The 54,700-nt window shown below is 40.7% G+C and overlaps 3 protein-coding genes across 7 annotated transcripts; 2 read left to right on the top strand and 1 right to left on the bottom strand.

Annotated features, from left to right (window-relative positions):
- Nucleotides 1-6,683: 6,683 nt before the first annotated feature.
- znf462 (zinc finger protein 462) lies at nt 6,684-42,714 on the top strand. 3 transcript variants are annotated; one of them, XM_033989182.2, is made up of 13 exons: nt 6,684-7,025; nt 23,710-23,957; nt 24,374-29,511; nt 29,597-29,731; nt 32,044-32,453; nt 33,141-33,259; nt 33,369-33,566; nt 35,338-35,593; nt 35,666-35,811; nt 36,629-36,855; nt 37,754-38,054; nt 38,131-38,266; nt 40,257-42,714. In XM_033989182.2, exons 2-13 carry the CDS (start codon nt 23,750-23,752, stop codon nt 40,471-40,473), a joined length of 7,491 nt encoding a protein of 2,496 aa, XP_033845073.1. In that variant the 5' UTR covers nt 6,684-7,025; nt 23,710-23,749; the 3' UTR covers nt 40,474-42,714. The 3 variants fall into 3 exon arrangements, with proteins under 3 accessions (XP_033845073.1, XP_033845074.1, XP_055087848.1); XM_033989183.2 differs by having other exon boundaries at nt 6,697-7,025; nt 32,047-32,453; XM_055231873.1 differs by lacking the exon at nt 6,684-7,025 and adding an exon at nt 7,932-8,046.
- A 2,663-nt stretch (nt 42,715-45,377) lies between these two features.
- On the top strand, nt 45,378-49,050 carry rad23b (RAD23 homolog B, nucleotide excision repair protein). Of its 2 annotated transcripts, none has more exons than XM_033989218.2 (10): nt 45,378-45,586; nt 46,226-46,304; nt 46,819-46,898; nt 46,972-47,132; nt 47,472-47,521; nt 47,628-47,755; nt 47,823-47,946; nt 48,270-48,397; nt 48,481-48,642; nt 48,721-49,050. In XM_033989218.2, exons 1-10 carry the CDS (start codon nt 45,521-45,523, stop codon nt 48,832-48,834), a joined length of 1,092 nt encoding a protein of 363 aa, XP_033845109.1. In that variant the 5' UTR covers nt 45,378-45,520; the 3' UTR covers nt 48,835-49,050. The 2 variants fall into 2 exon arrangements, with proteins under 2 accessions (XP_033845109.1, XP_033845108.1); XM_033989217.2 differs by having other exon boundaries at nt 47,469-47,521.
- Nucleotides 49,051-49,399: 349 nt separating this feature from the next.
- Nucleotides 49,400-53,224, bottom strand: klf4 (Kruppel-like factor 4). 2 transcript variants are annotated; one of them, XM_055231888.1, is made up of 6 exons: nt 52,991-53,224; nt 52,796-52,907; nt 51,153-52,017; nt 50,622-50,792; nt 50,060-50,276; nt 49,455-49,712 (listed from the first exon to the last, which is right to left on the bottom strand). In XM_055231888.1, exons 1-5 carry the CDS (start codon nt 52,993-52,995, stop codon nt 50,101-50,103), a joined length of 1,329 nt encoding a protein of 442 aa, XP_055087863.1. In that variant the 5' UTR covers nt 52,996-53,224; the 3' UTR covers nt 49,455-49,712; nt 50,060-50,100. The 2 variants fall into 2 exon arrangements, with proteins under 2 accessions (XP_033845107.1, XP_055087863.1); XM_033989216.2 differs by having other exon boundaries at nt 49,400-50,276.
- Nucleotides 53,225-54,700: the final 1,476 nt, after the last annotated feature.

Below are 54,700 nucleotides of genomic sequence, written 5' to 3'. Positions count from 1 at the left end.
AGCTGCATTCCCTGGTACAAAACGCCCATAATGAATGCCTACGAATGTTGATGGAATAAGGAAGATCCAGTCACCAACAAACCCCCCATGAATACTCTACAGCAGGTCCCTGTGTTGCATTAACGCTGGGCTAAAGTTCAGACCAAATCTTGTTTCTCATGGACAAATGAATGAAAACCCCCTCAGAAACAGGCCAGGTTTACTCGGGCTTGCACTGGCACATGCTTTTCATTTATTTCTGGTGATTGCATGGCAGCCTTGGTGGAGAGATGAGCTGTGACCTTGGAGAGAGATTGTGGCACCTTGTTGCGTGTTCAGTGCATCAGATTTGCCTTTGTGCTGCAGACCTATCATACAGAGCATCCTTACACAAAACCATTTCAACCGCTATAGAAAGTGTTGTACAGTATGTTGTAGTTTTTGTGCACTGTGTAACTAAAATATTCATTATTTTTGATTATTGTTAGAACATTACAACAGCAGCATTAGCAACTGTGATCCAGGAGCTCAGATACAAAAGCAAAAAGAATGATTGCAGATACAAAGATTGTGTCCCTATGTTTATTTTCTCGCTCCACTCCAAACTCTGCCTGAATTAGTTGGGGATGCTTTTAAGGGGAGCCGACAGCAAAATGGATTAAATGGGCTTTGCTGACGGAATACATATCAAATCTTGCGGGTATGCAATTGTGGACTGCGGCATTTTGCGAGGCTCATGACGAGTGCTGAGGCTGAGGATCCATCACTGCTCTCTCTCTTGACTGTTCACACATGAAGAGGGAAGAGAACGAACAACAAACTACAAACTACAGGTAAAAACGGCTCCCATCACCTGCTTTGTCTGAAGTGAGTCACCTTGCAAATATATGAATAACAAATGCAGGGAAAGTAATCTGGTGGTGAGCGGGAACATCCTCCTATTTGCATACTCCCCAGCCCCTGTAGTTATAGGGTTTCTGTCTCAGGATGCATTCACTGACGCTTGTACAATCAGACACAACATTACAGCTCTTGACAGATGAAGAAAACCTTCAGCGTGAGGTGCTGTAAAAGGGGAAACGACCAAACATAAACATCAGACCAATAGACAGCAAACTGGGTCAGAGTAAAACAGTTGATTTTGAACGGTCAAGTCTCGGTGTTCTGTTTTCAGCATCTATCAAATGTTATGAAAGGATGGAGCAGAGGTGGTGTTTCATTTGGATTCGGGGCCAAGTCAGTGGATGGATGTAAGAGGACAGTAAATATGAACCAAAGTCATGTTTAACAGCAAAGGAAAATGTCTTATTGAAACTTGAAACAGAGCGGGAAGAAGAAAGTTTATGATCATGTTTGCCAACTTTTGTTAATATTAAACTTTAAATAATTCAAGGTGTTCATTGAGAATACTTGTACTTCCTGGCGTATGGTGCGGCACGTAGTCCGCAGTAGTCGCAGTACTAGCATTAGGCAGGTGGTACAGTGAGGTCCTGACCACCTTTTCTGTTTGCCTTTTCTTCTCAGTCATCCATTCCCCTGTCTGCAGACATCAGGGTGTGCCCCCGCGGCAGGATGCATGACAGGGGAGCAGGTGGAACCTCAAGCAAATGACACATCTCTCTCCCTGTGTCCAGGCCTGCCCTCCCCAGCACCTCCTCCCCCTGCACCTCCTCCCCCTGCACCTCCCCAGCAGATCGCCACATTGATATTCAAATGTGTCCAGGCTTGTGTGGCACTCGCTGTGTATGTCTTGTCACTGGACTAAAACAAAAGGTAAGGCTACACCCTGATTCTTACACTGACAGCAGCTATATTTCAGAGTGGCAGAACATTACGCTTTGTTTTTTTCATTTGAATTATTTATTTTACACTTAATACCTACAGCAGGCTATTGATTTTAACTGAACAATCTACGCAAACTTGATCACACTGCAGTGCGTTTAGTTAAGTAGAAGAATTTAAACTTAAAAAAACCTAAAAAAATAAAATAAAAATAAAAATAAAAATAAAAATAAAAATAAAAATAAAAATAAAAATAAAAATAAAAATAAAAATAAAAATAAAAATAAAAATAATAATAATAAACTTTTTTTTTTTAATTTCATGTCCAAGTTGTTTTTATTTCAATGCATTGTTTCTACTCTCACCTGATACATTTTTTCAAAACACAGACAAAAAACATAGAAAGTGTTGCCTTGTGAGTGGTTAGTATTGACACGGTCCCACAAGGCGTTCACGACTGGGACCAGGCGTCGCACATCTGGCCATGAGCTATCATTATCTTTGCCTTTCTCTGATGAATCTGCCCCAGCTCCATGCTGAGGACTTGGGCTTTATTTAATGGGCTCTTTTAGCCCTGGTTTGCTAGGCGGAAGCCTCTTACAAACCCATTTAAAGAAGGTCTATGGATTTCATGGCTCCCCGGGCACTCTCTCCCTCTTTCAATAAGGTGAAGTCCAAGGCTTTATCCATCCGTCAATGGGCCAGGGGAACAGTGGATACAGCATTTTTTAATCCCATGATGCCACTGTTCACTCCATGCTTGGCTGTCTCTGATAGGAACCTGCTCTCGCTCAATCTGTGCCCACTGGATGGTTATATGGCACTTTTATTATCAGGGAAATGTAGATAACCCCCTTGGGTATATCACACACACACTGCCAACATTTGAAACTGTAACGACACCTGGACACATCTGATACACTCTGAGCAAAAGTGAAGGAACTCTACAAGCTGTGGCCAAAGTTGATGTAGCATTTTTAGCATTGGGTTAGTGTGAAAATTCTCTGAGTCTCAGTTTGACCCTCACATTCAGACGTTTTGAGGCCGTTGCATATGTACTTTTGATGATGAAGATGTAAACTGTATAATTCACCCCGACTCGCCCCGTCTCTGTCAGGACAAACAACTGGATGCACATTTGAGCATTAAAGTTGGTTAAGGTTAAGGGCTCCTCTGTTCAGTGGCTTTTTATTTATTTGGGGGATGACTGTGATCCTGCTGAACAAAACAATGTATTGCTATTCCATTTCATCATCACAACCCAGAGCTTAAAATATCTGTAACTCATTTATCACTGGTAAAGATACAGTCTGGAACTGCAATCTTATTTTTCAAGTTTATTTTAGGCCTATTGATTTTTAAAGCTACAGAACATCCACCACTTAAAGTCTGTCATATCCTTAAATATAACGTTCAAAAAAGTAATATTATAATTTTAGTAGTTTTTGGTTTATTATTGGATCATGGATTAATTACACCAACATTACAGGGTGTCCATAAAGTCTCTTTTTTGCCTTACTACTTTTAAAGGCAATTCATATCTTATCAACTGCCTTTCTAAAAAAAAAAATTCAAAGGCAGTTGATAAGATATTTATATCAGACTTGTTCTGTTGTATTCAGTGGTTTCCAAAGTCTTTACCTCATTTATTACACCTCTATATGGGCTCCATTTGTCACATGAAGCATCAAGACAGGACTGGATTTCTTGCCGTGTTTCACTGCAGCAGAGTCTCATCAGTGGTTCAGTCACATCTGTAATGTCCTGGATCTTTGTTCGATACATGATTTAACACAGCTCCATAGAAAGTAATCCAGAGGTGTGAGATCTGGTGAACGTGGCCACAGAACTGGTCCATCCCTTCAGTCCAATGGTCTGGAAATGTTTGATTGAAGAGCTCACAAACACAGACCCCAGTGTGGTGGGACCATCTCACTGGAAAATGACAGTTTGTTGAAGGTTCTGCAGTTTTGGTGCCACAGATTTAGTCAAAAGGTCGAGGTCGACATGTCTTAGGTTCAATCATTAGGACGTCTCTGTAATCAACTGGACGCCTGAAATACAAAAATGAAATGTGATTAAAAACGTTTATAACCACTGAGTACAATAGAACAAATCTAATTAATAAATCTTATCGACTGCCTTTGTAATTATGTTTTATAATTCTAAAGACACTTTAAGGACGCCCTGTACATTCATTTCATTAGTTATTACATCAATCAACACAATCACACTTCAGAAATGGAAGTTCCTCTTCTAAAACAAATCATTTTGTGATTCTCAAGAAACAAACCAACTAATGTCAATGAAACTGTAACTGTCAAAGATGAAACAGAGGAGTTAATGTGCCCTGTGTCGCATGATGATGTCCAGTGCCTCTGTCTCCTCCTAAATCAGGCCCTGTCCCCAGCCCCCCCGCTCACACTATCACTGGGCGGGGGCTGTGGTTTCACTGGGAGGTTTCACTGGGAGGTTTCACTGGGAGGTTTCACTGGGAGGGTTCACTGGGAGGTTTCACTGGGAGGATTCACAGGGAGCTCTGTGCTCGCTGGAGTTGTCCTGTGCTGTTTTTTATTAATCAGATTTACCGCAGAAGCCATATGTCCAAGCAGCGTGATAACCCTGTGCTACCTGCTCCTACAGTTTATACAGCCTGTTGTCTGCATGGGGCGTGTTTCGGACACTTTGTCTCAGACATTCTGCACAGTGCACATTATTATAAGAGGAAACATTTTAAAACTACATTTTTCAAACAGTCCAGTTTTTCATAATTGATGAAATAAAAATAAACAGAATCATTCTACAAATCTATTGTTTATTTTCAGAGTAAGTTAAATGAACTGTTATCTTTATTATTATTTTATTATTCATGTCTTACATTGTAGTTTTGAATTCTACGTCTTTCTCGTGACCATTCTTGACATTTTTAAAATTTAAGTCGACTCTCTGTATCTAATGAACATAATGGACACTGTTTTTGTCTCCCTCTCGATTTCTGCTCATGTGTCACAGCATCAAGAGAAATGGGATGATTTAAAATCTGCCTCTAATCGACAGTGACCCACAGATCCTCAGACAAACGACTGACCTGAGGTCAAAATGTGTGATTTTAATGAAAAACTGTCAATTATATTTATGTAGCACTTTTTATACATTCAATCAGAATCAGAATCAGAATCAGAATCAGAATCATTAGACTTTTAATGCCATCGCTTGTGAGCACAGTTCACAAACTAGGAACTTTCTTCGGTGATAAAGTGCAACATAAAACACACTGAATAAATACAAATACAAATAAGGGCATGAACAAAGTAAAAAAAGGATATGTTTAAAAAATAAAATAAAATACTTATATGTAGAAAATATATACAACAGCAGCATCAGAACAACAGTGAAACATGACTTATTAAATGTGTTGAATAAAGCAAGAAACCGATGATCCACTCACAAACACAGAGTACTGGAGTACTGTGGAGTACTGTGGAGTACTGGAGTACTGTGGAGTACTGTGGAGTACTGTGGAGTACTGTGGAGTACTGTGGAGTACTGGAGTACTGTGGAGTACTGGTGTTTGCAGACACTGTGGAAACATGGTGTATTTTGCCCAAGGACACAACAACAGCGTGTGGCATTGGGGGTTGAATAACCTCAGGCTCCGTGGGCAAACATTCCTCAGTTGAAGTATAACATTATAAATCTAAACCTCTTGAGAATAACCTAGAACTCAGAAACACTGGAGGATCCTGTAAGACGAGCAACGAATGTCCCCACAGAAGAATGTACAGAGACACTTCTCTTTCTGTCGTTTCTTCTGCACTTTACAGAGTTCACCTCTAAAGGTGTCCCACATCACACATACTGCAAAAGCCCGTGTTTTCAGATGAAAGATTGAATGTTTATAACTCATTTCATCTGAAGCTTTAAATTCTATAAAGTCATCAAAGGCTAAAGACTTTTAGGATGTTCATAGGCCACAGCAGGTTTACAGGTTAAAGAAGGAAGTGCATCTGCAGTGAGCAGAGTAATGTGTAAAGACTATCAATTATGCATGACAAAGTTTTTATTAATAAATATGTAAAATACCCATAAATCCACAGATATTCAGTGATACAACAATACAAACAATAATCATTTATTCAAATTAATATATAACAACAGCTCATGAAACAATGGAAACCTGTTCAAAATGGGATATACTCTGTCCTACAACATTTCACACAGGAGTGTTCACCTTGAGTTCACTTATAACTATAAATGATGGATTTGATCTTGTATTGCTGCAGTCTATCCACACTGAAGTTATTATAAAAACTACTGAAGAAGATTACACAAAAAAGAAAGGTGATAATGTGATATTATTTGCATGAATCCACAGTGATCATCCCCCTGTGTGCCACACGCTCACATCCATTTGGCTGACGCCCGCTCACCCTCCCCCTGGTGCCCGTTATTCATGCCACTCAGCCCCCACCCAGCAGCTTTGACATACATCTGAGGAGGACCTGCACCTTTGTCTCCTTTGTCTGCAGAGTGGACACAGCAGCAGTGAGAGAACAAGCCTCACACAGGCAGCTCCATCATCTGATGTACAGGACTTTACATGTTCAGTCATGTGATGTTTTATTTTATTTTAGTTATATGACTATTTTATTTAAAGTTTGAATAAGGCTATGCTTTATAATAATAATAATAGTTATTATATGAAGCTTCATTGTGAGTGAATGGCTCACACATGGACACATTATAATGTATTATTTTAATATTCAATAATACAGCTCTGTCCTGTCTATAAAAACACTACTGTGTGATGTAGACATGTGGTGGAGACGTTCACATCAAACTGAACTGCAGATAACCCCATGACGTGGCGCACGCACGAGCACACTATGGAAAGCCTATATAAAATCGACGGTGGCCGCGTGTGTAAAGCTTCGCCGCGTGTGTGACTTGAGTAGATGAAGGATGAGCTTCTCACACAGGCGCGTTGTCCACCGCGCTGATGCTCCCTCGTCTCATCCTAAACTCTTGTGCACCCTCTGGTGCTTGCTAGGCTCCCAAACTTCTTTGTGTGTAGCCTGCTTTGCAGATTGTCTTCCTTGTCTGTGTGGTTGCTCATTATTCAGAGACAGACGGATCTCAGGTCATCTGCAGCTGCAGCAAAGGAGAAGCAGGAAAGATGGCGATCATCCATTAGAGCGACCGAGCGCACGCATGAAATACGAGGACAACTTCTGGGAGGATTTCTTCAGAAGAAGATTGCACCAGTGAGTTATTTCGTTATTGTTTCTAGTTTCGCCAAGATTAGTCCAGATCTTTAAAGGTCTGGAGAAGGTTTAGTGGTAGCTCATGGATATTTGTGGAGCCCCTCGTGAATGACCTGCACACAGCTGAATGCGGTCCTTCTTTAGACCAGCTCCACTCGACCTGAAACAGAAGCCGAACCGAGCCTGTAAACGTGCGCTCGGGACCAGCCAAAGTCCAGTGGGTCTCCTCGCGTCCCCACACGGCGCACACTTAGCCCTATATCCCTCTGCGCGCTTCGCAATGTCGCCTTGTCCGTTTGTTGTCAAAGTGACACAAGGAAATGGACGCGGACTGGGCTCTTCTGTAGCAGCAGAAGCTCGAGTGTTTTGTTACTCTACATGTCTGGTCAGGGGAGTTACTGGCCCGGACTCCGCTTCCTCCTCGGTGGCTGTGGCGGCTGTGCGTGGTGCTGTGCGTGGGGCTGTGCGTTAGCTTCATGGAGAAGCCATGGCTCTGCTCTCCCAAGCAGCCAGCAGCAGCCTCCATTAGCGACAGACACAGAGGGGCTGCCATAGTCCAGTCACACACTCACACACACTCACACACTCACACACACAGCACCATGAAAGCCATGTCCACTGAGGAGACCCCCTCCTCCTCCTCGGACTATACTCTCCACTGAATCGCCCAAAGAAACACGATCAGGTGGAATTATTTCGAGGTTCCTCATGTTGGGACCACTTAAATGTTCATAGTGGTGAATCATGAGTAAAGACTGCTTCCTGCGTTAGAGGATCAGTGTTTGTGCTGTGTTTGTGGTCTGCTGTGTGCGCTTTTCGCTACATGGCGCTGTGCGTCTCTGGTCAGAGGCAGGTAGACTCTGGCACAGGCTCTACCTACAAGAGCTTCTCCATAAAATGGAGGAAGACAGGATGAGTTCCCAAGTGGAGCAGACGCTGCACTGAAGCGCATGTTCTCCTTCCTTCCTCTTCTGACCTGTTTTACCAAAGTTTAGAGGAAGCACAAGGAGCAGCCTGCAAAGTAAGATCAGCTCATTTTAGCATGACTTCCAAGGTTCACTTATTTAGTAGTCCATTGCTAACAGCATGAATTTGTGGAGTGTTTGGCAGTCATGTCGCTGTCGTGGTGGCACAGTCTCGCCCATTTGAATGATAAACAGTGATTTTGTTGGATAATGCAGTGTTTTGGACTTCATGGTTAATGTTCAACTGACTAGACTTGACACTGTTAACTTCTATAGTCTATGATTGATGCAAGTTTTGAAAGGCGAAGTTCTCAAGATGATTCATTCATTTTGGATTAAAGACCAGTTTAGATGAGTGGAGGCTTTGTTTCTGGATTTGTGGGTGACATATTTGTATGTTGTCACAGTTGATTCGTGTCATTTCATTGCAACATATTGATGGGAAAAAAATAAACAAAGTATCTTAACTATCTTTGGATGTCAGTAATTGGTCAGTGTAGTTCCTATTAGGCCTACATACCTTAAAGTGTTCCCCATCAAAACCCTGAATGTAGCAAAATGTTGACATAACGATTTAAAATTACCCGTCATTGACATTGATTGATTGACATGTTTTCACTCTAAGAAAATACTTACTTTAGGCATTGCTGTTTTAAGTGTTGGATAGTTTTAGGCTTGGCTGTATTTTTATATACTACAACTAATTTGGTTTACTCCATAAATCGGCTGTATGTTTATGAGTAGCTTTTTTGTTTTTGACTTATGTTTTTGCTGTAATTAACCCACTAACCTTGGATGACTTGTACATGAATGGAGATTGGCTATGCTCTGCTTAAGTGCTGTGCATGTTTTGAGGCTGTATGCGTGTAGGGCTCTGCAGTTTCCCCTGACCACTGTGTGAAATCCTGCTGACAAGGAGACTGTGAGCTTGACACAATGTGCTGCGACAATGCCGGAGCTGAGAAGAGCAATCAAAATGGTGGCGCAACTCCCTCTCCCTGGCATGGCAGGGCAAACAGGTTCTCAAGGAGGAGTCCACACAGGCACATAAGCATGGACACAGGAAAGGAATCAGAGGTAGTCACCCAGAACGAGAACACTGGCTCTTCAAACTTATAGGCTGCATTCCTCGTGTACCTTTTTAACTTGATGCTGCCTCAGTGGTCCTTTAATTATGAATGGTGTTAGAATCAAAGTGTATGACTGTTGTCTTTTTGTTTCAAAAAAATCAATGCTATGCTCTTTCATTGCACCACGAAAATAAGCTGCTAGACAGACTAACTAGTGGTTTAATGCTAACCTTCACAGAGAGAGTATTTAAATATCACATTTGATTACATTAACAGTATCCACAGCACTAAAATGATGTTTGAATGCTGAGAGATAGTTGGCTAGTGCAGATATTGCCTGTTAGTCATGTACAATGGTAAGCCCAGCCCATCCTCTCTCCTTCACTCAGTCCACACAGGGCAAAGCACTGCCCATTCTTCTGTACCTGGGGCTGTGTGGAGGGGAGACACACAAAAGCAAAGTGAAATGCTTCACTGAGTGCTTTCTTGACATGATGCATGGCTCATGAGATGCAGTCTGGCCCTGCTGCTGCTGTTGCTGTGTCAGTGTAGAGCTACAAACACACACAGGCCTGGGATTCAAATCAGTTCACCCATTAGAGAACACATGGAAATACAAAAGCTTATTTAGTTGACCTTGTCCAGTGTAAAATGCAATTTAGCTTCCACTGCTTGGTGAGAAAAGCAGGATCAGATCTGGGGTTTTTCACCAGAACAAGGAAGTGGCTTGTTTTAGATGTCATTACTGTTTCTGTTGTCAGTTGCCACGTTACACCACTGCACAACTGGTTCCTCCTCTGCTTTCTGTCAGAACATTAAGTTGCTTTACTCCATATGGGAGTCTGCCTCAGCTGAATGTACCTTACAGCTCTGCCTGTATATTTGACTTGCCCTGTCCTCTGCACCAGCGTAAGAATAAAGTTTACATAAAAAGTGTCCATGGGAGCACACAGTGGATTTGTGCTCCTCACAGTCACTCACTCTGAGCTTTAGTCTGCCTGTGGTGGAAAAAATCCTGAATTCTTTGGAGACGCCCGTTCCTTGGGCAGTGTGGTGCCACTGGACAAGGCTTGCATTCAAGCAGGAACAGGAGTGGTCTTGTAGAGGGAATCCTCTGCCCAGACCGACAAGCAACAGAGCTGTCCAGAGACGATTAAATATTTAAGAGCCTGGAAAGGAGGGCTCAGTGGTAAGTTAATATTGATGGCTCTCTCATCTTTCCTTCACAAACTTGTTGAGCTTACCTCTGGAGGTTAGTTTGGTGAACCAGGAGAAACCAGCATGCTAGGTCCTGCATGCTCTTTTTTTGCCAAATTCTTTCTATCTCGTATATCTATTTCTACATTGGTGGCTCACAAACTCCCTGTGCACAGTATGAGAATTGTTCAGGAATGTGAGCATTGCTTTATATTGTGATTAAACCTGGTGAAGGATGGTATTAAAATGTGGTACATAGTGACTAGACCAGTGAAGTGGTTTTGCAATCATAATTGTACAAGCTTCAGATGGATTTAAGTCAGGAAATGTCTTCCTCAGATCCAAGGCCAAATGGAATGTATGCTTCCTGGAGGTGGCTAACTGTCCTTGTTTAGGAAAAAGACTTCCTGGTTATCTGCCCTTGAACAGTTTCTTTAAAACCTCTCCCAGTTCTATTGATTTAGTATGGCCAGTTTAGAGCTAGTTTGAGTTTAAATTACTTGAGCAGTGTCTTTGTTTTTACTTCAGCAATCAGAGGAACTGCACAATGACTTTTAAAAATGTAACAGTCTTAATTTATTAGACTATATTTATCTTTTTTCACACTTTACACTTCACACTACGGTTATATTTTAGATACGTACTGCAGGTGCATAGTTACAGACTTCAGTCCTCCCATAAGCCCCAGCTCTGCTCTGATCTCCTCCTCTTGTGAAGAGTGCCTCATTGGTGGCCATCTTGCTCCACATCTCACTTCTGCTTTTTCTGCTGACGGCTATGACAGTGTGCGGAGGAACAAGCCGTCGGCAGCAGGGAGGGGAAGAAGCTGCTTGCTCAGGTCTGCTTTCTTCAACTTAAACACTTCCATCTGTGTAACAAGATAGCAGCACTGAGCACAGAGGCTGCTCCACTCAGCTGAGCAGGACACTCCAAGACCTTGAGGAGCAAAACAAAATGGAGGATGGCCATGCTGTCGCTCCTCTTTGGCCACAAGGGGCTGTGTGAAATGGACTCAGCGTTTCACTCATGCAGCCCAGGCTTTGGTGACACAGGAGATACTGTCAGTTACCTAGCAGACGCAAACCACAAACAAGGCAGAAGAAATGAGCAGTAAAAAGCTTCTACATTGATTCTTAGATGACAGAGCATTATTTTCAATTGTTTAGGCTGTATGCTTTAAGCTATACTCACCTGAAGGACAAACATTACAGGAAGGACATTCATTTTCAACCTTGAGCTGCCGGATGTTACCAGCACATTATTGGTGTGAGGTCATGAAATGTTAGGATCACAGGAAAATATCTGGTTTACAGCTAAAATGCGGTGTTTATTCCAGCGTTAATTTGGAGGTACGTGCTGTAAAACAACTACTGCTTTTGCACAGCTGTGATTGACAACAAATGTTCTGGTTTGGTGAGACAGAGGAGAGTATTGCAGTGGTATTAAGTATTAACATTAGTCTTACTGGTGAGGGTGATGTCAGGTAACAAACAGGCATAGACAAGCTTACACAGCGCCGTCTGACCTTGCAGTATGGTTGAGCCAAATAGATGGAACGTATCTTCAGGTTTGTCATTGAAAACGGGTGAGGCTTACATTACCTGATTATAAAAAGGAACACTGTCGACCAAAACACAAACGCAATCGCCTGGTCACTATTCTTCAAAATGACAAATACACTAAACTTGTGGTTTGAAGGACTGGAGACCTGCCATTGGACATGTTGCTTTTCCACTGCGTTTGTATGTGACACAAGCCAAGGTCGAGCTGCAGACACCCACATCAGCGTCTCTGATTCAGGGTTATTTTCACTGTGATTCTGAGGGATTCTGGGCCGTTACTACAATACCCAGCGCATCATTTTAGCCATTATGTTATTGTCTGTCATTGAGCGAGGCACTGATGCTAATATTTGCTAATATTTGTGGACATTGTGAACTGTTGATCTAGTTTTGTGCAGAATGAGTGGTGTTAAGGAGCTACGTACTCATATCTTGTTTCACAGATAAATATTGTTTTTTAAATCAAATCCAAGTGCTCCAGATTATTAGACTTAAAGTAACACTATGTAACTTTCTGGTAGGGATGCAACGATCCGATACTGGTATTAGACAGTGGTGGATGAAGTACTCAATTTTGTTAAGTAAAAGTACAAATACAGAGGTAAAAACGCTGTTAAGTAAAACTATCACGTGAAAAAAACTACATAAGTAAAAGTATTTAAGCACCCGTTTAAAAATATACTTAAGGATTAACAAGTAAAAGTGTTGTTAGTTTGTTAAAGTGTTAAATGTTGTGATATGATTAAAAAAATAACACATATTTTGGTCAATACGAACCAGTTTTGTTTTTGTTTTTTTGTTTTTTTTTGTTTTTTTTAAACGAATGTTGTGTATTTATTTTTGTTTTGCTCAAAGCCAAAGCTTGAACTTGAAAACTTTAGTCATGATGTTACTGCGAAAATGGTAAAAATAACCCTTTAAATCATATGAAAAGTACTTTTACTTTTCAGTACAGTTAAAAAATGTAGTGGGAAGTACAGATACTGCTCTCAAATGTAGTGAAGTAAAAAGTATCTACTGTAAAATGTGCTTACGTAAAGTACAGATACGCAAGTCAAATTTTAGCAGAGTACTTTACTACTTTTACTTCATTACCTTCCACCACTGGTATCAGATATCTGTGTCTACACTGAAAAAAACAATTCTGACTCGGATATTGTGTTCAAAACTGGTTGGACATGCACACTAATGTAAAAAGAGTATTTACTACATGTGTTCTGTAGTTACTTCAGAGATAAACAACAGCTACATTACACATTTGGATCAGTTTTGTCCAGTTTTATTTTTGTTTAAAGCTAATAAATCCTGTTTTCAGTCTCTGCTATAGTACTGAAAACGTCATCGGAACTGAAAAGACTTGATCAGTGCATTCCCACTTTCCACTTTTTTAGAAATAGAAAGCTAAAAGATGCAATTTTGTGCCATACTGTGGAATATTATACCCAAATGAACAACTTAATAAGGACAAATAAGAGCCATGTTTGTGGAGAAAAGAACTTACTCTTTATTTTCGTTGATCTTTTCGCTAAAAAGTTGCAAGTTGTGGCTTGAACGATTACAGAACAACATAGCATCTGTCAGATTTGAACAACTACAGTGTACAAAACGGTTTGTTAGGAGCCATGGAGGTAGATTGTAGACTGATCTGATGGATGTTCAAACCATTAGAATCTCCAAGGGAAATAGTATCAAGAGGCCAACAGTTAAAAATACCCCTGGCTCCTGGATAGAGCTAAGTTTATCCACAAAAAGTATCTGCAGAGTTGAAGATGTGCAGCTGCTGCGATGTTCTCAACCAAAGCAAAGTCTTATTTTGGAAGTATGTGGTTTATCCGAGAGACAGGAAATTAAACTTTCATTGAAAAACTGATATCCTTTTATCGTAGTGTATTAATATAGTACCAAATAATGAAACGTACCTCAAAAATACCTGAAATGCATGTCTTTGTATTGCTATGTGTTTAAATTGACGGTGTTTTTCATATGATGGTCTTGATTTGCACTGGTTTGGTGTGTTTCCTCATGTTGTGTGTGCTCGAGTGTGAAGGCTGCAGAGCTTGAAGAAGGCCCTTGGTCAATGCATTGTTGGCCTGTCAAAGCCTGACCTACTTTTTTGAGTGCCATATGCTTCCTGCACCAGATTGGTTGTCAGATTAATTCCAGCATTTTTATGAAATCTGGATAGGTCTTTTGTGATGTTTGATTTTGATAAGATGCATCTCTCGTGTTGTGTGCAGCTAAATTACTCGAGTCCTGTTTTGGTTCATTTTGCCGGTGTAGGTAATGATTTTCTGCTGGAATTCTGACTTGTAATTTCTTGTGCTCTTAGTGTCCCCTCCCTCGCTCCTCCCAGGCAGATGTTTGATGAATGTTATGACAAAATGTTGTGAACATTATTGATCCGTCACATCTCCTGTGAAAAAGCCCACTCCTCTGATCGATCAGGTGCGATCGAAGTCTCATCTCTGTGTGTTCAGACATTCTTAAATGAGCAGTGCCATGTGATCGTATCATGCAAGAAAACTGTGTGGCTATGTGCTCCGTGACCGCTGAGATGTGACTGTAGTGAGCCCATCAACACCAGGTACTTGCATATCTCATAAAGTGATTGAGATGTGATGGATAAGATATGATGGATAAGGATGAAGTCATTACAATGGGACTTTTACCTGTTTTTCTGTGGGAAACTGTGTGGTGCTTCATGAACCATTATTACATTTAAAAGTTAAACAATTTGTAAAAAAAAAAAAAAAAGCATTGTATATTCAGTATCTGTTTACACAACGTAAATCTGTAAAAACAAAAGGATTTAAAGTTGATCTACAAGGCAGAGATTTGTGTGATTAAACACAAACAGATTGCACTCAACTCTATTTTCAGTTCTCTGCATAGACTGTAATATTTGGATGAAGATGGTAGTTTATATGTGACCTGTGACACATAGTGGAGCCTATGTTCAGTCACAGGGCCGTGGAAACGCGTGGACTATTGGAATAAGAAGGTCAGCAAGGTCAAAAGAGCTTCTCTTTTGAACTGCTGCTGTTATCTGCCACAGTGCCGACAGATAAAGGCCGTGCTGTGAGCCAACAGTGTGGTCGCGCCCGTGAAGGCCAAAGGAGAGTTATAAACCACAGAGTTTTACAGACAAGACCATGTTAAGTTCTGATGGGAAGTAGGTAGAAAGTAGGTAATGGGCCAGTTCTTTTATGTTGCATGTTCAATAACTGTCCCTTTAAATGTACATTAAGAAAAGTATGTTTATGTACAGTAAAGAGCAGGCAGCTAAATGTGTCTCTTCAAAGTCGTATTTTTACGTTAAGCACACAGTGTATGAAAGAACTGCTTCTTACTGTACTCACAGGTGTACTTTACCTTACTATTTTTAATTTTACAGCCCACTGCTGTTGGTGATTTTATAGCATTAACGGCTACTATGATTTTTAAAAATGCAAATCTGTCACCAATTATACTATAAATATCACCACAATCACCTTTTTGACTTCTTGAACACACACTAAAATACACAGGCTCATGTTAGACAGTCAGTTTAACTTTCATAATGGTCAAAGATGGTATTTACAACAAAGTAGTACCACTATGCTAACTGTACACAACAACAAATAATGTGATGTATCATATTGTATTATTTCTACAACTTACTAACTTTCTATGACTTACTAACTTACAGTACACAACTTAAAAAAAATATACTAACGAGCCAATATTCAACACAGTGTAACGATGCAGATATTTGACATTAGTTGAACATAAGAGCCATTGAACATATTCATTAATCAAATTGTTCCCATTTTAGAAATAATTACCACCACAAAAACAATGTCAGACATAGTTCCTTTCAAATATTTACCTTTTACCTAAAGCCCAGGTCGTTCTTCCACATGTGGTTTAACGTCAAGCGCTTGTGGTTTAACAGAGAAGTTTGTCACTTTTGTTCTGTTTGTGTCTGAGTCAGATGTGCGTCCACCTTATGTCCACTCAAATATAATCATGAGCTAAAAACACATTATACAACAGGAATATGTACTGTTTGAACCAGAATATAAAGCAAAAATATCTATTAAAATGCTGTAGTTTAGTCTTGAAATGTGTTACTCACTAGTAAATCTCAGTGTGTAGTTGAGGAAGTAGAATCAGCTCAACATAAGCCCAGCAGCAGATACAAGCCAGAAGTTTACATATATAAAAACACACATACACTTTTTTTTTCTCACTGTCTGACATTAAATCAGACTAAACTTTTCCTGTTTTAGGTCAAATAGGATTATCAAAATTATTTCTATTTGCAAAATGCCAGAATAATAAGACTTTTTTATTTATTTTTTTAGACAATTTTTCATTACTTTCCCCCAAAGTCAAATATTTATATACATTTCATTAGTATTTGGTCCCATTGCCTTTAAATTATATGACTTGGGTCAAACATTTTACTTTTCCTTCCACAAACTTTTCACAATAGTTGGCAGGAATTTTGTCTCATTGCTCCAGACAGAACTGGTGTAACTGAGACAAGTTTGTGGCCCTGTTGCTCGCACCTTTTCAGATCTGCCCATACATTTTCAGTAGGATTGAGATCAGGGCTTTGTGATGGTCACTGCAAAACATTGACTTTGTTATCCTTAAGCCTCTTTATAACCAGTTTGGCAGTGTGCTTTGGGTCATTGTCCATTTGAAGACCCATTTGTGCTCAAGCTTTAACGTCCAGGCTGATGTCTTGAGCTGTTGCTTCAGTATTTCCACATAATGTTCTTTCCTCATCATGCATCTATTTTGTGAAGTGCACCAGTCGCTCCTGCAGCAAAACAACCCCACGACATGATGCTGCCACCCCCGTATTTCACAGTTGGGATGGTCAGGATGGTGATGGTCTTCTCAGGTCTCAAGCTTCTCCCTTTTTCCTCCAAATGTAACAATGCTCATTATGGCCAGACAGTTAAATGTTTGGAGACATGTCTGAGGAAACTAAAATTGAAGTCTTTGTCCCTGTGTGTGCATTTGCAAACTGTAATCTGTCTTTTTAAAGTTTCTTTTGGAGTAATGTCTTCCTCCTGCAGAGTGTCCTTTCAGTCTGTGTCCTCGTTTCACTGTGGATAATGTCACACTCTCACCAGCTTCAGCATCTTCACAAAGTCTTTTGCTTTTGTTCTTGGGTTGATCTGCACATTTTAGACCAAATCACATTCATCCCGTCTCTTTCCTGAGCGGTGTGATGCTGGACATTCCCATGATGTTTATAGTTTATAGTATAATTGTTTGAACAGATGAACGTGGCAACTTCTGGCATCTGGAAATTGTCCCCGAGGATGAACCAGACACACAGTCCACAGTTCTCTTCCTCATATCTTGGCTGATTTCAGGTGTGCTTCCAACACATCCACAGGTGTGTCTCTAATTAAAATGTTGTTAAAAACCAATCAGAAGCTTCCAAAGACTTGACATCATCATCTGTGTTTTCCCACATTGTTTAAATCCATAGTAATTTTACTGTATGTGAACTTGTGACTTTGAAGAACGTCATGAAAAATTGTCTAAAAATTATTGTGACATTTAGCAAATAGAAATAATGTCGGTCATCCTAATTGACCTAAAACAGTTTAGTTTAGTCTGATTTAATGTCAGACAGTGAGAAAAAAAGCATATGTGTCTTTTATGTAGTGTATTTAAACTTCGGGTTTCAGTTGTATCTGGAAATCAACCACACAATCAATAATTATCCCCTTTTAAATAAATATGATGCAGGTTTTTACTATGAGAAGACATGTTTCTGACAAATATATATTGTTGGCAAAAGTTGGTTATGTTAAAGATCATACTGTACTTACCTTTCCTCGTTCCTCGTTCCTCTTTTTTCTCCAAAACTATCAACAATAATCCAGGAAAGGTGCAGTAAAATCAGACTAGGCCAAACTGGACGACTGAACTCAAACATGAGACGAAAACACAGCCACATGTGCTCCAAGAGAATCATTTTTGTACTAGACGGTTAATTCAAACTTGAGAGTCCTGCCCAGACTTTAGCGGCGTTTCCTTGGGTAATGTACAGCAATTTACAGTTTTTTTATGAAAACGATTAAGTACTGTGGAAAAAGAGTGTATTTTTGTGGTCATTTCTTTACAGTGGAGACTATATAACATTTCTGGTGCAAGGTCCGCCACCTGCTCCAAGAGATGCTCCGCAGTATGACATTAAATATATCCATTTAGACAAGAAGGTGTAGTCATCAGGACAAGTGACAGGTCAGATCTGTGAAGAGGTGACCCGACTCATAGTAAAAATGCGAATTCTGCAAAATATTTCATGAGCAATAAAGACAAGATGGATAGGTTTAATTAAAAGGCAAACTAATAACATCTCTATGAAGAAAAGGACGGTAGCAGACCTCACCAGAAAAGTCACATAGTGCATCTTTAAGTGAATAAATCTAACCCACAACTAACATATCCAAAGTTAATGTTAAGTTTCACATCCTTTACTTCCTCGTGTGGCCATGTGTAGCTCATGGGTAAAGGACATACGACTTATTGTAATAGAAAATTGTACTAGTTAAATTTTGAGTTGTTCTAATAGTTCATACTGAATACTGTAGTAAGGCATAGACACATGGGAAGGAATGACTCAGTTGTTCTGAGATCTGGTCCTTTATGTTTTTGGAAACGGAAGGAAGAGTGACATTCACAACAGTCTCTTTAGCAGTTTAACTCAAATCATGTTTTATAACTATGGTTTCTGTAGCAGTGTAAAAAGATAATGGACTCAGCTGCTGTTAATGGTCTGGTGCACTTGTTTGTCTAAATGACCATCCTCTGTATCCTGCCTACAACCTGCAGATGTTGGACATGTTCATGTTTCATTTGCTGGGAAATGTTCTAAGCTTAAATCTCATCTTGAAAACGTTAAGTGTTGTTGGTTGCATTTCTTTTTAAAATCTATAGCACTGCCCACAAAGTAAAGTTGTTCTCACAAAATTGACTTTTGTTTAAAAAGTTTACAAATGCATCTGTATATAATGGATTACATATAAAATCTCATCTCTTTCTTTCACCTTCTTCCTTAATTACACATCGGCTGCACTGGCAGTGACACAGCGGCACAGAGAGGGAGAGTCTGCTGCAGCCTGGGTCTAAATACTGGTGAAAGTTTCATTATTGGACAAGTTGATAGTGAAAGTCTCCCCACTTCAGGTTAAATGACAGAAAATATACATATCATTTCTGGATAAACAAGTCTAAAGTAAAAGGACAGCTCACAACCTCCTGGGCTCAAAATATCTTCTGCTGCTGACATCTTGGTGCCAGATGCCACAGCACACCTCATGAGGTCTACTGCTCTGATGGTGTGGGAGCAATGGTTTAGTGGAGCATTTATTCTGTAAATATTCATATTCTGTAAATGTGTCCTTTATGCTTGTTATTTACAACTGACTGCTCTTTTAATAAGCATCACATAGTGACAATGTGTTACTACATAAACAGTTGCATCCTTCTAAGTTTTATATTTATAACATTTATGTCTGGGCATAAAAGTACTGGAAATAATCAAGATAGTTTGGTGTTGGTGAGCTGTCACGTTTGCTATGGGCTCTCATGCAAATATGTGACCCATCAGTGAGTAGTGTCTGCATACAGTGTGCTCCTGTGATCGTTGGCTAAGACTCCATTGTGTCCGCATCACATTAGTGATGTAATCATCAAAGTGCTTACACCATGTGTACTTGTTTAAAGTCATCACACTTAAACCACACTATACTGCAGTACTGAGCCACGTTTAACGCACATTAACACTTCAGATGTTCTCTTTATCATGAGTGAGAGTGGTCACATCAAATTTACAACAGCCAATCAGTGTCCGCAGCAGTAGACTAATCAAAATGTATGACAAAGTCGTACCTTGGCTTTCTCTTACAGCTCATATCAATGTTTGTATCTGAAGAAAATGATTCCTTCAACAAAATGATGAGACTAACATTGAGCCTTATGTGACTCTGGCCTGTATAAAGGTCTTATATTATTACATATTCTGGCAGACAGCGTCAGACAGGAGCAGTGACCAGCAGTTAAAGACAAAACCTCTGTGCTTCTAATCAGCTTAATGTTGGCTTATTCAGAGGCCCTCATTCAGGCCGAGCAGCTGCTGTCAGGGAGTTTGAGTAGAGGGTGTGACCGCTGGCAGGGCTCACCAATGCCGAGAGACCGGTTGGTGATTAACAACTGTCAGTAGACTTTGGAATCTGGGGAGCCCTGTCTGCTGGCTTTGTCCTGTGCTGCTCCCCACTGAAGGTCTTCCAGGTGGTGCCGCGGTGCCTGCCCCCTCCCTCCCCCTCAGCGTCTTCTCGGGGCTGCACTGCGCTCAGATAAAGAAGTTCAGACATGCTTCACATTTTTAGACCCCCTTGTGGAACGTAGCTGGCAGCGTCTGTAGGAACCTATTTGCTTTAACCTTCTCCTTCACAGAGCATTGGTGCATGCCGCCTGCTCTGAGCTGTCTGTGCATAGAGCATAGAGCAGGGATTCAATCTCTGAGCTCACATTTATGTATTAGAGATGTGCTTGAAGAGAAATGAAAGACTGAGGTGAAAGTATTCTGGCACAAATGGGAGATGTTTTTGCTCTGGTCTGCTGTTTTTGCTTGGGCACTGTGCGTCTGGCAGATAGATTTCTGTCTGCAGTTCTCCAGTGACGCGCTGCTTGCCTTTGAGGAAGAGGATCAGATCTGCGGCTCCATGTTGTGTGCTGGCTGAACACCTAAGTATATAGAGACAGGCAGCTCTTAAAATGGCTGCCCTTGAATGTGGGCTCAGAGGAGGATCTGAGCTCAGTCACAGCCTGTCCAAGCCCCAGCTGACTCCATGAGCACACACACAATCTCACCTATTAACTTCTGGTCTGAAAGGCAAAAGGAACGTCTCAGAACAGATTGTTGTTGAGAAGGCTTTGCTGCATGCCTTTCCTCTCTGTTCAAAAATACTACAAATAAAAAGCATAAACCTTTCTCTAGCAAAGTGGTAGTATGGAGAAACTTTGTTCCAAGTAGCGGTGGACTGCCAACAGGGCAGGGTGGGGCCCCATGGTGAAGCTGTAACTTAACCCTCAACACAATGTAGGCATGGTTGCTCAGGGACACGGTGAAAGCTTCCACTGTGGCCAGCCAGACAGCTGTGAGAATAACGGGAACATCAGTGTGGGTATCCAGATAGAACCAACACATTTAATGAATTCCCTCTGCCCCGTAACCTGTATATAGAGAGCACATACATTTTTTTCTCAGTATATCCATTGGCCATGCCTCATGTTGCGGAATGCTGCAGGTGCTGGGGTTTAGCTTAGACGATTCAGATTAGAGATTAGAGATTCAACATTGAAACTGGCAGCTCAAATGAGAGACTCATGTGAGGCTCATTCTGCTTTGTGATTAGATGAACATCTTCAGAACCAAAACACCAGTTTATAATTTAAATGGGACACCGTGCTCAATGTTTTTGTAATTAAAAGTGTAGCAGCATTACAATTGTTATCAGTAAAAGCCATATTTGAACATGTCCACCTTGTCTCTGGGGACACAGATACAGAAATTTAAAATCTAAATTTAACATGCTGTTCCTTTTAAGATTTGCTATCTCTGGAATTTTCCTGGACTTTTAAGTGTCAGCTTCTCCCCAGTCCATTACGATCCTGTTTAAATGTTCTTTTAGACTATGTTCTTACAGTTGAAGCTTTGAATTGCTTTCTTCTATTTTTCTTTTATTAAAATGTACACATACATAGCATGTGCTTTGAAATCAGTGCAGTGACTCATCTAAGTGCAGAGCAGCGGGATAAGGCTCACTCTGTTGTGTATCTGACTATTATGCAATGCTATGATTAGTCCTGCAGATGGCGCATGTCTATGGAGATGTTTCGAGTGAGTTTTGCAGCCACTGCTGTGCTCAAGGGCACAAGGATAGAGGGTGGTTATGTCAGTGTTGGTCCAATAGACTTTGCTCACAAACCTCTGTTTTATGTGCCTGTATATACATGTGATCTAACCAGATCTAAATATGGGTCATGTCTGGGCAGTGTGGGCTTCACATGAGCATGGGCTGTGGAAATATTTATTATATATTTAGGCAAGGCAAGTTTATTTGTATAGTACAATTCGTACACAAAGTAATTCAAAGTGCTTTACAGAATATGAAAAACATTAAAATCACACAAATCAAAACATGATAATCACAAATAATCATCATAAAATTAACATTAAAGCAGAAGAGTGCAGAATAAAAATATATTTCATATTTATTTTGTTTTTTTCTATTTATTTTAACTACAAACATACTGATTGCGCTCTAATAATCAAACAGTCTAATAATCCACAGGTGTTCACATTTGAGATAAAGTGGGGCCTGTATGCTGCGTAACGTCAGAGTCTATGTGGGCCCCATGTGGACAAACCCGTGAAGGGCCCCGCTGAATCCTGTGCACAATGTGATGGAGGATGAAACACAGTTAGGGCCCTTATAGGAAGTCCACCTCACTGAAATATGAATTGTTAAAATAAATAATCACATGCATTTCAAAACATTTAGAGGTCCAAATTGCAGGGTGGGTTTTTAAAAACTCATGGAAACAGGATAGTTGGATATTTTTGTCTTGTAATTTTGCTGTGAATGATGGTGAATGGGTTAGTGCTTGCTATTTATTATTTAATATTATTTAATGTGTATTTTGGCCAATTTGCGCCCATATGGCTCAAAAAGCTCATATAGAGCTAAAATAAAAACCCTTATGGGGCCCACACTGCCCACTGTAGTACTGTGTAAAGTGGGGTGGAGGATGGGTTATACCTGGGTTCCCCAGCTTGGGCCCACATAAGCTCCACTTACATCCCATGTGGGCCCCATGTGAGCCACCCCATATAGGACCTACGTGGAACTCATGGACAAACCCATTTGGGGCCCATTTATGAAGCCTACATTAGCTCACTACTAGCTCATGTTGGCTCACTATACTTAACTATGTACCTGTGTATCCATTGTAAATATATATTACTCAGTGTTGGACAGTCTACTTCACCACTAGCTTTATTACATCGTGCTTGAATACTGATTGTCCTCGTGGATAATCCAAAACTGTTGACCAGATCTTTATAACTCTTCAGCTCTATCAAAGTCTGGAATAATTCAGAGAATTCATCTCTGCACTGGTTCACTCAATCTCAGAACATCTGATACAATCTGACAGAAGAATAGTGCTGCTGTAAATACTGTGCTTTGGGGCTGCTCTCCAGCTGTTGCGTATCCCAAGGTAATAAAAATGGGACAAATCTCTCTGTAATCCCCCCTCAGTCCCTTTATTGTTGTTCAAATGATGCAGCACTAAAATTAGATCTTCTTAGCATTCTGAACTACATCTAATATGTCATTCAGGAGCATGTCCACTATGTCCATGTCCATTATTAGGAGCATCATTATGAATCATCATGAATACTGTAAAACAGTGTAGATATTATTGACATTTTAATCTGAAGGACAAAAGAAACTGCACATACATATTACTTTATTCATTTCATTGTCTTTCTGTTTCTGTTGACAAGATTTGTCATCCATTCTGCATTTGATTATCCCGTGTTCACAGCTGGAGGTGTCATTAATGTTAATCACTTTAGATTACCATAAACCTGTAAGACAATGATTTCATTACAAAGACAGATACTTAAACTCCTGAAGTATCAGTTCTTGAGATCTGGAATTTTCCCCCATATTTCAAAGTGTCAGTTGAAATTATGCAATGTCATCTTGAATATGAATCAAACTATGCATGAAAAAGTGTGTGACTTTTGCTTCCTACCCACAGTTTTGTTCTTCATCCTTAACCTTTGCTTCTCTTCTATTTACAGGTTTCCCTGATTTTCCAGGGAGTGCGCCCCCCTCCTAAAGATGGAGGTACTGCAGTGTGATAGCTGTGACTTCCGTGCCGAGTCATATGACGAGCTCAAATCCCACATTCAGGAAGTGCACACAGCTTTTCTGCAGCCGGCTGATGCTGACGAGTCGGACTCTGTGAAGGAGGAGGAGGAGGAAGAGGAGGAAGAGGAACATGAGGATAAGGAGGACACAGATTATGCCCCTCCTAAATCTGGACCCAGTATGTCAAATACACTATTAAATGCTTTATCCTGCTTTACATGCATGCAAAATAAATGAAACATGAGTTCAGTGGCTATGTAATGAATCTACATAAAATCTGCTTTCATTTTGTATTACCCTCGTACGAGCCAATTTAACAGTTAGATTAACAACTAGATTAGATTAACCTACTTTTTATAGATCAGAGTAATCATATACATAGTACTGTAAAAAAAAAGATGTAAACAAAATAATCTTTCTATGTGCATTTATTATCTAACAATTTAAATTAAATAGTCTATTAAGTTCTGTTTATTGTAGTATAGTAGTAGTTTTAAGTTGTTATATTGTTGTAATGTTTTTGTTATTGTGATGTGTCCTGTGCAACAGATGCAGTTTTATATCAAACTGATGTGAATTTTTGTCTTGTTTTAGGCCCGACCGCAGATGTTTCCAACCACGTACCACCAAAGCAGACCGCTGAATCCCTGCTGCCATTTTTCCAGTGCAAGTTCTGTGTCCGTTATTTCCGGTCCAAGTCCTTCCTGAAAAATCACACCAAAAAAGTGCACAATGTGATAGAGGACGATTCTGATGACTCCAGTGTATCATCTGAGGCATCAAACCAACCCAGCAGCAAGCTAATGCACAACGACCATTCAAAAGTGTATTCTTGCCAGTATTGCTCATATAAGACTCCACGCAAAGCAAGGCTGCTAAAACACCAAATGATGTATCACAACAAAGAAGCCAACTCTTCAGAACATGTTGAACCCAGTGAGGAGTCTAATCTATCTGCAAAAAGCATGTTTGCATGTGAATGGTGCACTTTTCAGACTGATCAGAAAGACAGCTGGACTAATCATGTGGCGAAGGAACACAGTGACAAGGTCAAGATGGTCGCAGATCTGGAGGATGAAGAGAGAGATGTCTCACCAAGGCAACACGTCCCCTCCTCTGGCAATAGCCCAAACATGAGTTCCCCGGAGGAGAGTCTTGGACAAACATCAGAAAAAAATCTGGAGAAGCCTGTTGCAGAGATTTCCTCCCTTCAATATGCTCAAATCAGTGCTGCCACACCAAATAGCACTGGTTCTTCAATTGTGTCAAAGAATTTCACATCAGCAGACATGTCCAAAAACCTGTCTGAAATGGACAATGAGGAAGAGTCTTGTAGCAGCTTAGAGGATGATGAAGATGATGATGAGGAGCTGGGTGACACAGATGACCCGAGTTATACAGGAACACTGTCTGCAGACATGAAGCTGTTGCTATCTGCGGAGGACAGTAAACTAATGGAGACTAAAGGAGTACCATTCAGAAAGTACATGAACAGGTTTCAGTGTCCATTTTGCTCTTTCCTCACCATGCACCGGAGGAGCATATCACGTCATATTGAAAATATTCACCTGTCAGGTAAAGCAACAGTGTACAAATGTGACGAATGTCCTTTTATTTCTACTAGTCCATTAAAGTTGGGCACCCACAAACAGACACACATGTCTTCACAGTGCGAGACTTTAGATTTAACTGGAGAAAGTCCAGAACATGCAAACGACAGTCCCACAGAGCCAGTGAATGGAAATAATTTAAGTATGAAAGTAAATGGCAAACAGTTAACCAGCACGCCCAACAACCAGCAGAACCCGTATCGCTGCACATTGTGCAGCTTCTCAACTACAACTCTGAAGGGCCTCAGGGTTCACCAGCAGCATAAGCATTCATTCTGTGATGATTTAGATCCTTCTGTCTTCGATGGTCAGCTCAGTGACCAGCCTGAAGATTCAAACACTTCCCCAATGTTGCTACAAAAGGCTCAGACCTCAATTTTAGGACTTGCAACTAAAAAGCCCTTGGTAACAGGGAAAAGAGCCAGAAAGTCCATTAACGACTTGCCTTTGGATTTGTCCTCTGTTAAGAAAAGAACTAGAATTGATGAAATTGCCAGCAACCTTCAGAGTAAGATAAGCCAAAGCCAGCAAGACTTAGTCATAAATCTGGATGACTTGGATGATGAAGACATGGGGGGAAATCACAGTAACATTGATATAGAGGGAAGGAATCACGATGGTCAAAATGCTGTTTTTGCCTATAATGCACAGCTGCAAGAACAGGATTCAGTACTCGCTCATGAGAGCGGACGGCTGGGAAAGAGGAAGAGCAACCCTAAATCCAAGCACCGGAGCATTCCTATCTCACTGACACTGTCTGATGATAGTGAAAACACTTCTGTAAATGCTGGTGACACTATTCAAGACAACAGTGACTTTACAGATGAGTCTGGAAATGCACGTTTCTACTGTAAACACTGTGACTACCACAATAAATCTGCACGTAGTGTCAGCACCCACTACCAGAGAATGCACCCTTACATTAAGTTTAGCTTTAAGTATATTCTAGATCCAGAGGATCAAAGTGCAGTTTTCCGTTGTTTAGAATGTTATATTGAGTATACAAATTATAATGATTTGCACCAACATTATATGGATCACCACCCTGAAGCCAGTAATGTCCTCAACTTTAACCAACCCAATCTAGTATACATGTGTCGCTTCTGTTCTTACACAAGCCCAAATGTCCGCAGTCTCATGCCCCATTACCAAAGAATGCACCCAACTGTCAAGATCAATAATGCTATGATTTTTTCCAGCTATTATGTGGAGCAACCTCACAAACCAGGTGAATCACAAACCCTTAGGGAGATATTAAACTCTGGGCCCAAGAGTTTGAATTCAGCCACCTCGAGTGTGAGGTCTAGCTCAAGTCCACTGGCCAAAAGTGGCTCCAAATCTCCAGACACCTGCACTGAAATAGAGGCCATTACAGAAGTTGGTAATGGTAGTGTTGTTGTATATGACTGCGACATATGTTCTTTTGCCAGCCCCAACATGCATTCTGTTTTGGTTCATTACCAAAAGAAGCATCCAGAACAAAAAGCATCTTATTTCCGTATCCAAAAGAATATGAAAGTCATTTCAGTAGATCAGTCTCATCCCACTGTCAACTCCTTGAATGCAAGTGTAGCTTCACCTTCAAAACCATCTGTGAGTGCGATCGCTTCGTATGGTTCTGATGAAGACATGTTCTACTGTAAACATTGTGTCTATAGCAATAGGTCTGTAGTGGGGGTTTTAGTCCATTATCAAAAGAGACACCCAGAGGTTAAAGTGACAGCTAAATACATTAAAAATGGCCCCCCAACTCAGGGTCTGATGAAGTTAATGGACGAATTACAAATTGCAGCTCCTAAACAGTTCTTAAAGCAAATTCAAAATAGCCGACAGGACGAGTCAAACCCTAATGCAGGAAGCGGTGATAAAGATGAGCTGTTCTTTTGTCAGCATTGTGATTATGGTAACCGCTCTGTGAAAGGAGTGCTCATTCACTACCAGAAAAAACACAAGGAGACCAAGGCTAGTGCAGACCTTGTGCGTCGCCACACTGCAGTGGTCCGGAGTCAGCGTGAGCGTGCTCAGATGGTCCAGTCCAGCAGTGTGTCCTCTGTGGTCACTCCAGCCCCGCCTGACCCTGACACCGGCATGCCTCTGCGCTCCCTAAAGTGTAGACACTGCCTCTATACGTCACCTTATGTTTATGCTCTCAAGAAGCATTTGAAGAAGGAACATCCCACTGTGAAAGCCACAGCTATGACTATTTTACACTGGGCCTACCAAGACGGCATCTTGGAGGCGGGTTACCACTGCGAGTGGTGCATCTACTCGCACGCGGAACCTCAAGGGCTGCTGGTCCACTACCAAAAACGCCATCCCGAGCATAATGTTGATTATGCGTATATGGCCAGCAAACTGTGGGCTGGGCCAGAGACTCAAACAGGAGGCAACGTGGAAACAAAACATTATAAATGTAGAGACTGTGCATTTGAGGCTTGCACTATATGGGACATCACCAGTCACTATCAGGCCATCCATCCGTGGGTTATCAAGGGAGACCAGTCTGTGCTGTTGGATATAATCCAAGGAACAGAATCAGTGGAGAAAGCTCACCTGTCTCTCCCCAGAGATGAGCCCTCTTTCGACTGTCAGCCTATTGAGGATGACTGTCCTCTGGTGATCGCCACACCTCCTCGAGAAAGTAACCCACATCCAGCACACCCACGCCTTTCCATCTCCACCAACTCATACCAGTGCACTGTCTGTCTGTCTGAGTACAACAGTCTCCATGGCCTCCTCACTCACTATGGGAAGAAACACCCTGGCATGAAAGTGAAAGCTGCAGATTTTGCACAAGAAGCTGATATTAACCCTAGTTCTGTGTATAAATGCAGGCACTGTCCATATGTAAACTCTCGTATCCACGGTGTGCTCACCCACTATCAAAAAAGACACCCACTGGTTAAAGTCACTGCAGAGGACTTTGCTGATGATATTGAACAAATTACAGATTTAATGGAAGGGGACGATAAGTGTAAAACTCAAAGACAAGGCTTTGGGGCTTACAGGTGCAAGATGTGTTCTTACACACATGGAACTCTAGAAAAACTTAAAATTCACTATGAGAAATGCCATAACCAGTCTGTTACTGACATCTTCTCTCCCTCATTAACAGCTTTCTCAAGCAAAGATGCTGAACTAGTCGCTGAGTGTAGTGCCACTAATTCAGCTGCTGCTTCTCTAGTTCAGGAAGCAGGTGAAGTAGGCTTTGGTGTTTCTCGACCCCCGGTAAACAAAACAGAGAAACATGCTGTATTTAAGTGTCAACTCTGCAAATACTTTTGCTCTACCCGGAAAGGCATCGCTAGGCACTACCGTATCAAACACAACAATGTCAGAGCCCAGCCGGAGGGGAAAAACAATGTGTTCAAATGCGCTCTGTGCTCATACACTAACCCAATACGCAAAGGCCTGGCAGCACACTACCAGAAACGTCATGACATTGATGCTTACTACACTCACTGTTTAGCTGCTTCAAAGACCATGACTGAAAAACCCAGTAAAGTTATAGCACCTTCACCCTCAGAAGGCGACAACACAGAAATGACTGAAGAAATACGCTTGGCTGTAGAGCAACGCAAATGCTCCCTTTGTGCTTTCCAGGCCTTTAGCAGAAAGAGCATCGTTTCACACTACATCAAACGCCACCCTGGTGTCTTCCCCAAAAAACAACAAACTAGCAAGCTCGGACGCTACTTTACTATCATTTATGCCAAAGATACTGAGCAAAATGAGAACAGCGAACTGCAAGAGGAACAAAAACACGACACAGAAATGCCTCTTGATGACAAAGCGGACGATGACGACGAGACGCTGCCCTTCAAGTGCTCCAAATGCTTCCGGTTATCGTTTAGCTGTGGTGAGATGCTCTCTATGCACTACAATGATCACCATGGGAACGACTTGAAGAGAGACTTTGGAGTGACGCCTGGTCCCGGGGAGGAAGACGAGGTGTACAAGTGTTCTCACTGTGAGCTGAGTTTTTTGAGTCTGGAAACTCTTGCAAAACATTTAGTAAGTCACAATGATGATTTTCAAAAGAGAGCCATGAGACAAGAGAGGAGGAGGCAGCTTGTGAACAGAGTGAAGACAACACCAAACCCAGACGTTAAGGATGAGAAAGTGAGTGCAGATTCATTATTATTAGTACTGCCATGTATTGTACGCTGTAATGTTTTGGTTAAGACTCTATTTGTTTTGTGCACAGGAAATTCCAGAAAATAACACTCCTGTCGGATACAGGTGTAACTTTTGTACTGAGGTGCACACCACTCTCCGAGCCATCTGCAACCATCTACGGAAGCATGTGCAGTATGGAGAAGCCAAAGAAGGGCACGTCAAGGTAGCTGTTCTTAATCTGTTTTCCTAATCTGTCATTTGGTAATTGCTGTTTGTATCATAGTTGTTTATCAGATAAGATAAGATCGGCTCTGCGACTACCTGGATTCAACGTCTCATATATTGTTTATTACTCTGTTTGGGTGTGTTAGTTGTGCTCCTGAAGTGCAGGGGGTGCAAATACATGTAGAGGCTAGTGGTTTTCATTTGTACTAAGCCTGCAAGTGAGGCAACAGGCCAAAAATGTCTCAAGAATAAAGGGAGCGTCATTACACAAAAACTTAAACATGTAACTGTTTTAATTAAACGGGCGATTTGTTGTATCCAAATATGTATAATACAATATAAAGTCGTTTTAATAATCACTTTCAGTTTATTATCTCACACCGTTCATAACATCGTCAACTGGGATAATTAAGGAAAAGTCTCCGAGCATCAAACGCAGAACAGATCTTATTGTTCACGATGAGATTTTATTTCTCAGCAGCCGTGATGAACAGGCTGACAGTGCAGTAAGGGCAGACCGAATGGCAAGGTTGGGCCTGTGGATGCGGCACCTTATTTATGACTTCATGAAGTGCAGGGTCAGGTCCTTCCACAAAAAGTATTATCTTCCTTCAGGCAATAAAAAGTCATGGGGATTGTCTGTCCACTACAGCTTCACTGATGCACAAGTCCATCATAGGTTCACTTCAGCTATGAGAGAAAGAATGAGGGGGAAAGGAAATCACATTATAGGATTTTTAATGAATTAGTTGGTAAATTGATCTGTAAAATGAGTATTTGGTCACCTACAAACCTGTAACTTCTTCTTTAAGAGTCTCTTTTGTCCTCCACTCGTTACCTGTATTAATGGCACCTGTTTGAACTCGTTATCAGTATAAAAGACACCTGTCCACAACCTCCAACAGTCACACTCCAAACTCCACTATGGGCAAGACTAAAGAGCTTTCAAAGGACACCAGAGACAAAATTGTAGACCTGCACCAGGCTGGGCAGACTCAAGCTGCAATAGGTCAGCAGCTCAGTGTCAAGAAATCAACAGTAGGAGCAATTATTAGAAAATGGAAAAGGTACAAGACAACTGATAATCTCCCTCGATCTGGGGCTGCACGCAAGATCTCAACCTGTGGCGTCAAAATGATCACAAGAACGGTGAGCAAAAATCCCAGAACCACACGGGAATGCAGAGAGATGGGAGCAAAGTAACAAAGGGACCATCAGTAACACACTACGCCGCCAGGGACTCATCATAGGTGCACTTGAACTATGAGAGACAGAATGGGGGGAAAGAATCCAGGAAATCACATTGTAGGATTTTTGAATGAATTAATTGGTGAATTCCTCGGTAAAATAAGTATTTGGTCACCTACAAACAAGCAAGATTTCTGGCTCTCACCACTGATAATCTCCCTTGATCTGGGACTCTGCGAAAGATCTCTCGCCCCATGGGGTCAAAATGATCACAAGTAAAAATCCCAGAACCACACGGGGGACCTAGTGAATGACCTGCAGAGAGCTGGGACCAAAGTAAGAAGGGCATTGAAGATGAAACATGGCTGTGTCTTTCAGCGTGACAATGATCCCAAACACACCGCTCAGGCAATGAAGGAGTGGCTTCGTAAGAAGCATTTTAAGGTCCTGGAGCGGCCGAGCCAGTCTCCAGATCTAAACCCCATAGAAAATCTCTGGAGGGAGTTGAAAGTCCGTGTTGCCCAGCGACAGCCCCAAAGCATCACTGCTGTAGAGGAGATCTGCAGGAGGAATGGGCCAAACTACAGCAGCAGTGTGAGAAAAGCTTATGGGGACTTACAGAAAATGTTTGACCTCTGTCTTTGTCAACAAAGGGAATATAACAATATTGAGATGAACTTTTGTTATTGACCAAATACTTCCATGCTTATTTACCATAACCACATATTTTTTTCAGACAATGTGATTTTATGGATTTTTAATTAATTTATGTTTTTTCTCCTTTTGTCTTTCATAGTTGAAGTGAACCTATGATGAAAATTACAGGCCTCTCATCCTTTTAAGTGAGAGAACCTGCACAACTAGTGACTGACTAAATACTTTTTTGCCCCACTGTACTTATTTATTATTACCATGTACTTTTTACTTATTTCTTCTTTGCTATTCTCATATGCCTGAGTGTTAGATTAGTTAAAAATATAGGTGAAAAAACATTTTTTCTCAAAAATAGAATTGTATTAGGAAACAAATGTAATATAAACCACTGAAAAATGCAAACTCTTTACAATCTCTAAATGTCTTTAATTGATGATCAAATTAGATTTTTTGTTTTTGTTTTTCCAGCAGGAGGTGAGTGAAGTGCCCTTGACCATGCCTCAGAACCTCACTAATGGAGATGTGGAAGAAGAAGAATCCATGGATTCTAATGGCATCCAGTGTCCACTCGACATGAGTCCGACAATGATTGAAACAAGTCCCGAGGAAGGGCTGGCCGATCTAGAGGAAGTGCAGAGCGTGGGCGTTGGGGGCAGGTCGGCGGCGCTGGTGGCCGCCGCTCGGGCCGTGGTGTCTGGGGCACAGGTGAAGCAGCGACTATCATCAGGAGGTCACCCGTGTGCCCAGTGCGACAGGGTCTTCATGTCCATGCAGGGGCTTCGCTCACACGAGAGGAGCCACATGGCCATGGCTATGTTCAGCAAAGAGGACAAGTACAGCTGCCAGTACTGCCAGTTTGCTTCACCGTTTAGACACAAGTAAGTCAAAACTTAATAACATGTAAACTACATGAGCTCTACACTGTGGCCCTTTGCATTTTAGACATGACCATTATATATTCCTACTTCTACACAAGAGTAACTGTTACTATTCAGTTGTTTTTTTTGTTTTTTATGTGAGTGTGTGTGTGTGTGTGTGTGTGTGTGTGTATATATATATATATATAAGTTTTTCTAGGAGAGCAGGCCAAACATTCAGTTTGATTTGTTTTATTCATCATACATAGTCCACATCTCCTCTTAGCACCCAGGTGTAATCCCTTTACTGTATGTGCCCTGACCCAGAAAGAAGACACATTCCTGTGCCACCTCCAAAGCTAGCATTATAAACACAGCCCCGCTGTCCCCATAGGCACTCCCACATTCACTCACACCAGGGGATTGTGGTTAGATGAGTTCACCCCATGGCTCCTAGTTCTGTAGTCATTGGAAATGGGCCGCTGTTGTTTGTGAGGTAAACTGAATAAGCTCTCAGATGTCCTGGGAACCCTGCTGTTGGAATCATCAAAGTGGAAGGAGCAGAGTAAAGCTCTCCTCTGCTCTACTCTTACCACTTTCTTGATTTATTTGCCATGCTTTGGTCCCCATTTCATTTGTTTTTTTTCTTCTGTTATCCTCCTATCTCCTTTCCTCCCTTTCCTGTTGTGTGTTGCGTCTCATTGGCAGTCTGGACAGACACGTGCAGTCTCACCATGGGCACCACAAGCCCTTCAAGTGCAAGCTTTGTCCTTTTAAATCCGCCTACATGAACCGTTTGAAGAGCCACCTGCAGAAGGCACATACAGGTAAACAAGCATCTAAATCATGCAATAATGACATCCCTGCTCATATTTTAAATATTTGTAATTGAATTATTTATAATCAATACTTAAAAGTACTTCTTCACTCATTCAGGTGAGCAGCACATGTACAAGTGCCTATCGTGTCCATTCTCCTCGACGACTATCAGCCAGCTGAAGGAGCACTCACAAAGGGACCATGGAGAGACGTTGACTCTTCCCAAACTCAGGGCCGCGACTCAGGCCGCCCACATTAGCCTGAAGCCTCGGCTGGCCTCGACCTCAGAGCAGAGCCCACTACCTGCCACAGACGGTACGGCATCCTGCTGCCATTTTACTAAAGACTGCACTGGAACATTTCATGCCAGTGTTTTGTACATTTTGAATATAATTCTTAAAAATTCTCAAACTTATAACTTTTGGTATTTATCTTGTGACTGAAGTATTGTGTGGTCTTGGAGGCTTTGGTTGGTCATCTCTGAATGTAGAACAGCTGTGGGACAAAGACTGGACCTCTTTGTCCCACAGCTGATCTGATCGGGGGGGGGGGGGGTTCTTTCATGTCACTGTCTGACATGAAAGACTAAACTTTTCCTGTTTTAAGTAAATTTTTCATTACTTTCTTCAGAAACATACATACATACAGTAAGACTGCTATGCATTTAAACCATTTGGGAAAACCCAGAGGATGATGTCATGTCTGAAAGACTCTGACAGGCAGTAGATAGAAAGTCAAAAGAAATCAAGATATCTGGAAGAGAAATGTGGACTTACACAAGTCTGGTTCATCATTGGGTGTAATTTCCAGATGCCTGAACATGCCACGTTCATCTGTTCAAACAATTACATGCGAGTTTAAACACCAGCCATCATACCATTCAGGAAGGAGACGTTCTGAGGGTTCAGTGCCCCAGAGATGAACGTGCTTTGAGCCGAAATGTGCAGATCAATCCAAGAACAAAAGCAAAAGACTTTGTGAAGATGCTGGAGCTGGTGAGAGTGTGTGATTAACCACAGTGAAACAAGGACTGTACCGACATGGGCTGAAAGGACACTGTGCAGGGAGAAGAAATTACTCTTGCAAATGCAGTTTGCAAATGCACAGGGACAAAGACTTTAATTTTAGTTTCATCAGAGCACATGTCTCCAAAAATTAAACTGTTTGGCCATAAAGAGCATCATTACATTTGCAGGAAAAAGGGTGAAAAGTTGCAAGCCTGAAAACACCATCACCATAAACTGAAATACGGGGGTGGCTGCATCATGTTGTGGGGTTGTTTTGCCGCAGGAGCGACTGGTGCACTTCACAAAATAGATGCATCACGAGGAAAGAACATTATGTGGAAATACTGAAGCAACATCTCAAGCCAGGAAGTTAAAGTTTAGGCTCAAATGGGTGTTCCAAACAGTGACCTGAAGCACACTGCCAAACGGTTACAAAGTGGCTTAAGGATAACAAAGTCAATGTTTTGGAGTTTCCATCATAAGGCCCAGATCTCAATCTTAATAAAAATTAATGGGCAGACCTGAAAAGGCATGTGCGAGCAAGGCATCCTACAAACTTGGCTCAGTTACATCAGCTCTGTCGGGAGCAATGGGCCAAAATTCCTGCCAACTATTGTAAGAAGTTTGTGGAAGGAAATACTAAATGTTTGACCTGCATCATATAGTTTAAAGGCAATGGGACCAAATACGAATGAAATGTATGTAAACTTCTGTCTAAAAAAAAATCCTTCTCATTATTCCAGGATTTAGCAAATAGAAATAATTTTGATAATCCTAAATGACCTAAAACAGGAAAAGTTTAGTCTGATTTCATGTCAGACAGTGAAGAAAAAAACATGGTATTTATATAGTGTATATGCCACCATCATTTTCAGAGGTAGTTTTGGAGCACACATGTATCGGGTTAATAAATTATTAGTTTGTGGTGGTGAGTAAAGATCTTGTTGCTTTTAGACACAAACTGTATTCAACCTTTTATTTGCAGAAAATCGCTCTGCAGTGTAAATAAAATGTCTTGTGCTGAAGTGGAATAATGGAAGAAAAGTGGATTAAATTGGTCTTGTTTTTGTTCCTTTCAGACCCTACGTACTTGGAGCCCGCCGATGTTCGTCAGCAGCTCAGTCAGTACCAGCTGGCGTCCCGCAGTCAGTTGTCTTCCGGCTCAACACCTGGTGGTTCTTTAGTGAGTGACCAGCGTCCAGAAGGCATCTACACATGTGAATACTGCGAGTTCAGCTCTGGCTACATACAGAGCGTCCGCCGTCACTACCGGGACCGCCACGGTGGACAGAAGCTTTTCAAATGCAAGGACTGCCACTTTTTCACCTGTAACAAGTAAGAGCGCACGAGTTTGAGTTTGAATTCGGTGTCGACGGACAAATCTAATGTTTAAATTGTCATCCTTAGAAACACCCTGGCCAAACACGCTGAGGCTGGCCATAACAACTATAACACTGTACTTGAAGAACCCCTTAAAGACCTGCGCTGCCCGCTCTGTCTCTACCACACCAAAAACAAAAGCAATATGATTGACCACATTGTCCTGCATAGAGGTACATGGCAACACAGCAAACTCGCGTCATTAATCATTGATAAACACACTCTAGTCCGTTAGGTTTGTCATACTAAGGCTAGAAAACGTTTCAATGGTAGTACAAATAGTAAAAGAAACGAACAAACACATCCTCTTGAAGTCAAAAATGGGAACTTTATGTACGTTTCTTTCAAACAATATTTTTTGCATGAGGTTTTTTTACTAAATTGTTTCAATCTGTAAGTTGTTGAAGCCTAAATGGTTGTAAGCGTGACTGTATCTGAACAGTTTTGGATAAGTCTTAAGCTGGTAGAGCCAATATAAGGCCACATGGAGAAAGACAAACAAATGAAACCACAGTTATAATAAAAGTTTTAACAGTACTCAAATTTGACACATTTAGAAGCTTGAACTACAACATAAATCTGGTGCACAACTAGGGATGTGACGATAAAGAATATCGTTTATCGTGATGAAAAGGGTTGACAATAATCATTTGTGGCGCTTTTTATGTAATCGTGATAATCGCCAACAAAGATAATCACCATTATGTCACCAGAACGTGCAGAAAAAACCTACTTCTCCCTGATGGTCTCCTCTAGATCACTGTTGTTTTCACTTATAACAAAGTACAACACTTTACCAGCTGTTTAAATATGGGACCTATTCATATTAAAATTGTAATATTCATATCCAGATCATTTTAAACTGTTAGCAACAATAATTAGCGTGATATAATCGTTAATCTCAATTATTTTAGCCACGATAGTCATGACACTAAATTTCATTATGTGTATGTAGCACAATCAAATCAAATGTGTCTTGTCCTCTGTCAGAAGAGCGTGTGGCGCCGTTGGAGGTGAGCAGGTCCAAGCTGTCGCGCCACCTTCAGGGCCTGGTGTTTCGCTGTCACAAATGCACTTTCACATGCTCCAGTGACCAAGCCCTGCAGATGCACTTACAGAAGCACGAGGCCGAAATCAAGCCGTACCAGTGCCAGCTCTGTTACTATGACAGCAGCCGGAAGAGCCAACTGGAGGAGCATCTCCGCCTGGAGCACAAAGTCAGTCTGTTTTCAAAATTTAATAAACTACTTTCGACAAAGAATTTTAGGCCTGAGTTATTATTACAGTTTATATAATTTATGTCACTTCATGCACATGCACCACTTCCTTCCTGTGGTGCAGGTTAAAGAAGAGCAGAACATTTGGTCCTGTCCCCTCTATTAAGAGCTTTAAGTTTGAGAAATGTTAGAGGCATTTAGAGCAGAGGTCTGCAACCTTTAACAGCGAAAGAGCCGCATTGGCATTTCATTTCACACCAGATGAAAGTCAGAAAGAGCCATATCTTTTTTTACAAGTAATGAGACAAAGTGAATAAATTTATTTAGAAGTAAGTCATCTGTTTGCAGCTAGTAATGCATTATAAAGAATATGTAACATTGTGTATTAACGTGGACTTTGTGGACGCGTTTTTTATTTTTTTATTTACGATTTTGTGCATAGAATTTGCTCAGAAGAATAGTAAAAAAAATACTCTTTGTAACGCTACAAACACAGTCAAATACAGACTTAAAGTATACTCAAAAAATGCACTTTAAGAAAAAGAAAGTTTAGGACAGCAAAGAGGCTTTAAAGAGCCACATGTGGCTCTTTAGAGTGGTTGCTAAGTAACTAAATGCTGAAACTATTATAAATCCCAAATCAATGCCTTTTTCAACAAATTTTAGTCATTCTGTAAGTTGATAAAAAGAACTTGCAAAATTCCAATTGGTTATTTTCTAATGACGCTTTGATAAACTGTCAAGGATGTGCCACCCGGAGAACAATCTGGTTTTGTTTTCATTTAAGATGCCAGTTCAGTTGGCTGTTTCTCGCTCGTCTTTGCTTAATCATTGTTTACAGTGGTACATGATTCTCTGCCACAGGACTTGTCCTCCATCACTCTGTTCTTGTCTTCAGGTAATTCGTAACTTTGAGCTGATGGGCCGGGTGATCCTGGACCAACTGGAGATGATCAAAGAACAAGGGAGCAGTGCAGAGGAGGAAGACGAGCCCGAGGTGATGGAAACTGTGGAGGATGGGAAAAATGTCACTGATGATGAAGATGAAATCATGGAGGACACTGAAGGAGAGGATTTAAAAGAGACAGGCGGTGACGAGGGGATGGATCATAATACACAAGAGGAGGAGAGCGGGGAGGCTGAGGAGGAAGAACAGAAGGAACTGAAGGAGGAAATTGCAGAAAAAGCCATTGCTCAAGGTACAGAAAGAATTATGAAAGACACATTTTACAAAGAATATTTTTTAACCTATTCATTTGTCTCGTTTTTACGCAGAAGTTCTCGCCTCTCCCACCAGTAGTAGCAGCGCTGGGTTGAGCAGTGAGGCGGGAAAACGTCTTCCTTGTGAGTTCTGCGGCCGCTGCTTCACCAACAGCTCTGAATGGGAGCGGCATGTCCAACGCCATGGCATGTGAGTGTTTTCAACCAGGTTATTATGACAAGTTCAAAGTTAAAATGTTCCGAAATATTAGGTTCGATGACAATTTGTGAAGATAAACTACGTATCATAAAAAAGCATATTTGTATTATTTTGCCCACAAATTTGTATTTTTGTGCCCGCTTGTGTTTGTATTTCTGCTGCCTTCATGTGCAATGGACATTTTATCGAGCTGAATATGATTAACTATGCCCCCTCGGGTTGTAATTTCCACTTTAGAACCGGGATATAATTTTGATGAGATAATCTTTCACCTTTCACCGTGGAAGATAGAAGTGAAAGAATGATGAATGAACAACGTTTTTTACTGTTTTGAGGCCTGTATACTGTAATACTGTGGCATTTACAATGTTAATCATCTCTATTTCCTTAGAGTAATTAAATATATTTGCTGTTATTTGCCTTTTCCTCAGCAGTTTGTCAGCTAGTGTCCGCAGTTACATTTATTAGTTTACAGTGTGTGCCAATTTAGTAGTTACCAATTTTGTACTTTTTCTGCACCTTTGTCACTCTTAGCCATTTCAGATCAAGCAAACTTAAATATTAGACGAAGATAAAACTGCATTTTGTGTTTGAGTTAACTGCCGATTTTATTAAGGGGAAAAAAAAGCCGTCTGAACCTACATGTGCCCCCTAAACCTAATAACTGGTTGAACCACCCTGAGCAGCTACAACTGCAGCCAAGCGTTTGCGATAACTGGCAATGACATCGCTGTGGAGGAATTTTGGCCCACTCTTTGCAGAATTGTTTTAAATCAGCCACATTGGAGGGTTTCCGAGCATGAACCGTCTTTTTAAGTTCATGCCACAACGTCTCTATTGGGTTCAGGTCTGGACTTTGACGAGGCCGCTCCAAAAGCCTCATTTTGTTTCTGTTAAGTCATTCAGAAGTGGACTTTCTGGTGTGCTTTGGATCATTGTCCTGCTGCAGAACCCGAGTGTGCTTCAGCTTGAGGTCACAAACTGATTTCTGACTTGCCCTTCAGGTTTTGTTGGTAGAGCAGAGTTCACGGTTCCTTTAGTCAAAGCAAGTCGTCCAGGTCCTGAAGCAGCAAAGGCCCAAACTATAACTCTACCACCTCAATGTTTCACTGTTGGCACAATGTTCTTTTTATCAGATGCTTTGTTCATTTGCTGAGTGCATCCAGATGTAACAAGATGCACTTTGAAACCTTTGTTTCATCAGTCCACAGAATATTTTCATCAAGCTGTTTTTTTGACAAAAGTGAGACGAGCCTTTGTTTTTTGTTTTTTTGTCAGCGGACTTTTTCACCTTGGAACTCTGCCATTTTTGTCCAGTCTCTTTTTTATGGTTGAGTCATGAACACTGACCTTTACTGAGGCAAGTGAGGCCTGCAGTTGTTTAGATGTTGTTCTGGGTTCCTTTGTGACCTAGATCAGTCGTTGCTGTGCTCTTGGGGTCATTTTTGTAGGCTGACCACTCCTGGGAAGGTTCACCACTGTACCATGTTCTCCATTTGTGGATAATGGCGCTCACTGTGTTTCAATGGAGTCCCAAAGATTTAGAAATGACTTTGTAACCTTTTCTAGACTCACACATGTCAATTACTTTTCTTATCTGCTCCTGAATTTCTTTGGATCGCGGCCTGATGTCTTAGGCTCAATATGGCCGACTTCACGTTGTCAGACAGGTTCTATTTACAGTAAGCGATCTATTGAATTACAAGGTCTGGCATCATCAGTCCTGGGTGTGACGATGGAATTGAACTCATCTTTCCACAATAATACGATTAATCACAGTTACCTCATCGTTTAACAAGGGGGCAGTTACTTTTTCACACAGGTTTACTTGGGTTATCTTTAGTTAACTGTGACATATACAAAATAATAAGAAATCTGGAAGGGCACAGCACTTACCAGTAAATATTCTACATAACACACGGAGGCAGCATTATTTAGAGGTGGAATGTGCTAATACATTTGTTTCTTTTCTTATTTGCAGGGTGGTTAACAGCAGTCCAACAGACACCAGCAGCAGCTCAGCAATAGACGCTCCCTCTTCCATGCCCTCGTCAGTGTTACCCGAGTCTGGATTAGACCTGTCCAACAACAACAACAAAGAGGAAGAGGGCCTCAGTAATGCACCACCACCAAGTCCAACCCCATGTGTGGAGGACAAAGAAATGCTCGACACCAAAAATGATCAGCAGATTGGGTGAAGACGTGATGGCCTCTTGGATTCATGTGTTAGTTCTAGTGTTAGGTAGGAGCTGATGTTAAAATAGGACGTTAAAGAAAACAAAAATGACTTCTGTTGAGTTCGCACATTAATAGGTTTAGTGTTACACATACTGTTGTGTTAGATAGTGCTGAATAAAAAGCAATCTAGCCTTTGTTCCGTAGAGCAAACATATTGGTTATGCATCACAAATCAACAGTGCAGATGCCCTATAATATTTTCAAAGGTGTCAGTTTGCATTTTCTTAAATGATGCACCTTTTATCTTTGCCCCATTAACTAAATCTAGGTGTATGGTAAACCCTTAAATATGTGACAGCATTTACACATGTGGCCCTGTTCAAACAACCTTTGTTTTCACTCTCATGTGTTACATGTGTAGATTTCCTGGTAGAGTTGCACCTTAACTATTTCAGAAAAATAATTTTCATTTGTAGATTACTGTTGCCACCATTTTTGTAGCAAATTGCTATATGATAAAACCTTAACATTATACTACGTATAAGTACGCCTTCACCCTGTGGCACCCTTTAAACCTTACAATATTATATTATTGTGCTAGTTTCTTACCCGTTTAAATGGCCTCTGTTAACAGTTTTCAGTAGAGCGGCACATATGCAGCTGAACGGCACTATAGCATAAAATCTTCAGAGCACAATTTCTGAAGATGGTTTCATTGAACTGGAGAGAATTGCGTAGCACTGTCTAACCTGCAACTGTGAGACTTATTGAAAATAAAATGATCTGGCCCCAACTGTAATGGCTCACTGCTGAATCAGAGCAGAAGTGCCTTGAGCTTAACGTGGTGCAGAAAAATATGGAAATTTAAGTTAAATGTAGCTTTAAAACAATTTGTGAAATTATTCCCAACAAGACAATCTAGAAGTGATTCTGGTTTCATTTTGGCTGTTGATGAGTGGGAGCTTATAGATTGTCAATTAAAGAGCATTGAATTCTGAGCATCTTGTGCCCATAATACATTTTAGGAAACACTGTTTTGTGCCACAAGAAATCCTGCAGTTTCAAATGTCATTATGTTTTTTTTGTTTTGTTCCAGAACAAATATTACCTGAATTCATATGAAGATGTTGTCATAAATAATATTGACAAAAAGGCAAAGATTGTATTTAAGGATGTTGCTGCTCGAATGCCCTGAAGCCTTATAGAAGATCAGCCCATTTACAAATTGTTGGTTTGAATTGGATGTGCGACTTATAAGTTCAGAGATGTCATTTTCTTTTTTTTTCTCTAAAATTCTAATTATCAAACCTGCTAACGTAGAATAGAGGATAGAATAAGAGGGCTCTGAGTAAACCCAAGTCACTGTTGCTGTCCGTCACAAACCTCAGAGTCAAGTGTTCGGTTTGTGCTTTTACAGGACGGTTGAACTCTTATTACATAGAATAAAAAAGATGGAAAAGCTTTGGACCTTTATGAAGCATCATGCTGTTCTTCAATCACTGGTTAAATGCCCCTTTTGTACTTTAAACAATAAGATCAGATAACAGCGATGTACAATATTTATAGATGCAATGTTGTTTTTTTAGACCAATTAAAATAATAGCATTTTACATCTAAATGACATAATTCATGAGATTTCACTTTCTCATGACAAGAATGTGTTACCTTACTATTGTGTCTCCAAAGGTTGTTTGCTCCTTTCACTGGCTGTCATTAACAGGTAGTTCTGTAGCATCTCCTTGTACTCCTGAGACTATACTACCTGTCACACAGGTAGAGCGCTGAATCATATACAGTTCTTTTGTTATACATTTCTGGACCAGCTTGTAGCTTTTCAAAGTAACCATGTTGTATAAATGAGCTTGGTGAAGAAGCTTGTCACTTAGTCTGATCCAGGACATTTATTTAAACCATTCTGGTGAAATGCTGCCAGACCAAATGGTGATTGCGTGATCGTTACAATAGAAGAATGACTCTTAATCCCCAAAGTGAAGCCTCTTCTGATGACACACTGGATATTTGTACATAAAGTTTTGTTTGTTCATGATGCATTTCTCTTTGCAGACTGTTGTCTCCCTAGTTTGACATTAGAATTGCTCCTTCTTGCCTTTATTCCCATATCAATCTGATTACCTGATGGTGGGTTGTGATGTTGCCTAGAATGATTGTTTACAACTTTATTCCATTTATCTCTGGATATTCTGTAAATATTGTAATTCATTGTCTTTTTTAACTTGATAATAAAGTTATCAAATAACAAATGGGTTTTATATTGATGACTTTTTTGGTTTGGTCCTGTTCTTGTTTAGTCTTGGTGCAGTCCATGCCTCTGCAGTGTTTCCTTTGCTTCTCAATGTGTTCGCTTCAGTGTTCACTTGGTTGTCAAGGAATGCAAGTTTTCATTTCTTAAAAATATCTCCAAGACACCTGGTTGTGAGTCACTACATTTGAAGGGGTGATGGCAGACTGACGACCCCTGGAGACTGGAGCAGAAGACACAGTCAGGGGGGAGAGCGGGGGAAAGAAGGACACTGCTGCTGCTGCCGACTGGAGCTGCATAAGGAATACTTGATGAGCGTGTACTTGGGCCAAGGCAGCAAAAGCACTGCTCCTGAAGTAATAGCTGAACGACTGAGAGAAGGGCAGAATAGAGATGAGGGACACAGAAAGAGCAATACATAAATATAGCCAACAATTCACTCTGAGTTGTCAAATCTTGCAAAAATGGTCCAAACGTTGTCAAACATGGTCATAGCCACGTATTGTGTGTAATAGATTTGTAGCCCTGTATTTGCATGTTACTATAAGGCCAAAACTCCTCGTTAAAGCCTAATCTTGGCAGAATCTCGGCAGTGCACAGTGTGGTTGGTACATGGTTTGGAGGCAGCTGGAAATAGGCCCACCAGGTGCCACAGTGAGGCGCCAATGACAAACAAAAAATGTTTTCTTAGGCAAGGCACTTCAAAATTGCCTTATATGTGGTGGTCACAGTTCCAGTGGCGCAGATTGTCAGCCTTTATCATTATGATTATTATTATCATTACACTGGTCAACACTACATTTATTGTCAAAGTTTTTATAGCTGATTTAGGATAATTTTGATGTGCTGAATCCAAAAATCACATTGGTTTTGCTCAATCAGGTCAACGTTCTGAACTAAGCTACATATTTGTTTTTGGATGATTTTGTTTACATGTATGAGTATTTTCACGTCATATGATGCAAAATTCTGTTATATTTCTAGCTATAAACAAATTCTGAAGATTATGACTAATTGTTTTTTTTTTTTTTATATATTACAAGTGAATGAAATGGCTTCGACTAGAAGATCTTGCAAAAATAAGCCTGACATATTCTGCTACATCTGTAGTGAATACACCAATGTTCCTCACAGGAATCAAGTCACAAGTTTCATAAAGTGTGCTTACCATGATTATTTTGGGATTAAACTTGGTGACCAAGATGAAGCTTGGGCGCCACACATGGCATGTCATGCACCGAGTATCTGCGTCAGTGACTAAAGGCAAGAAGAGTTGTCTGAAGTTTGGAATTCCCATGGTTTGGAGGGAGCCGACATCAATAGCTACTTCTGGGCTATTGATGTGACTGGGATCAACAGAAAGAACCGAAGCAGCCTCAAGTATCCTGACAGTGAATCAGCACGTCGTCCTGTAGCTCACTGTGATGAAATTCCAGTACCTGTCTTTGTAGAAGTTCCTGACATCAGTGACAAAGATTCCTCCAGTGTGGTTTTAATTGATGCTCCACATCCTTTTTCCCAAAAGGAGCTAAATGTTCAGGTTTCCTGAGAATCTGGGATCACTGAGTGATGAGCAGGTGGAGAGATTCCATCAGGACATAAAAGAGATGGAGAGCAGGTATCAGGGACGCTGGGATGCAGTTATGATGGCTGATTACTGTTGGACTCTGAAGAGAGACATCCCTGCTGCTGAGCATTCAAGGGGTTCATAAAAACAGAAGTTCATGTTCTGAATTCTGCACAATGATAACGTAACGTTCCAATTTACATGGACTTACCTTTATCAATTAACATAACGTAACATTTGATTAATACATTCTGTTAGAAAACTATTTTTTAACTCCTAAAACATTTTTTGGATGAGAAATATTAAAGAAAATCAACTTATAATGTCACAAATTTTTAATCAATTTAGTCAGAAGATCGGATTTTTCCAAATCAAATTAGCATAAAAACCTGACCTGACTGAGAAAAATGGATATCATTTTTGGATTCAGCGGTGCTAAATGGTCCTCAATTCAGTTGAAAAAACACAGACAACTTTCAAAAATGCTTTTTTTGTAACCCAGTGTTATTTATGTACTGTGACTTTAATGTCTTTCTTATTCTGTAAAGCACTTTGAATGTACAAATGTACATGTACAAATTGTGCTATACAGATAAACTTGCCTTGGCTATTATTATTATTATTATTATTATTATTATTGTTATTAGCACTAGTAGTTGTAGTAGTAGTAGTATACTTTTTATTTTTTGTACAGTATGATTATTAATATTATTTTTATTATATTTATTTTTATTATTATTGTTGTCTTTATTATTATTCTATTTTACTTATTTATTATTATTATTATCATCATCATCATTATTATTGTTATTATTATTATTCTATTTTATTTATTTATTTGTATGATTATTGTTGTTGTCTTTATTATTATTATAATCATTATCATTATCATTATTATTATCATCGTTATTATTATTATTATTATTATCATCGTTATTATTATCATCGTTATTATTATTATTATTATTATTATTATTATTATTATTATTATTATTATTATTATTATTATTATTATTATTATTATTATCATTGTTGTTGTGGTTGTTGTTGTTGTCATTACCAGTGAGTCCTCTGGGCCGGAGGGGGCGCTGTGGTTCTTTTTCCACGGCGTTAGCGGCGAGTGAAGCCCAAACAGTGATGGCAGCTGACAGCTTGAAATGCTAAAGCGAAAACAGCTACATTTTTGGGCGATTTGACCTTTCTCTTTTTAAGTAGTTATATACCACAAAAACGGGCAAAAATGTTAATAACTTTCAGAACCCTGCAGCAGCAAACCTTCAAAGTCGAGATCGATGAAAAGGAGTCGGTAAGATGCACATGATCAAACTGCTGTGTGAGTTGAAGCTGACGCATTCAAGTTTCAGCTCTAATTTATCACATTTTAACAACCGTTTCATGTGAGGTTTGTGTTTTATGATACTTGAGAAATGTCCGTCCGCTGTGGTCCAAATAACCACGTTTAACCGCATTTAAATGGACAGAAGTTGAGTTAGCTTTGGTCTTAAGCTTCACGCTGAAATGAACGTGATTCGGATCTTATTGAACGTAAAGTTTGTGTCTGTTGTTTGTGGATAAAGTAAAATAAGCCTGTGTAGTTTGCCTCTGTCATGTTGATCTTCTGTGACCGTTATGTGATTCAGCGTGACGAAGCTAAGACAGAAACAACAGAAAGATGCACAAAGATGTAAAATCAATTACAATCTCATAGTCTACTGTCTTTAAGGCTTTAATTCAAACAAAAGTATCTGTTATTTGGACAGTTTTACGAGCAGGTTGTGATGTTTTTACTGTCGTTAGCTGTGCTGCTACATGTGGCTAAGTGATGAGTCATGAGTGTAAACACCTCAAAGCTTTAAATAAAGATTTATTGGGCTATTTCCAAAGTTCATCTTTTGTGCTTTAAACAATTATATCAGTTGTCTTTTTTATTTTTATTTTCCTGCAGGTTAAAGCCTTAAAAGAAAAGATTGAACAAGAAAAAGGGAAGGACTTCCCTGTGGCTGGGCAGAAATTAATATACGCAGGTAAGATTTAACATTTATCACATTTAACATCACACACTGAACATAAATATGAACTCATTTAATAACTTTTCATAAGATTCTTTGTAGAAACAAACATCTAAATGACTGGGTTTCAGATTACATCACAACATTCTAGGGCTGGGCCAATAATGTTAATACAGATGGAGGGGGGGGCATAGAGTGTTTACCATCAGGAGGACATCAGAAGGACATAGTGTTTACCATCAAGAGGACATCAGAAGGACATAGTGTTTACCATCAGGAGGACATCAGAAGGACATAGTGTTTACCATCAGGAGGACATCAGAAGGACATAGTGTTTACCATCAAGAGGACATCAGGAGGACATGGGGTGTTTACCATCAGGAGGACATCAGGAGGACATGGGGTGTTTACCATCAGGAGGACATGGGGTGTTTACCATGAGGAGGACATGGGCTGTTTATCACTGTCTATCACAAGTTATTTCTGGTTTATAGTAATTTTCCTGTGTTTTTATCACTATTTACTTTAGGTAGAATCCTGACAGATGACATGCCACTTACAGAATGCAAGATTGATGAGAAGAACTTTGTAGTTATCATGGTGACAAAGGTTAGAAGAAACAGTGTTATTTGCATTTGGTGTGTGTTTTGGTCTGTAATATATTTTACTGTATTTCTCCTAGCCTAAGGCAGTGACCTCAGATCCAAAGTCTTCCACATCTCCCCCTGCAGCAACAGCTCCAGAACCTCCTGCTCCATCATCCTCACCCTCTGACAGTTCTAATGACACAAAATCAGAGGAGAAAGAGCCTTCATCTGGAGATACTAGTTCATCACCTGAAAGGTAAATGTATGTTAAAGGGTTTGGGTTTTATGACAAAAATAAATCATGATTACCTTCCTCATATTGATCTCTATTTTAGGTTGAATTTTATTTGTCTTAATAAAAACTAATGAAATTGATTGTCAGTATTCATTTCCTTGACGTAAAGACTTTAATACATTTCATTTAATACAAAAAAGTAACATTTCTTTCTCCAAAAACTCAGACTTCAGCTCCACACCATACAATACTCGCACACTGCATGCTCCACATACTTGATCTTGGTTAAAATTGGATTATTGCACCAGCATAGCTTTGTGTGGCGTACCATTCATTTCTTCTTTCTTTCTCGTGCAGTAGCGCTGAGTCGTCAAGCACAAGCCTAATTAATGAAGCAGTTTCATCTTTGGGTAAGTAAGATTTGCTCTTTTGTAAATGAAGGTTGGTTTTGTACAAAGTGAGCTGGTGTATTATTTAAACTATCTATTTTCCATGTTCTGTCTTTGTTTCCTTTAGTGACGGGTCCCTCTTATGACGCTATGGTGACAGAGATGATGTTAATGGGTTATGAAAGGGAGCAGGTGGTAGCAGCTTTAAGAGCCAGCTTTAACAACCCAGACCGAGCTGTGGAGTACCTTCTCACAGTAAGAATAGATGTTTGAGAGACTTTTTTCCCTTCACTGTATGTGCATCTTGACATTTGTTTTTCAGGGTATTCCAGGCATCGACCAGGGACAGGGAACGGCACCTGAAGCTGCTTTACCGTCAGTAAGAAGAGACGCTGTACCTCCAAGTGCTCCTGCTAACACTGTCTCGTCCCCAAGTGCTGCAGGAGGCAAGTACCAATTTCTCGTGCAGGTCATGTTGGTGTGCCCCATGGTGCGATAAATTATACATTTTATATTATTTTCTGTTCTGTTAGTTAGGATCATGTACATCACATCTCATCCAACAAAGAAAAATAAGCGCCAGTTTATATTCACTGGTGTTCAGTACTTCATGTACATGTTTTTGGCTTGAAGTTGAAGGCAGAGGACTTCTCCAGAGAGCACACAGAGCAGATCCTTGTTTAGAGCGACTCTGGGTCAAACATGTGCCTCTTAAGCTGATATCTGTAGGTGCTTGTTTGGATTCATGTATGTCTTCATGTCCTCTCAGGCAATCCACTGGACTTCCTTCGAAACCAGCCCCAGTTCCAAACTATGCGACAGCTGATACAGGGAAATGCATCTTTGCTTCCAGCTCTTCTGCAGGAAATAGGCAGAGAAAACCCTGATCTTTTGCAGGTATACTTCTGAAGTTAGTATTTTATTATCCCCGAATATGCTCTGAACTCATTAACTCTGTTTTAAAATGTTATCCAACATAGGAGATCAGCAACCACCAACAGGAATTTATCCAAATGTTGAATGAACCTAACCCAGGGTCAGTGCCAGCTGCAGGTGCTGGAGGTGGGTCTGTGAGAGGCGGCAGTACAGGTGGACAGAACTACATTCAGATCACACCACAGGAGAAGGAAGCCATTGAGAGAGTAAAGCAGTGCTTTTTCTTCCTAGACTAACAAGATAATACCTTAATTGTCTCTCATGCAGTTTTCCTTCTATTCCAGCTAAAAGCCCTTGGATTTCCAGAGGGTCTTGTTGTTCAAGCCTACTTCGCTTGTGAGAAGAATGAAAACTTGGCCGCAAATTTCCTTTTACAACAGAATTTTGATGAAGATTGAGAAGCCACATAAACTGTTTATATCTGGTTTGATTGTTCAATTGGGAAAACTGATTATATGTCTACAATAGGCTTCAATTAGTTAAATGTTTTATTAACTTTCATATTCTGATCTTGTAGCATTCAATGAGATGTTTGTTTGGCAGTATTCAAACTTTATGAATTATTTTTGACGTTTACTTATAAGATGAACAAAAATTAAAACTGCTTATTGATCCACAGACTGTTTCTTTGTTTCCTAACGTTAACATTAAACATTTTTACATTTTTAAACATTAAAAACACTGACAAACACTGCCATGACAAAAAGCTGACTGCTATAACCCGTTTGGCCTACAGGGGGCACAAGAGACCAGCATTTCCATTAGAATTTGGCCACAAAGATCATTAAAGTACAAAACTAGTTATTAGTGCAGTTCATATTTCAAACAATAAAGTTTAAACTGTAGTTGAATGTCTTTGGTAAAATTATACTAAATTACAATCAATGAACAGTTAAAACACAAGTTTTTTCTATATTCGTAGTTGGACAGAAGAAATAAAACATGTTCAACTGCTGTTCATAGTAAATGACATCTACATTTTTATTAAACTGTAACTTAAAAAACATGAGCATTTTTTTTACAAATGTACAAATTTTGGTTTATATTACATATTTTGGCTATAAACAAAAATCTTTGTTCAGAGTTATTCAATACAAAAATATGCATGTCTTATACAAATTATTGCACTTACCAGTTGCAGTGCATTGATGATTGCCATCTTTACTGACTGCAAGGGTCAAAACATATGGCACTTTGAAGTTTTCACCCTTTGTCCCTTTCTTTGGTACCTTTTCATCTCCTCACTGAGCACCATTCAGTATAAATAATATTGTACCTGAAATTAATAGCATTGCAGGTAAGACATATATAAATACATAGATTTATTTAATACAGTGTGAGTCTTTATTGGTGTGTGCTGGTAGAAGGCCACTGGAGATGCTGGTTGTTCCAGTTTCATTGACAAAATACATTTCCATTCATTTCCTCAGTGGATGGCACCTGGTTATCCAAGTTTTGTCATTTAAAATAAAGTATTTCCAGTTTGGTCCCTTTGGTGAACCTCTTTCACTGTGACTGAAAGTTTATGTCTTGTGTGATTTTTTTATTTCAGCTGTGAAATCACAGCCCGTCTATTTACTTCTGTCACTAGGCATTTTCGGTTTTGGTCATAAGTTTGTTCACCTTGTTTCCCTGTGTATCTGCCGTGCAGATGCAGTCAAGTGTCATAAATGTCTCTTCATGTGAAGAGCCAGGTGGTCCGACCTGGAGAAGGCCCGGTCACATTTCTGACACTGGAAAGGCCGGTGGCCTGTGTGCTTCCTGTAGTGGCGGGTCAGTTCATCAGAACGTGCAAATTTCCAGCCGCAGCCCTCCCAGTCGCAGTGGTACGGCTTCTCGCCTTCAGAGGAAACAAAACACATGAACCGTTAAATGTCTGCCTCCAGGTTGAAAGGGACAGAAAAGAGGTCTATCCTGTCCTGCAGCCCATATAGAAAGGCTAGTGTAATCTGTCTATGGTTTGTGTTTGAGCAGCGATCAGTATCAACCTGTTTGACTGCACCTGTTAAACAACACCTCACCCCCACCTCCCCCACCTCCCCCACCTGTGACAGACTCTAGTACAATGTGCTGCTACATCATAAACACCGGTCTCTCATATTATTAGAGCTGCCATCAAAAGCCCGTTACTGAATTAACCGGTCACCACAGCAGAACCAGAGGACTCGTGTGGACAGTTCTGTACCTGTGTGTGTGCGGTGATGTGCTTTCAGATGAGAGCTTTTTGTGTAAGTCTTCCCACAGCCAATATAGTCACAGGTGTGTGTGGCGACTCTCTTCCTCGGCCAGGAGCGCCGACCACGCTTGGGCTTAGGTTCCTCTGGTAGACAGTCGCCTCCAGAAACCATGTGAGGATCTGGAGAAATAACAAATATGATCAAGAACATAAAAAAGTACAAGTTACAGTAAAGATATTAAAATTATTATCATATAAAGTCATTAGGTCTCTATTCCTCATTTAAACATAAAAACAAAGTAGGCGTGTTTTGAATCTTAAATGAGACACATGTTATTTTATTTTATACTTAAGTTCATCTCTTTTTAGGCCTGTTTAGAAAGAATGGTCAGAGAGTTATTATTACTGTCACTATTACTGATTTGTCAACACTGTGTTAACAACATGTGTCTTGAGTTAAAAAGGTTTGAGTTAAAGGTTTATTAAAACATCCTGACATGATATGTTTTAAATTCCATAGAGGAGGGGTAGGTCACGTACCCTGGTAGGCCAGCGCAGAAGTCTGGGAGTACGACGGAAATCCTTGCGTTGGGCTCTGGTGGTGGTACCCCTGAGGCGCCAGGGGCATCTGTGAGTGTGGGTGACCGAGCACCTGGTGTTCCCTGCTCAGAGGATGGTCCGGAGACAGCGAGGAGGAGGAGGACAACCTGCCACCTGCCACTGCTCTCGCTCCACCAGAGAAGCCGTGGAGGTCCAAGTGTCCGGGGCGCTGCTGCTGGCTGCTCCTGCCTTGAGAGTTCACCCCTGACAGGTGCAGGTCCATGGGCTGTGACATGGTGCAGTTGTTTGGGTTCTCCTGCTTTATCCTCTGGCACGAAAAGTTAGACGGAGAAGTGCGCAAAGGGTCCGTGACTGAGTTAACACAAGCTTTGCTAACACTGATCCCTTGACTATACTCCCCTGTGTCTATTGTAGTTTTCACCACAAACTTGCCATGGAGGCTGGTGGGGTGAAGATACGCCGGGTCCAGATCCGGCCTCATGAGCTCCGCCACAAACCCCCCGGAGGGAGAGACATCGTTGATGTCCGGAATGGTGTAGAGCAGTTCTGTTGTCGTGGCCTGAGGAGAGGGCAGTGGGTACGGAGAGGAGAAAGGTCTGGGGGAAGGAGACAGGGCATGGGCTGAACTGCAGGCCAGGGCGTCCTCCTGCTGCTGCAGCTGCTGCTGCTGCTGCTGTAAGAGTGAGTTAGACAGGATGAAGTCGTAGTCCAAGTCCAGGTCTGGCTCTGGGTCCTTCTTGGACATGCTGCTGGGACTGCAGGCAGTGGGGAGGTCTGGGTCGGAGCAGGTGGTTCCAGTTGGCACACAGGATATCTTAAGTTGGGACAACTCCTCCTTCCATCTCTAGAGAAAAGGGTCAAAGACACACACTTTAGCTCAGTCGTACCTTTGTGTTTTAATGTAGTGAGTGTCAGGCCCAAAATAAATATTTGCTAATGCACAAAAAGAACGACTGACTGTGAAAATGTGCTCTGTTCTTTTCAGTCAGTTTAAGGCTGAGTTCACACTGGTTTAGTTCTGGTTTAGGATTAGCTCAGAATTTAAATGTGAAATTTTGATGTGGTCCATGTACAAGTGTGAATGCAAAAAGTTAAGGTTTTGTAATTGCTCTACACGGAGGAAATCTGTCTTGTTTTGAGGTTTGGTCAGTGGATAATTTGAACTTGAGCTTTTAGAACTTATGACTTTGTTAGAAACTTAAGGAGTCCCACTGTATTTAAAGTAATCTAATACAACAGAGCACCAAGACAAAAACTAAATCCAAACTCTCCAACTTCTAAAGAGCATGTGCATTTCACAGGCCGCAGTCACAGTGGGGTCACGGTGCGTGTCGTGGGGTCACAGTGCGTGTCGTGGGGTCACAGTGTGTGTCGTGGGGTCACAGTGCGTGTCGTGGGGTCACAGTGCGTGTCGTGGGGTCACAGTGCGTGTCGTGGGGTCACAGTGGCAGTAGTTGTCCCATGTGCTGCTGGGTAAAGTGGTGCAAACTCCTGGCAGCCACTTTAGGCTCTGTGCGTAATGCCCACGTTAGCGCTGGGGCAACAAAGTTAAAATGAACAATGACAAGTTAAACTTTTCTAACCTTTTATCTAAGAGTTTAGAGTGAAAATGAAATACTCACTAAATTGGCACTTTCCAAGAATTCTGTCTTGATTGTTGGGCAGCTGGCAAACGTGGAAATTGACGGCAGTAACGTGCCGCCTAACGCCATCTCGACGTCATTTGGAGGCTGCCTGGAATAAAAACAGTGTTATATCCCTCCGAGGAAATCCAGCTCGGTCCACAAGAAAAGCCCAAAGTTGTGCTGGATCCGCACCTCATCAATGAAGAGTTTCCCTGGGTCTGGGACTGGAAAAGGCTGAAAAATGAATGGCTCGCAGTTCCAAGTTTTCCCAGTGTCTTTTGTCTAAACTCTGTCCCCGGACATGCTGGTGCTGGGTGGGCTGTGAGGTGTGTGCGGGGAAGACAGAGCGGCGTCGCACGGGGGAATCCCTCGCGCTTGTTGCCACGCAGAGACCGGCAGCGTCAAATGCGCGTACGCCGGGATTCTATCCTTTAAATGCTCAAAGCGCCTGAAACGGGAACGCCCCGCGTTTCCCTGGAAACAGTCTCAGGAGAAAAACACATCAGAGCAAGAAGAGGGAGTGTGTGCGCGAGAGGGCGCGCGAGAGGGCGCACGTGGAGGAGAGTGCGCACCGAGAGCGCGCGCAACGTTTGTTTGTAGCGACTGGTAACAACAGAAGGACTACCTGTTATTTATCTGTTATTTAACCTGTTATTTACCTGTTATTTAACCTGTTATTTACCTTTTATTTATCTGTTATTCACCTGTTATTTACCCTTTATTTACCTGTTATTTAACTGTTATTTACCTTTTATTTACCTGTTATTTATCTGTTATTTACCTTTTATTTACCTGTTATTTACCTTTTATTTACCTGTTATTCACCTGTTATTCATGAAAAACCTCTATTCCACAAGTTTGACTGTTCTGTGCCATAATAATCTGCTCAGAAATACTAAATACTAAATACTACTACTACTAGGCTAATACTAATACTAATAACAATAGCAATAATAATAATAATAATAATTTAATTTAATAATAACAATAATAATAATAATAATAATAATGTTAAAATGAGAATCTGCAGCTGGTTTAGTTCCAAAATAATCACACAGGTTTATTGAAAAAAAACACAAAAAAACAAGAAATGTTTTTTGCAAACTGAACCCTTAAAGTTAGTAAAGTTTAGGTTGTCAGACGTACATAGAGGCCTAGAAGTGTCTGTTAAACTTCTCACACTGAAGGGCAGAAAATACTCAACCTTGTGATTATCCCCAGACCTGATCCAGGAGTATTCCAGGTCAAACTGGGAAGTAAAACACCGACCTGCACCAGGAGTTACACACAAGGACTTACTCAAAAAAGGAGACAAATGTGGAAAAAAAAAAACTGACACCAAATTGAGCAAAGACTAGAATTAAAGAGGACTCTGCAATCCACCAGCACAAACGAACACTTGAGAAACACTTACCTGGAAATACGACTAGACAGATTTAAGCCCCTTCACTTCACACTTACCTTACCGGTTCATTTGCATTGACCTCACCTCACCTTTCCCCGGGCTTTTACTGGAAGCCCTGCAAATAATGTCATTGTGTTTTGCCATGTTATAGCGCTCACCGTGTTTTGGGGAGGGGGGGTTTAGTCCGTCACCTCAGAAATTCAGACACATGATCCACTGACTCTTTGGCGTTTGTACTTTTCTGCACCTGTGGACTGTATAAAGTCTGTTAAGAGTCGCTCAGATGGTTTAACGCTGCGCTGATGGTGTCCCAGTTGGAGTTGTACTTGTACTGTTTGCTCACAGCTAACAGGACCATAATAATTAGGCTCATTGACTCAAGAGTGATAAGCAAACAGTGTCGCCGCTGATCCTGCTGCATCAGGATCTTGTCAGTTCAGTCAGCAAACATTCACATTCACACGGCAGCTTGTTAAAGAAGTTACTGTTGGTCGTTA

Source organism: Periophthalmus magnuspinnatus, chromosome 23 (assembly GCF_009829125.3).
Source record: "Periophthalmus magnuspinnatus isolate fPerMag1 chromosome 23, fPerMag1.2.pri, whole genome shotgun sequence".
Lineage (NCBI taxonomy): Eukaryota > Metazoa > Chordata > Actinopteri > Gobiiformes > Gobiidae > Periophthalmus > Periophthalmus magnuspinnatus.
This window is presented reverse-complemented; position numbering and strand designations above follow the sequence as displayed.

Coding starts and splice junctions, on each gene's coding strand:
- znf462 (XM_033989182.2), top strand. CDS start 23,750: ATGGAGGTACTGCAGTGTGATAGCTGTGACTTCCGTGCCGAGTCATAT. Junction 29,512..29,596: donor CAGACGTTAAGGATGAGAAA/GTGAGTGCAGAT, acceptor TTTTGTGCACAG/GAAATTCCAGAAAATAACAC. Junction 38,267..40,256: donor CATGTCCAACGCCATGGCAT/GTGAGTGTTTTC, acceptor TCTTATTTGCAG/GGTGGTTAACAGCAGTCCAA.
- rad23b (XM_033989217.2), top strand. CDS start 45,521: ATGTTAATAACTTTCAGAACCCTGCAGCAGCAAACCTTCAAAGTCGAG. Junction 46,899..46,971: donor TAGTTATCATGGTGACAAAG/GTTAGAAGAAAC, acceptor TATTTCTCCTAG/CCTAAGGCAGTGACCTCAGA. Junction 47,756..47,822: donor CTGTGGAGTACCTTCTCACA/GTAAGAATAGAT, acceptor TTTGTTTTTCAG/GGTATTCCAGGCATCGACCA.
- klf4 (XM_033989216.2), bottom strand. Junction 52,018..52,795: donor TCTTGGAAAGTGCCAATTTA/GTGAGTATTTCA, acceptor CCTTTTCTCTAG/AGATGGAAGGAGGAGTTGTC. Junction 50,277..50,621: donor ACATCACCGCACACACACAG/GTACAGAACTGT, acceptor TTTCCTCTGAAG/GCGAGAAGCCGTACCACTGC.